We start from the raw sequence: 72,089 nt of genomic DNA, 5'->3' as shown, positions 1-72,089 counted from the left end.
ACCATACTATTTTAGCTAAAAAATAATCTCATTCCTGAATCAATGCCGCCATCTAGTGGAGCAGATAAATATAGCAGCTGTTCCCATGATAACACTCCCACAGTCTTAACAGATAGATGCTGCTGCCACCTATTGGGACCATCATTCACTAATATAATATTCTAGCACACAAATTATCTCATTTATGAGACAATACTGCCATCTAGTAAAAACATAATATTCTAACTCTCAAATAATCTTCTTAATGAGACAATACTGCCATGTAGTGAAAACATAACATTCTAACTCCCAAATAATCTTAATAATGAGACAATGCTGCCATCTAGTGGAACAACTATATCCTAGTACGCAAATAATCTTATTAATGAGATCAATGATCTCATCAATCATACAATGCTGCCATCTATTGGAACCATAATATTCTAGCATGCAAAAAATGTCATAAATGAGACAATGCTGCCATCTAGTGGAAAAATCATTCACTGATTTAATATTCTACCTCCCAAATAATCTCAGTAATGAGACAATGCTGTAATCTAGTGGAACCATAAAATTCTAGCACGCAAACATTCTTATTAATGAGACAATGCTGCCATCTATTGGAACCATAATATTCTAGAACACAAATAATCTTTTTAATAAGGCAATGCTGCCATCTAGTGAAACCATACTATTTTAGCTCCCAAATAATCTCATTCATGAATCAATGCTTCCATCTAGTGGAAGTCCAAATAACGGAGATATAGGTGCCGTTACACCATAGTAGCGTAAGGTCCAGTGGTCAAGAGAAACTAGAGTAATCACCGGCGTATAGGGACCACTTAGGACTGACTAATACTTAACTTTTAATAATTCATTAAAAATATATACAACAAGAAAGTCCACACAGACAACCAAAAAACATCCACTAATGTGCTCTATATACAGTGAAGTAACCTGAAGGACCAATATGCACATCGGGGAGATAATCCCGCGTCCCCAAAGGGGATACTAATAAATAGGGACTACAGGCCAGGCACCAAAAAAGCAAAAGATGCAGCCTAGGAGTAAAGAAAAGAAAAGAGAGGAGAGTGATGGTGTACCCTGCTCTCTGCCCTAATCACCTCTTGCCCTGCCTTTTGGGGAACCCACCTCCTTAATAGGGTGGCCCCAACCACGATGACAGTCCCTTCCTTATTGCACGTGCCCAGGAGGAAACAAGGAACACAGAAGACAGAAAAGAGTGAAACAAAACAGTGTAAAAGTGTAAACTCAAAACCACCTTAAAAAACAAACAGCAAGAGATATTATTATATATATAAACACAGCGCCTATTTCATAAGCTGTGCTCGTTCCTACACAGCGCCTATTTTATATTAGAAGCTGTGCTCGTTCCGACGCGTTTCAGCCATCCCAGTTATGGACGGATTCATCAGGGAACATATATAGCACTCCAGAGGAGGTGCTTAAACCAATTCCTGCTGTGAGGGATGTCCTCTCATCACAAAAAAAATACTTATGGACCTCTTAGGAATGGTAAGACATAATGTAGTAATGAATCACTAGTACTCGATATGGTGACATAAATGGCAAGGAAATAACCCCATGTAAACAGAAAAATGAGTAAAGCAAAATGGTTGTACTTAGCTATACAGATGGAATGAAGCAATGCTGCCTAGAAGTATCCATGTTCACCCCACGATGAGAGAGTGACACTGAATCAAAAGCAGGCCAGGCTTTTATACCGGCTATAGTAATCTTACTTCCGGGTCAAGGTTGGTATGTTAGTGCGGTCACGTGACTTAGATGCGGTCACGTGACTTAGATGCGGTCACGTGACTTAGATGCGGTCACGTGACTCCGCTACAACCCTAACTAGATACTTATTGGGTAGTCTCTGCATAAACAAGGCGCGCATAGGCACCACCTACCAAACTGCAGGAGATAACAAGGACGCCGAGGATGCCAGAGATGTCGGTAGTAGTCCTTATGGTTATATCCTGCGGCCACTTCCGGTTACTGGAACGCAAATGCGTTCCAAATAGCGGAAGTGCGTCATATACCAATTACAAGGAAGCGGAGTGGAGCGCAAAATGCGCTCCACCCGCAACTTTATTGATAGGGACGCCGCGATGACATCCAGAGCGACACAGCCCATAGTAGGTAAACACTTAGATCACATCAAACATAAACCAAGAATAACCCATGTAAATAAGCACCTAATAGTGTATATGGGAGCAGAACAACATGATACAAGTCCTTAATAACCTATAGCTCGTAAAGAAAGATAATCATAAACCGATATATTATAACTGAGGTATAAATAATAATTCATAGAGAATAAATAAGAAACAATCATAACCCAACTTGAGCTACCCACACAAGAACAAGATAGTGTGATGGGCAGCGAGATCACTAGATATGGTTACAGTTGTAAGAGGTTACATTCCCGGGCTAATGAAGCCTCTAAATATCCCCAATCTGACATAATTGCCCAGACAACAGTCACCAAGAGCAAATAATAAGGGCATTATTAACCAATAAATGATGAAAACACAAGTGCTTCATTGAGGCCCCTTGGACTCACAGAACCAAGTCTGTAGATCCACTGGGCCTCTTTTTGGAGAAGGCGTTTATCCAGATCACCCCCCCTAGGCGAGGGTCGTAGCACCTCAAGCACCTGAAATTTAATCGTCCATGGATTATCCTGATGGACCAATCGCATGTGTTTGGCGAGAGGTTTATCTCGACTGTGTGAAATATCTCCCACATGCTCTAATATACGTCTGCGTAATTCCCGCTTCGTTTTGCCGACATACTGAAGGGGGCAAGGGCAGCTTGCTAAATATATGACCCCTGAGGTCTTGCAGTTAGCAAACTCCCGATTAGTGTAATGCTTGTCATCTGCCCCACGAAAAGAACGTACTGGTAGTATATACTTACAGGCCTTGCAAGCCCCACACTTATACGTGCCCCCCATTCGAGCCTGTCTGAGCCACATGTGCGTAGATGGAGGGGAGTAGTGACTGTGCACCAGGCGGTCGCCCAAATTTCTGCCCCGTCTATAGGTAACAGCCGGTCTGTCATCCACTAGTTGGGAAACCACAGGGTCAGATTTAAGAATCGGCCAAAAGCGATTAAGTATATCCCTGATCTGGGTCGCCGATGAGTCATAGGTCCCTATGATTCTCGTCTTGGACAGTCCATCTATTGGTGTATCCCTAGGTACAAGTAAAGTCCGTCTGTCTCGTTGCTTAGCTTCCTTATAAGCGGTTTTGAGTACATGGTCGGGGTATCCTCGGTCGCGGAATCGCTTATACAGCGTTTCCGCTTCTTGTTTAAACGCATTCGGGGAGGAGCAATTACGCCGGGCCCTGAGGTATTGCCCCTTCGGGATGCCTCGGCGGAGTGGTTGTGGGTGATAGCTATCCCACCGTAGCAAACAATTACCGGCCGTGGGTTTTCGATAAATAGCCGTATTTAACCTACCATCAGCCCCTTTCTTAAGGGTAACATCCAGGAAACACAATTCTTGTTCCTGGATTTCATAGGTGAACCTCATCCCAATATTGTTGGTGTTGAGGCACTGCATGAAATCCACGAACTCACTGCGCGTGCCCGACCAAATTACCGCCACATCGTCAATATACCTAGCCCATAATTGAATATGCTGCTGGTATTCCAATAGATGATCGCCAAAGACCATAGCTTCCTCCCACCAGCCCAGGAACAAATTTGCATAAGTGGGCGCCACAGGGGCGCCCATTGCAGTGCCCCTGAGCTGGTGGAAGATATGGGAAGCAAAGAGGAAATAGTTCTTGGTCAGAACAAATTCCAAAAGTTGTAGAATAAATACATTATGTGGTCTATCATGGGTACTCCTGCTACTTAGAAAATGACCCACCGCTTTGAGTCCTAGTTCATGATGGATGGAACTGTAAAGGGCCTCTACATCTATGGAGCAGAGCAGATGGTGTTGTTCTAAGATGACATCTTGAGTGCGCAGCAACAAGTCAGTGGTATCACGCAGGTAAGATGGCAAAGAGAGTACAAAAGGCCTAAGAATTTTGTCCAGGTATATCCCTACATTCTGGGTTAGATTGTCAACACCTGAGACGATGGGGCGGCACTTTAGAGGTGTCAATCCCTTATGGACTTTTGGAAGTCCATAAAAGGTTGCCACCTGTGGGGAGACTGGGTACATAAAATTAAACTCATTCTGATCGATGAGTTTATTGTTTTTAGCTTGGTCCAGGATATTTTTAAGCTCCTTTTGAAATAATGAGGTGGGGTCAGACCGTAACAATGTATAGTTGGACCTATCCTTGAGGACCTGTTGACACATCGTGACATAATCATTATGGTCCATGATCACCAAATTACCCCCTTTGTCCGAGGGTTTGATGACCAGGGACCTATCCCTTTCCAATGAAACCAGAGCTTTTCTCTCCTCAAAGGACAGATTGTGTCCGACATTAGGGGGGCTAGTATCCAGTTGTTCAATGGCCTGTATGACGACCTGTAGGAATGTGTCAATGACGTCATGGTCCCCCACTGGTGGCATTCTGGTGCTCTTGGGTCTAAGATCGGTGAAGGGACCCATCCCCGGAGCCCTATTTTGTTCATTAAGGAGAGAGGACAACGTATCAATATTAGCAAAATCCACCATGTCTAGTGTCGGATCCTGATGGATCCGTTGATTTCTCATCAGGAAGAACTTTTTCCACCTAAGTGACCTACTAAACAAATGAAGATCTTTTATCCAACCAAATGTATCCCTTCTGTTGGTAGGGATGAAGGACAGTCCCCTCAACAGAAGGGAGATATTTCACACAGTCGAGATAAACCTCTCGCCAAACACATGCGATTGGTCCATCAGGATAATCCATGGACGGTTAAATTTCAGGTGATTGAGGTGCTACGACCCTCGCCTAGGGGGGGTGATCTGGATAAACGCCTTCTCCAAAAAGAGGCCCAGTGGATCTACAGACTTGGTTCTGTGAGTCCAAGGGGCCTCAATGAAGCACTTGTGTTTTCATCATTTATTGGTTAATAATGCCCTTATTATTTGCTCTTGGTGACTGTTGTCTGGGCAATTATGTCAGATTGGGGATATTTAGAGGCTTCATTAGCCCGGGAATGTAACCTCTTACAACTGTAACCATATCTAGTGATCTCGCTGCCCATCACACTATCTTGTTCTTGTGTGGGTAGCTCAAGTTGGGTTATGATTGTTTTTTATTTATTCTCTATGAATTATTATTTATACCTCAGTTACAATATATCGGTTTATGATTATCTTTCTTTACGAGCTATAGGTTATTAAGGACTTGTATCATGTTGTTCTGCTCCCATATACACTATTAGGTGCTTATTTACATGGGTTATTCTTGGTTTATGTTTGATGTGATCTAAGTGTTTACCTACTATGGGCTGTGTCGCTCTGGATGTCATCGCGGCGTCCCTATCAATAAAGTTGCGGGTGGAGCGCATTTTGCGCTCCACTCCGCTTCCTTGTAATTGGTATATGACGCACTTCCGCTATTTGGAACGCATTTGCGTTACAGTAACCGGAAGTGGTCGCAGGATATAACCATAAGGACTACTACCGACATCTCTGGCATCCTCGGCGTCCTTGTTATCTCCTGCAGTTTGGTAGGTGGTGCCTATGCGCGCCTTGTTTATGCAGAGACTACCCGATAAGTATCTAGTTAGGGTTGTAGCGGAGTCACGTGACCGCATCTAAGTCACGTGACCGCATCTAAGTCACGTGACCGCATCTAAGTCACGTGACCGCACTAACATACCAACCTTGACCCGGAAGTAAGATTACTATAGCCGGTATAAAAGCCTGGCCTGCTTTTGATTCAGTGTCACTCTCTCATCGTGGGGTGAACATGGATACTTCTAGGCAGCATTGCTTCATTCCATCTGTATAGCTAAGTACAACCATTTTGCTTTACTCATTTTTCTGTTTACATGGGGTTATTTCCTTGCCATTTATGTCACCATATCGAGTACTAGTGATTCATTACTACATTATGTCTTACCATTCCTAAGAGGTCCATAAGTATTTTTTTTGTGATGAGAGGACATCCCTCACAGCAGGAATTGGTTTAAGCACCTCCTCTGGAGTGCTATTTATGTTCCCTGATGAATCCGTCCATAACTGGGATGGCTGAAACGCGTCGGAACGAGCACAGCTTCTAATATAAAATAGGCGCTGTGTAGGAACGAGCACAGCTTATGAAATAGGCGCTGTGTTTATATATATAATAATATCTCTTGCTGTTTGTTTTTTAAGGTGGTTTTGAGTTTACACTTTTACACTGTTTTGTTTCACTCTTTTCTGTCTTCTGTGTTCCTTGTTTCCTCCTGGGCACGTGCAATAAGGAAGGGACTGTCATCGTGGTTGGGGCCACCCTATTAAGGAGGTGGGTTCCCCAAAAGGCAGGGCAAGAGGTGATTAGGGCAGAGAGCAGGGTACACCATCACTCTCCTCTCTTTTCTTTTCTTTACTCCTAGGCTGCATCTTTTGCTTTTTTGGTGCCTGGCCTGTAGTCCCTATTTATTAGTATCCCCTTTGGGGACGCGGGATTATCTCCCCGATGTGCATATTGGTCCTTCAGGTTACTTCACTGTATATAGAGCACATTAGTGGATGTTTTTTGGTTGTCTGTGTGGACTTTCTTGTTGTATATATTTTTAATGAATTATTAAAAGTTAAGTATTAGTCAGTCCTAAGTGGTCCCTATACGCCGGTGATTATTCCATCTAGTGGAGCAGATAAATATAGCAGCTCTCTCCATGATAACAGTAATCATCCTACTTACAAACAGTCTCAACATTGAGACGCTGCTGCCATCTAGTGGAACCATCATTCACCAATATAATATTCTAGCATGGAAATAATCTCATTAATGAGACAATACTGCCATCTAGTGTAAACATAATATTCTAACTCTCAAATAATCTTATTAATATGACAATACTACCATCTAGTGCAAACATAAAATTCTAGCATGCATATAATCTCATTAATGATACAATGCTGCCATCTAGTGGAACCATAATATTCTAGCACAAAAAAAAATCTCATCAATGAGACAATGCTGCCATGTAGTGGAAAAATCATTTACTGATTTAATATTTTAGCTCCCAAATAATCTTGTTAATGAGACAATGCTGCCATCTAGTGGAATCATAAAATTCTAGTACGCAAATAATCTTAATAATGAGAAAATGCTGCCATCTAGTGGAACCATAATATTCTAGTACGCAAATAATCTCATTAATGAGACAATGCTGCCATCTAGTGGAACCATACTATTTCAGCTCGAAAATAATCTCATTCATGAATCAATGCCGCCATCTAGTGGAGCTGATAAATATAGCAGCTCTCCCCATGATAACAGTAATTATCCTACTCATACACACTCTCAATGGAGAGACGGTGCTTCCACGTTTTCGGACCATCATCCACCAATATAATATTCTAGCACGCAATTAATCTCATTACTGAGACAATACTGCCATCTAGTGAAAAAATATTTTTCTAACTGCCAAATAATCTTATTAATGAGACAATGCTGGCATCTAGTGGAACTACAATATTCTAGCACTCAAATAATTTTATTAATGAGACAAAGCTGCCATGTAGAAGAACCATAATATTCTAGCACCCCAAAAATATAATTAATGAGACAATGCTACCATCTAGTGGAAAAATCATTCACTGATTTAATATTCTAGCTCCCAAATAATCTCATTAATGGGACAATGCTGCCATCTAGTGGAACCATAATATTCTAGCACGAAAATAATCTCATTAATAGGACAATGCTGCCATCTAGTGAAACCATTATATTGTAGCACGAAAAAAATCTAATCAATGATACAATGCTGTCATCTAATGGAACCATAATATTCTAGCTCCCAAATATTCTCATTAATAGGACAATGCTGCCATCTAGGGAACCATAATATTCTAGCACGCAAATAATGTCATCAATGAGACAATGGTGCCATATAGTGGAAAAATCATTCACTGATTTATTATTCTAGCTCCCAAGTAATCTCATAAATGAGACAATGCTGCCATCTAGTGGAAAAATTATTCACTGATTTATTATTCTAGCTCTTAATCTCAATAGAAAGACAATGCCATCAACCCGAAACATAATATTCTAGCACGCAAATAATCTCATTAATAAGACAATGCTGCATTCTAGTGGAAACAAAATATTCCAACTCCCAAATAATCTTATTAACCCCTTAAGGACAGAGCCTGAAATGACCTTAAGGACAGAGACAAATTTTATGAATATGACCTGTGTCACTTTAGTCATTAATAACTTCGGGATGCTTTTACCTATCCGGCTGATTCTGAGATTGTTTGCTCGTGACAAATTGTACTTCACATTTCTGGTAAAATGGAGTCGATACTCATAACGAATCTTTATGAAAAACACCAAAATAACGTGAAAAATTGTGAAGAAATGCATTTTTCCAACTTTGAAACCTTCCTACTTATACAGAAAATGGTTATGCCACATAAATTATATATTAAATAGCATTAGCAACATGTCTACTTTATGGTGGCAGCATTTATTAAACTATATTTCATTTTTTTTTTTAGACAATAGAAAGCTTAAATCATTAGCAGCAATTTTCCAAATTTTCTGTAAAATTTCAAAATCAGATATTTTCAGGGACCTGTTCAGGTTGAAAGTGTATTTGAGGGGCCTGTATGTTAGAAAGCCCCACAAAGCACCCCATTTCAGAAACTGCACCCCCCAAACTCTGCAAAAGCACATCCAGAAAGTGTTTTAACCCTTTAGGGGAGTCACAGAAATAAAAGCCAAGTGTGTAAGAAATTTGAAAATTTTTATTTTCTGTGCAGAGATTTTATTGTAATCCAATATCTTTCATAATGATAAACCTATTACCAGAGAAATGCACCCCAATATTGATTGCCCCGTTTCTGCAGTTTATAGAAATACCCCATATGTGGCCGTATTGCGCTATTTGACGCAACCACAAGCCTCAGATATAAAGGAGCGCCCAGTGAATTTCAACGCCTCCGTTATATTTGGTTATTTTTTTACCGTACCACTTCAGGTTGGCAGAGGCTCTGGGGTGCCAGAACATTAAAAACACCCCTAAAGGGACACCATTTAGAAAACTACACCCCTCAAGGAATGTAACAAGGGGTGCGGTGAGCATTTGGACCCTAAAGGGGCTTCACAGATTTTCAGAACAATGTGGTGTAAAAAAGGAAAAATTCTATTTTTTACACTAAAATGTTGTTCTAGCCTTCATTTTTCATTTTTACAAGGGGATAAAAGAAAAAAAAACACCAAACGTGTAGCGCAGTTTCTCCCGAGTACAGAAATACCCCACATGTGGACATAAAGTGCCAAGCGGGCGCAGGACGAGCCTCCAAAGGGAAGGAGCGCCAATTGTCCTTTGCAAGCTGGATTTTACTGGAATGGATTTCAAGTATCATGTCGCATTTACAGACCCCTCGTGCTGCCAAGACACTGGAAACCCCCCACAAGTGACCCCATTTTGGAAACTACACCCCTCAAGGAATCTAACAAGGGGTGCAGTGAGCATATGGACCCCACTGGTGACGGGCACAAATGTGGAACAATGTGACGTGAAAGGGAAAATTTTCATTTTTTCACTTTCTCGGCACAAATGTGGCCGTCATCAAGGGGTCCATATCCTCACTGCACCCCTTCATAGATTGGCGAAGGATAACCCTTTGTGCATTCCGCAGCTGGCACCCGCCGGCGGACTGATGCAGGCGTGCGTCTCCGCTCGTGTCACACTCCATTCTATGCACGGGCGGATTCCGCCCTCTGTCCAAAGAATGAACGTGTTCATTCTTTGGACGGACAACGGAATCCGCCCGTGCATAGAATAGAGTCTATGACACGGGCGGAGACGCGCGCCTGCATCAGTCCGCCGGCGGGTGCCAGCTGCGGAATGCACAAAGGGTTATCCTTCGCCATTCCGCAGTGTGCACATACTCTAAATCTGTAAGTGTACCCTGAGGTACGCTCACAGATTTTGTAGAATTTCACACCATACCGTGATCTCTTATTGGGACGGTACTGGCGGAAAAGACGTGTCTGGGGGGCAGCGTACGCTACGCTACCCCCAGACACGTCACTTGATGATGATGATGATGATGAGGATGAATGGAGGAAAGAAGGATCCCCCCCATTCATTCTCACTGGCTGTTTCGGTGTTGGAGGCAATAATAGCATATGCGTCCGACGCCGAAAACACCCTGGGGGCCATCTTTATACGGGGACTAGTATATGGGGTATGTAAATGTTTATTGTAAAACTTTATTTCATGTAGTGTAGTGTAATTTAGTGTTTTTTAAGTTTTTTTGACAGTAAGAAAATAATATCCCTCCGCCAAGAAAGGAGCTGCTGATAAATGCCGCACTTACCCGGAAGCGACGCGAAGAAGACGCGAGGACGGCGCGGACCGCAGATCTTCGCTCTGGACGGCCAGATCAGGTGAGTATGGTACACCTGCACCACACACACCTGATCTGCACCTCTCAGCTACCTAGCTGAGGGGTGCAGAACTCGGCAACACTGTTTTTTACAGTATGATCGCCGTGATAGGCCGGCCGGTACTGGCCGGCCTATCACGGCGATCGTGGGGGTGGCATCGGCGCCATCTTTGGTGGGGACACTTATGGCGATTAGTGCTATCTCGTACAGCACCAATCGCCATTGCTTTCCGGGCCACCGGGTCACCGATGACCCGGAAAGCTGTTTTCAGCTGCTATATGCTGATCTGTATTGATCAGCATATAGCAGCGATCGTCGGCACGGGAGGGGTTAATCACCCCCCGTGCCGACGAGCAGAGATGGCCTGCTATACATTATAGCAGGCCATCTTCCCCGACCGCTGTGTGTGAACACACAGCGATCAGGGAAACATCGGGCGTACCTATACGCCCGTTTGCGTTAAAGCCCACCCTGCGGGGGCGTATAGGTACGCCCGATGTTGTTAAGGGGTTAATGCTGCCATCCAGTGGAACCACTATATTCTATCACGAAAAAAAAGTCTCATCAATGATACAATGCTGCCATCTAGTGCAACCATAATATTCTAGCACGCATAAAATCTCATCAATGAGACAATGCTGCCATCTAAAATTTGAATATGCAAAAAAGGGGTCCGTGGAGCCTCAGTTACGAGTCTCAAAACACGGGAATAGCCAGATATCCCTCTCTCCAGAGAAGGAAGCCCATTGCCAGGCTGGAGGAGGCTGAGAGCCTGGAGGCCAGTGACCTGGTCACACACTGCTCTCATCTATTCCTGCCTGCTCAGTAAGCACTTATCACTTGGAGTGCCGGATCCTTATCACTTCTAAAACTACCTATCTGCCGACGGACAGCCACCGCCAGGAACCGTGCACCCTCCTATATACGCTGGGGACCCCAACAGACACATGAGGAGGTGAGCTGATTTCCACCATTTACTTATGTCTACTTTATGTTGGCAGCATTTATTAAACTTTCTTTCATTTTTTTTTAGACAATAGAAAGATTAAAACATTAGCAGCAAATTTCCAAATTTTCAGTAAAATTTCAAAATCAGATATTTTTAAGGACCTGTTCAGGTTTATAAAAGTGTATTTGAGGGGACTGTATGTTATAAAGCCCCACAAAGCACCCCATTTCAGAAACTGCACCCCCCAAACTCTGCAAAAGCACACCCAGAAAGCTTTTTAACCCTTTAGGGGAGTCAAAGAAATAAAAGCTAAGTGTGTAAGAAATTTGAAAATTTAAATTTTCTGTGCAGAGATTTTCTTGTAATCCAATATTTTTCATAATTGTAAAGCTATTACCAGAGAAATGCACCCCAATATTGATTGCCCCGTTTCTGCAGTTTATAGAAATACCCCATATGTGGCCCTAATGCGCTATTTGACGCAACCAGAAGCCTCAGATATAAAGGAGCGCCTGGACTGATAATCTGGCAGACCAGTGTGCTGACCAGATTGCCAGTTCATAGGGGGCCTGCCTTAAAAAGTAACAGGCAGCGCAGGGGACAGTCCTTCCTTCCTTCCTGCCCAAGGCCCCCCTCCTTGTCCCCATGCTGCCTACACATACATACATTAGGGATGGTCCGAACCTGCCGAGGTTTGGGTTCGTACGAACCCGAACGCTTGGCATCAGATTCCCGCTGTCTGGCCGCTCTGTGGAGAGGGTGGATACAGCGGGAGGACCGCCTAGAAAACTGGGATACAGCCATAGCCATAGGCTGTATCCCAGTTTTCCAGGCGGTCCTCCCACTGTATCCACCCGCTGCATGGATCGGCCAGACAGCGGGAATCTGATGCCCAAAAAGCCAAGCATAGCACCCATGTATATGTGTATATGTGAGCAAGTGACCCAAAACAACAAAATTCACCGCAGTGCACCTTGCACCACCAATTTTATTATGTATGGGGTGGGGGGAATTATGATATTTTGTGGGGGCTGAAAGGAGGCTTTGTGTGCCAGGGCTGCTTTCTAGTCCCAGCCTGGTCCGGTCTCCCTCCCTGTTCAGTTGTATCAGCAATTGCTGATACAGCTAACTATACTGCTGGCAGAAGCCCTGGGCTTCCTCTCCTGCCTTTGGGATTTCTACTCAGTGTAATAAGGAGAAGAGTGATTAGGCCCACCCCTATACACAGGAGCCAGACCTGACCAGAGAAGGCCAGATCCCCAGAGAATAGCAGGAACCTGGACAGGTGAGATTATCCCTAGAACTACATCTCCCATCATGACCTGCTAACAGTTCGCGATGGGAGTTGTAGTTTTGCAGCCTGTGGCCCCCCAGGTTGCAGAACTACAACACCCATCTTGCCGGCTGTCAGCCCATGATGAGTGTTATAGTTTTGCAGTCTGTGTTTCTCCAGGTTATAGCACTACCGCCTCCATTATGTTCTGCTGTCAGTTGAAGTTTTTCAGCTGGCGAGTCAAAGATTGGCCTCTCACTGTGCCTGATCAGGTGGGATGGGGGGGGAGGGCCCAAGCAAAAATTTTGCACCAGGGCCCATCAGCCTTTAGCTACGCCCCTGGGGACACCATTTTGAAAACTACACCCCTCGAGGAATGTAACAAGGGGTGCAGTGAGCATTTGGACCCCACAGATGCTTCACAGATTTTGAGAATAATGTGGCGTGAAAAAATAAAAATTATTTTATTATACTGAAACCTTGTTCTAGCCTTCAATTTTTCATTTCCACAAAGCGATAAAAGGAAAAAAAACCCACAAAACATGTAGCGCAGCTTCTCCCGAATACGGAAATACCCCACATGTGGACATAAAGCGCCAAGCGGGCGCAGGATGAGCCTCCAAAGGGAAGGAGCGCCAATTGGCCTTTGGAAGCTGAATTTCACTGGAATGGATTTCAAGGGCCATGTCGCATTTACGGAGCCCTCGTGCTGCCAAAACACTGGAAACCCCCCACAAGTGACCCCATTCTGGAAACTACACCCCTCAAGGAATCTAATAAGGGGTGCAGTGAGCATATGGACCCCACTAGTGACGGGCACAAATGTGGAACAATGTGACGTGAAAGTGAAAAATTTCATTTTTTCACATTCAAGGCACAAATGTGGCCGTCATCAAGGGGTCCATATCCTCACTGCACCCCTTGTTAGATTCCTTGAGGGGTGTAGTTTCCAGAATGGGGTGACTTGTGGCGGGTTTCCAGTGTTTTGGCAGCACAAGGGCTCTGTAAATGCGACATGGCTTTCATCATCCATTCTGGCCAAATCCAGCCTCCAAAATCCAAATGGCGCTCCTTCCCTTTGGAGGCTTGCCCTGCGTCCACATGGCGCTTTATGTCCACATGTGGGGTATTTACGGACTCAGGGGAAGTTGCTCTACACATTTTGTGTGTTTTTTCTCTCTTTTAACCCCTTGTGAAAATGAAAAATTTAAGGCTAAACCAACATTATAGTGTAAAAAATGTAATATTTAATTTTCACGCCACATTGTTCCACATTTGTGCCCGTCACCAGTGGGGTCCATATGCTCACTACACCCCTTGTTTTTTGTTTTTTTTATATAAGCAATTTTTATTCTCATATATCATTACATACAATATCCTCACTGCACCCCTTATTAGATTCCTTGAGGGGTGTAGTTTCCAGAATGGGGTCACTTCTGGGGGTTTTTCAATGTCTTGGCAACACAGGGCCTTTGTAAATGCGACATGGCATTCACCATCCATTCTAGCCAAATGGCGCTCCTTCCCTTCGGAGGCTTACCCTGCACCCGCATGGCACTTTATGTACACATGTGGGGTATTTCCGTACTCAGGGGAAATTGTTCTACACATTTCGTGTTTTTTTTTATCTTTTAACCCCTTGTGAAAATGAAAAAATAAAGACTAGATCAATGATTTAGTGTAAAATTTACATTTTTTTTACACTAAATGTTGGTCTAGCCCTGATTTTTTTCATTTCCACAAGGGGTTAAAAGAGAAAATAAACACAAAACGTGTAGGGTAATTTCCCCTGAGTACGAAAATACCCCACATGTGGATATAATGTGCCATATGGGCACAGAACAAGCCACCAAAGGGACAGAGCGCCATTTAGAGGCTGGAATGGAGGACGAAAGCCATGTCGGATTTGCAGAGTGCCTGTGCTGCCAAAACATTGGAAACCCCCCACAAGTGACCCCATTCTGGAAACTACACCCCTCAAGGAATATAACAAGGGGTTCAGTGAGCATATGGACCCCACTGGTGACAGGCACAAATGTGGAACAATGTGCTGTGAAAATGAAAAATTAAATTTTTTACACTAAAACGTTGGTGTAACTTTGAATTTTTCATGTTCACAAGGGGTTAAAAGAAAAAATAAATGCCTAATCACGTAGCGCAATTTCCCCCGATTACAAGAGTACCCCACATGGGGACACAAAGTGCAAAGTCACTGCACGGAAAGCCTCCAAATGGAAAGAGCATAATTTGGATTTTGGAAGCTGGATTTGGCCAGAATGGAGGACGAAGGGCTCTCAGAGCCCCCGTGCTGCCAAAACAGAGGAAACTCCCCACAAGTGACCCCACCGAACTCAGGAATCTGTGGTTCGTATGGGGTGGGGTCACTTGAGGGGGCTTGTGGGGCTTCCTGGGGCCTAGTCCTGGGGCAGCGCCTTTGGGGCTTGTCATCACTAAATGGTGACGACGATGAGGAAGAAGAGGAAGGAAGAAGGAATGAGGGATCTTCTTCTTCTCCCTCACTGGTTGTCTCAGTATTGGAGGCAATCCAGGCGAATGCCTCTTCAGCTGAGAACAACCTATGGGCCATTTTTTTGTTATTTTTTCTTTAGGGTGCCTTCACACACACCAGATCCACACACTGAAGATCCAGCGTCAGTGCATCCCTATGATTGACATCCCGCTGCGTATATGTAAGTTAACGCCCGCTGACAGGAGCATACTACCTCCTCCCCGCTCCGGCTTGCTTCGGGGCTCCTGGTGTCTGCTCATACCGCGCAGCCAATCAGTGAGCTGCCCCGCCGCAGCTACTGATTGGCTGAGCAGGACGTCCTGCTGAAAACCCCGAAGCAAACCAGAGCGGGGAGGAGGTGATGTATGCTCCGGCCGGCAGGGGGTTAACTTACATACACGCAGTGGGATGTCATTCCTGCTGCGTGTATGTATTCTCATAGGGATGCACTGGCACTGGATCCGCAGCGGATTTTTCTGCGAATCTGCAGCGTGAAATCCCCTGCGGATCCGGTGTGTGTGAAGGCATCCTTAGAGGGTTGTGTAAGTGTTATGCTTTTACACGTGTAAGTGTTAGTGTTTTATGTACTGTTTTTACATTTTTTTCGTGTGTTTTTTAAGAAGGGAGGGTGGCAGGGGAGAGGGTAAGAGGAGAGGGTGGCAGGGGAGGGGAGAGGGGCGGCAGGACGGAGGGGAGAGCAGAGAGGGTAGGAGGAGAGGGTGGCAGGACAGAGGGAAAGAGGAGAGGGGCGGCAGGACAGAGGGGAGAGGGTGAGAGGAGAGGGGAGGCAGGACAGAGGGGAGAGGGTGAGAGGAGAGGGTGGCAGGACAGAGGGGAGAGGGTGATAGGAGAGGGGGCGGCAGGATAGAGGGGAGAGGGTAAGAGGAGAGGGTGGCAGGACAGAGGGGAGAGGGTGGCAGGACAGAGGGGAGAGGGTGAGAGGAGAGGGTGGCATGACAGAGGGTGGAAGGAAAGGGGAGAGGGTGGAAGGGGAGAGTGGCAGGAGAGGAGAGAGGGTAAGAGGAGAGGGGCGGAGGATGCAGGGGAGGGTGGCAGCAGGACGCAGGGGAGGGTGGCAGCAGGACGCAGGGGAGGGTGGCAGCAGGACGCAGGGAAGGGGGTGGCAGCAGGACGCAGGGAAGGGGTGGCAGCAGGACGCAGGGGAGGGTGGCAGCAGGATGCAGGGGAGGGTGGCGGCAGAATGCAGGGGAGGGTGGCGGCAGGACACGGGGGGGCTGGCAGGACACAGGGGAGGGCTGGCAGGACACGGGGGGAGCTGGCAGAACACGGGGGGGGGGAGCTGGCAGAACACGGGGGGGGGATGGCAGAACACGGGGGGGGGGGATGGCAGAACCTGGGAGGGTATGGCAGGACAGAGGACACAGGGGAGGGCTGGCAGGACACAGGGAGGCTGGCAGGACGGAGGGGTGGCTGCAGGACGGATGGGAGCCTGAAAAAATGGAAGGGCGGCTGTCAGCACGGGAGGGGGGGGCTTCAGGATGGAGGGGGGTTGTCAGCACGGAGGGGGGGGGCTGCAGGATGGAGGGGGGCTGTCAGCACAGAGGGGGGGGTTGCAGGATGGAGGGGGGCTGTCAGCACGGAGGGGGGGCTGCAGGATGGAGGGGGGGGCTGTCAGCACGGAGGGGGGGCTGCAGGATGGAGGGGGGCTGTCAGCACGGAGGGAGGGGGGGCTGCAGGATGGAGGGGGGCTGAAAAAATGGAAGGGGGCTGGCCGGACTGAGGGGCGGCTGGCCGGGCGCATGGTGGCGGTGGAAACATGGGGAGGAGGAAAGGAGGAGAAAACACCGGGGAAGAAGAGGAGGACGACGGAGGGGAAGGACGCAGGAGGAGGGAGGCGATGCAGCAGGGTGGCAAGCACAGGGAGATCAGCTGCTCTGATCTCCCTGTTACTGGGGGCGGCGGCAGCAGCTCGGGGGGAGGAGGCAACTGGCGCCCTCCAGGACCGCAGCGGGCGCAAGGTGTACGCTGCTCCCATCATCTCCTTTTCTGCTGCTGATTATCAGCAAGCAGAGAAGGGGATGATGGTGGTAGTAGTGTGGATCGCCCGTGATTGGCCGGCTGGTGGCAGCCGGCCAATCACGGGCGATCAGGGGGCTGGATCAACGGGCAGGTGATGTCCAGGCACTGATGTGATTGGTGCTGTGTCTGACAGCACCAATCACAGCTCTTTGCCGGGGTCCGGTCCCAGAAATCCAGCAAATTGCTGTGATTGCCCGATGCGAAGTCATCGGCCAATCACAACGATCGTCGTCACGGGGGCCGGGAAACTGCCCCCTACGTGACACATGAACATGGCTGCTGATAGAATCAGGGCTGGCGTACCGATACGTCATGGGTCCTTAAGAGGTTAAAGGGGTATTCCCCCCAAAATTATTTTTGCATTAATACGTTGCCCACCCATAGCTTTACATCTTTCCAATATCAATTAATTATGGATTCTGCAAAGTTTTGCTGTTATCTAGGTGCCCCCACCCCCACGGATTGCATAGAATCATCATATCTCAGTCCAATCCGACACGCTCCCTGCTCCTGGCCCCGACCCTCCGAGACAGCATCACGTATCCTCCTTCTCTTCAATGGGCCGGGTTAACCCAGCCCACTGAAGAGAAGGATGATTGCTACAGTCTCCCTCAGCTTCGCTGTGACATCTCCCCCCCACACATATCCAACCATGCGCTTGCCCCTGTGCTGTGACATCTCCCCCCCCCCATCCAATCATGCCCGCTCCTATGAAGCCCCGGCCCGCTCCGCCCTCCCACATCCAACCATGCCCGCTCCTGTGCTCCGCCGTGACGCTTCTCCCTCCACACACACAGCCGGTATGACTGCACAGGAACGGGCTGGGCGGCTGACAGGAGCGGGCAGTGTTGGCTGTGTGCAGGGATGTCACGGCAAAGGAGCGCTAACCCGCGGCACACACACCTGCCGGGTGCGCTCCTGTGATCGGTGCTGCGGTGCCCGCCCCTATCCCCCAACCCCTCGGGACTTGCTGGCGGTATCACCCCCGGTCACCCGTGGCAGCAAAACAACCCCCCCTTCTGGTCGGCAGCATCTCCCCTGCGCACCCCCCCCCCGCTACTCACCCGCGGCACCATCCCCCCGCTACTCACCCGCGGCACCATCCACCCGCGGCACCATCCCTCAGCCAACCCCTCCCCCGCTACTCACCCGTGGCGTTGTTGCCGTTCAACAATACCCCCCACCAACCACGACTCACCCGCGGCACCGCAACACCCCCCTGCTGGGGCACAACCACCTCTACAGCCCCCCCCCCCCCAAATCTCACAACTGACATAAATCTGCATTGCCGCACACTCAACTATGCATTGCTGCACACTCAACTCTGCATTGCCGCACACTCAACTCTGCTATGCCGCTCACTCAATTCTGCTATGCCGCACACTCAATTTTGCTTTATCTTGTGGATATCAGCTCTGCTACATCATTTACCAATTAAGCATAAGCATTGCATGATGGGAGATCGCCGTGTTGGATATAGATCGGCTTTTTTTAAAAAACTTGTAACTATGGAACGGAAGCAGCTAGAAAGACTGGAGATGGCTCAAAATTCTCAGGGGGACTTGGTGAGTAAGACCAGCTAGGTTTGGGAGCATTTTAATTGCTCTTGGGGGGAATACCCCTTTAATAAGACAATGCTCCCATCTAGTAGAACCACTATACTCTAGCTCCCAAATAATCTCGTTAATGAGATAATGCTGCCATCTAGTGGAATCATAGAATTCTAGCACGCAAATAATCCTAATGAGAAAAAGCTGCCATCTAGTGGAACCATAATATTCTAGCACGCAAATAATCTCATTAATGAGACAATGCTGCCATCTAGTGGAACCATACTATTTTAGCTTCAAAATAATCTCATTCATGAATCAATGCCGTCATCTAGATGAGCTGAAAAAATATAGCAGCTCTCCCCATGATAATAGTAAGTATCCTACTCCCACACAGTCTCAAAGGAGAGACGCTGCTGCCTCCAATTGGTACCATCATTCACTAATGTAATATTCTAGCACGCAAAGAATCTCATTAATGAGACAATACTGCCATCTAGTGGAACCATAATATTCTAACTCCCAAATAATCCTATTAATGAGACAAAGCTGCCATCTAGTGGAACCACTACATAATATTCCAGCACGCCAAAAATCTCATTAATGAGACAATGCTAGCATCTCGAGGAAAAATCATTCACTGATTTAATATTCTAGCTCCCAAATAATCTCAAAATAATCTCGTTAATGAGATAATGCTGCCATCTAGTGGAATCATAGAATTCTAGCACGCAAATAATCCTAATGAGAAAAAGCTGCCATCCAGTGGAACCATAAAATTCTAGCACGCAAATATTCTTATTAATGAGACAATGCTGCCATCTAGTGGAACCATTATATTCTAGAACGCAATAAATCTTTTTAATGAGACAATGCTGCCATACTATTTTAGCTCCCAAATAATCTCATTCATGAATCAATGCTTCCATCTAGTGGAGCAGATAAATATAGCAGCTTTCCCCATGATAACAGTAATAATTCTACTTACAAACAGTCTCAATGGTGAGACACTGCTGCCATCTCGTGGAACCATCATTCACCAATATAATATTCTAGCATGCAAACAATCTCATTAATGAGACAATACTGTCATCTAGTGGAAACATAAAATTCTAGCACACAAATAATCTCATTAATGATACAATGCTGCCATCTAATAGAACCAGAATCTTCTAGCACGAAAAAAATCTCATCAATGAGACAATGCTGCCATTTGGGAGTTAGAATATTATGGTTCCACTAGATGGCAGTATTGTCTCATTAATTACATTATTTGCATGCTAGAATATTATGTTGGTGAATGATAGTTCTACTAGATGGCAGCAGCGTCTCACCGTTGAGACTGTGTGTGAGTAGGATAATTACTGTTATCATGGGAAGGCTGCTATATATTTAGCAGATCCACTAGATGGAAGCATTGATTCATGGAGATTATTGTGAGTGAAAATAGTATGGTTCCACTAGATGTCAGCATTGTCTCATTAATGAGTTTATTTGCTTGCTAGAATATTATGATTCCACTAGATGGCAGCACTGTCTCATTAATAAGATTATTTGCATGCTAGAATTTTATGGTTATGGTTATTTTTTTTTGTGCTAGAATATTATAGTTCCACAAGATGGCAGCATTGTCTCATGAATGACATTATTTGGGTGTACGAATATCAAATCAGTAAATTATTTTTCCACTAGATGGCAGCATTGTCTCATTGATGAGATTTTTTGTGTGCTAAAATATTATGGTTCCACCAGATGGCAGCATTGTCTCATTAAAAAAATGATTTGCGTGCTAGAATATTAGAGTTACAATAGATGGCAGCATTGTCTCATTAATAAGATTATTTGGGAGTTAGAATATTATATTGATAAATGATGGTTCCACACGCTACACTAACATTCCCGCATACCTAAACATCCTAATAACAACAAACAATAAAGCAATACAGACAAGTGATGGGGTAAGGGAGTGGGAAAGAGAGGGGATAGGGAGGGGAAATCACAGGCCCAAAGCTTTATTGAAAGACAACACAACACAAGGGAAGAGGGGGAAGGAGAGGGGGTTTAGTCCTCTTCTTCCTGGTCCAATCCGTCCAAGATGGAATAGTCTCTGAGCAGGCTGTGGACCAGCCTGCGACAGTCCAGAAAGGACATCCTCTCCTTCTTCAAAATGAGGCGGTTGCTGGCAAGCAATATAGTGTCCTTAAATCAGTTCATAAGTCCCAGGTTGCCTCATCGCCAAAATCCCCAGGGAACAGGCCCTACAGCACTGCGCAGTGCGTTAGCCTGTTCCTGGGCACACTGTCACTGAGTTCAAGTTCCAGGGCGTCCAACAGGCCCTGGGAAAGCAGACACTGCCAAAAGAGGTGCAAAGATGAAAAGGGGCACCGGGGGCAGTACCGCGTGTTGCACAGCTTGCGGGCATGCATGAATGACCTCAAAGGCAGTCCCCTCCTGAATGGCCATCCATGACAAGTCTTTGTGCCTGTTGGTCAACTTCGCCGAAGCCACATTAGTCTAAATAGTCGGGCTTGAGTCCCTCCAGCTGGTGTTCCCTCACAAACCTGACGACATCTCCGTAGAACCAGGGAGTGTGCCAGTTGTAAGGGATGGACCTCTCCCACTTTTCCCAGCGCAGACCCCTTCAGAGGGGGAGGAGGAACAGGCGAGACATGGACCTGCCCGCAGAGCCTTTCTTCTGTTGCAGAGTCCTCCGCACACAGTCACATACAAAGGCTGCCCACAGCAAGGTAGGGACATCCGGAACACCTTTTCCGCCCTTGCGGGGTTCCTTGTACACAACGGAGCGCTTCACTCTGTCCATTTTGGAGCCCCAGATGAAACAAAACACGGTCCTGGTGATGGCCCTGCAGACGGTGGCAAGCGGGGGCCAGGCCTGCGCGGTGTATTGGAGCACAGGCAGAACTTCGTTCATTAGGACCAGTGTTTTACCCTCAATGGTGAGGTGCCTGAGGCTCCACAGTCCGATCTTGCTGTTGACCTTGGCCAATCACTCTACCCAGGACTTGAGGGCTGCACCTTCCTTTCTGAACCAGACTCCAAGGATCTTGATGAAGTCCGGTTTGATGGTAAACGGGAAGGGGGCGGAGAGAGCCAGGTGACACTTCCCGAAGAGCATAGCCTCTGACTTCCCGCAGTTATTCTGCCGGATAGCCTCCGCGAAGGATTCTATAACACAAACAAAGAGGAGAGGTGAAAGAGGGCAGCCTTGTCTGACCCCAGAGAGAACAGGAAAGGGCTCAGTCTTCCAGCTGCTCACCAGTACCCTGCTGAAAATATCAAAATACATAACATTAACAAAACGGCAAAACATTTCACAAATACCCAGCCTATGCAGTGCCCTGCCCATAAACTTATGAGAGACCCGGTCAAAAGCCTTCTCCTGATCAAGGCTGACCAGGACCGCGTGTGCACGGCGGCTTTGGATGTAATGGACCGTGTCCCTCACTAGGGCGCGGCTGTCTGCGATCCTGCGGCCGGGTCTGGTCTAGATGAATGACCTGTTTTCATCAAGTTGGCTGGTCCACGTTCAAGAGAGAGATGGCACTCCAATTTTTCAAGTCACATCTTTCCCCCTTCCGCTTATACAAGATCGTGATCATGCCCTCCCTCAACGACAGGGGCATTCTACCTTCCACCACCATCTCCTTATACAGCTCCAACAGGTCCGGGCAAATGAGATCCCCTAGCGCTACGTAGAGATCCGCTGGGAGACCATCACTGCCCGGGGTCCTGCCAGGCCTAGAGGACTTAGCGGCAGAGAGCAGCTCCCCCACCATGGCCAACGCACCTGGGGGATCAACAACGTAAGTAATACCTGACAGGAACTCGTCGACCGCTTCAGTCAGTGGTCTTCGGGGCGTAGAGGTTGCGATAGAAGTCGGTAACAACCCCTATCACGTCCTCTTTGCCCTTCCGCAAACTTCCGGTCTCGTCCCGCCGCTCAGTCAGGGGCGTGTGGCCAGCATGGAGTTTCCTGAAAAACCTTCTCCAGGTTCTCCACCTTGGAACGGAAGATGATTCGCTGGGATTCCTCCTCAAAGTGCCTTTGCAAGCTCTTTTTGGTCTCCTCCAGCTCCTCCTTCACGTCCCAGCCGCACCGGAGAAGGTCTTGCAGTGACCGCAGCTCGCGCTGGAGCCTCCTGAAGTCCCTCTTTCTTCCACACGCCTGTTGACGACTCTTGGCCTGAAAGAAACTGCGAAATTCAACCTTAACAAATTCCCACCAATCACTAACACGATCAAACATACATTTCTCGTTGTGCCATATGATGTAGGCCTCTCTAAGCTCCTCCAGAACATCCTCCTGAGCCAGCAGAGCACAATTCAGCTTCCAAGAGCCTGGGCCAGATGGGAAACCATGGCCCAGAACCCCTTGAAACAGAATGGCCCTGTGGTCAGAGAAGAAGCAGGGAACCATAGAGTGCCTAGTCTGCCTGACTGCTCGAGAGGCAAACACAAAGTCAATCCGAGAACGGAGTGAGCCATCGGGGCGGCTCCATGTATAATTAACAGAGCCGTTCCCGATGGACCCAACAACGTCCTGCAAGGATGCTTCGGTCACCATCTCGATAAGCAGTTTGGATGTGACATCCAACTTGGCAGATGTCCCAGAGCTGCGTCCGTCCACTTTTATGGGGCAGTTGAAGTCCCCGCCCAACACTACAGCCCTGGTGGTTGCGAGCTGGGCCCGCAGGGTCCGGAATAGTTCCAGACGCGCACCCTTCTCAGGAGAGGCATACACATTGATGAGCCTTACGGGAACCTCGGCAGCGGTTGGAAGGGTTAGTGCTGCCGGGTTAGGGGAGTGGGGCGGGAGGGTGGGGCAAGGGAAGGGGGAAAGGGGACCCACTGAGGCAATGGGATAGGAGGGGAGGGATTCCTCAGTGGGGGTGGGAGGGGGACCGGGGCGGGGCGGAAGGAGGGGAGGGGGAAGGGGGAGGGGCAGGGACCATCGTCCTCTGTTTCTCCTTCTCCTTGAGCTTCTATGCTGCTTGGGCTGCGGCTGGCTATTCGCTGGCCGGGGCTTCTGCTGGGACAGATGACCACGTTCGCTCTCTCTTCGGGCAGTCCTTGTAGCTGTGACCCACTAACCCACAGAGGATGCAGGTCTTTGCCTTCGGGCAGTCCTTTGTTCCGTGTCCTGTCACACGGCAGACCCTGAAGGCTTCGTTGCTCATTCATCGGCAGGCGGGATCAAAGTGGTTATCCGTTCAAACCGTCAGGCACAGGACAATTGAGCAGCAGGCCGAGAGGAGGGTTCACTCTCATTCCTGGGGAATAGCCCTACACCCAATATCTGCAGTGAGCTTAAGACGAATTTAATCGCCGATGCCCAAAGGCCAAGTGTAGGGGGTACCCCAGGACCCGAGCCGTCAAGTCAAGGCAGTTCAGTAAGAACAGATACTACCCTTGATCTTAGCCAAAAGGCAGAGAAGCAATGATGAGATTATTTGTGTGCCAGAATATTATGGTTCCACTAGATGGCAGCATTGTATCATTAATAAGATTTTTTGAGTGCTAGAATATTATGGTTCCACTAGATGGCAGCATTGGCTCATTAATGAGATTATTTACATGCTAGAATATTATGGTTCCACTAGATGGCAGCATTGTCTCATTAATGAGATTATTTGGGAATTGGAATATTATGTTTCCACTAGATAGCAGTATTGTCTCATTAATAGGATTATTTATGTGCTAGAATATTATATTGGTAAATGATGATTCCACTAGATGGCAGCAACGTCTCACCGTTGAGACTGTGTGGGAGTAGCATAATTACTGTTATCATGGGGAGAGCTGCTATATTTTTCAGCTCCACTAGATGGCAGCATTGATTTATGAATGAGATTATTTGGAAGCTAAAATAGTATGGTTCCACTAGATGGCAGCATTGTCTTATTAATAAGATTATTTGCGTGCTAGTATTTTATGGTTCCACTAGATGGCAGCATTGTCTCATTGATGAGATTTTTTTGCGTGCTAGAATATTATGGTTCCACTAGATGGCAGCATTGTTTCATGAATGAGATTATTTGGGAGCTAAAATACTATGGTTCCAATAGATGGCAGCATTGTCTCATTAATGAGTGTATTTATGTGCTAGAATATCATGGTTCCACTAGATGGCAGCATTGTCTCATTAATAAGATTATATGTGTGCTACAATATTATGGTTCCACTAGATGGCAGCATTGTCTCCTTAATGAGACTATTTGAGAGCTAGAATATTAAATCAGTGAATGATTTTTCCACTAGATGGCAGCATTGTCTCATTGATGAAATTTTTTGCGTGCTAGAATAATATGGTTCCACTAGATGGCAGCATTATATAATTGATAAGTTTTTTTTGTGCTATAATATTATGGTTCCACTAGATGGCAGCATTGTATCATTAATGAGAGTATTTGCGTGCTAGAATATAGTGGTTCCACTAGATGGCAGCATTGTCTCATTAATAAGATTATATAGGAATTTGAATATTATGTTTCCACTAGATAGCAGTATTGTCTCATTAATGAGATTATTTGCGTGCTACAATATTATATTAGTGAATGATGGTTCCACTAGATGGCAGCGGCATCTCACTGTTGAGACTGTGTGTGAGTAGGATAATTACTGTTATCATGGGGAGAGCTGCTATATTTTTCAGCTCCACTAGATTGCAGCATTGATTTATGAATGAGAATTTTTGGAAGCTAAAATAGTATGGTTCCACTACATGGCATTGTCTCATTAATAGGATTATTTGCGTGCTAGAACTTTATGGTTCCACTAGATGGCAGCATTGTATCATTAATGAGATTATATGGGAGCTAGAATATTAAATCCGTGAATGATTTTTCTACTAGATGGCTGTATTGTCACATTGATGAGATTTTTTGCATGCTAAAATATTATGGTTCCACTAGATGGCAGCATTTTATCATTGATGAGATTTTTTTTTTGTGCTAGAATATTATGGTTCCACTAGAAGGCAGCATTGTATCATTAATGAGATTATATGCGTGCTAGAATATTATAGTTCCACTAGATGGCAGCATTGTCTCATTAATAAGATTATTTGGGAGTTAGAATATTATGTTTCCACTAGATGGCAGTATTGTCTCATTAATGAGATTATTTGCATGCTAGAATATTATATTGGTGAATGATAGTTGTACTAGATGGCAGCAGCGTCCCACCGTTGAGACTGTGTGTGAGTAGGATAACTACTGTTATCATGGGAAGGCTGCTATATATTTATCAGCTCCACTAGAGGGCAGCAGTGATTCATAAGGGAGATTATTTGGGGGCTTAAATATGATGGTTCCATTAGATGGCATCATTGTCTCATTAATAAGATTATTTGCGTGCTAGAATATTATAGTTCCAGTAGATGGCAGCATTGTCTCCTTAATGAGATTATTTGGAAGCTAAAATAGTATGGTTCCACTAGATAGCAGTATTGTCTCATTAAAGAGGTTATATGCGTGCTAGAATAATATGGTTGAACTAGATGGCAGCATTGTCTTATTAATGAGATTATTTGCATGCTAGAATATTATGGTTCCACTAGATGGCAGCATTGTTTCATTAATGAGAGTCTATTTTGTGCTAGAATATAGTGGTTTTACTAGATGGCAGCATTGTCTCATTAATGAAATTATTTGCGTGCTAGAATATTATAGTTCCACTAGATGACAATGCTGTCTCATTAATAAGATTATTTGGGAGTTAGAATATTATGTTTCCACTAGATGGCAGTATTGTCTCATTAATGAGATTATTTGCATGCTAGAATATTATATTGGTGAATGATAGTTGTACTAGATGGCAGCAGCGTGTGGCCAGCATGGAGTTTCCTGAAAAACCTTCTCCAGGTGCTCCACCTTGGAACGGAAGATGATTCGCTGGGATTCCTCCTCAAAGTGCCTTTGCAAGCTCTTTTTGGTCTCCTCCAGCTCCTCCTTCACGTCCCAGCCGCACCGGAGAAGGTCTTGCATTGACCGCAGCTCGCGCTGGAGCCTCCTGAAGTCCCTCTTTCTTCCACACGCCTGTTGACGACTTTTGGCCTGAAAGAAACTGCGAAATTCAACCTTAACAAATTCCCACCAATCACTAACACGATCAAACATACATTTCTCGTTGTGCCATACGATGTAGGCCTCTCTAAGCTCCTCCAGAACCTCCTCCTGAGCCAGCAGAGCACAATTCAGCTTCCAAGAGCCTGGGCCAGATGGGAAACCATGGCCCAGAACCCCTTGAAACAGAATGGCCCTGTGGTCAGAGAAGAAGCAGGGAACCATAGAGTGCCTAGTCTGCCTGACTGCTCGAGAGGCAAACACAAAGTCAATCCGAGAACGGAGTGAGCCATCGGGGCGGCTCCATGTATAATTAACAGAGCCGTTCCCGATGGACCCAACAACGTCCTGCAAGGATGCTTCGGTCACCATCTCGATAAGCAGTTTGGATGTGACATCCAACTTGGCAGATGTCCCAGAGCTGCGTCCGTCCACTTTTATGGGGCAGTTGAAGTCCCCGCCCAACACTACAGCCCTGGTGGTTGCGAGCTGGGCCCGCAGGGTCCAGAATAGTTCCAGACGCGCACCCTTCTCAGGAGAGGCATACACATTGATGAGCCTTACGGGAACCTCGGCAGCGGGAGGAAGGGTTAGTGCTGCCGGGTTAGGGGAGTGGGGCGGCAAGGTGGAGCAAGGGAAGGGGGAAAGGGGACCCTCTGAGGCAATGGGATAGGAGGGGAGGGATTCCTCAGTGGGGGTGGGAGGGGGACCGGGGCAGGGCGGAAGGAGGGGAGGGGGAAGGGGCAGGGGGGGGCAGGGGGGACAGGAAGGGAGGGGGGGGAGGGGCAGGGACCATCGTCCTCTGTTTCTCCTTCTCCTTGGGCTTCTATTCTGCTTGGGCTGCGGCTGGCTGTTCGCTGGCCGGGGCTTCTGCTGGGACAGATGACCACGTTCGCTCTCTCTTCGGGCAGTCCTTGTAGCTGTGACCCACTAACCCACAGAGGATGCAGGTCTTTGCCTTCGGGCAGTCCTTTGTTCCGTGTCCTGTCACACGGCAGACCCTGAAGGCTTCGTTGCTCATTCATCGGCAGGCGGGATCAAAGTGGTTCTCCGGTCAAACCGTCAGGCACAGGACAATTGAGCAGCAGGCCGAGAGGAGGGTTCACTCTCATTCCTGGGGAATAGCCCTACACCCAATATCTGCAGTGAGCTTAAGACGAATTTAATCGCCGATGCCCAAAGGCCAAGTGTAGGGGGTACCCCAGGACCCGAGCCGTCAAGTCAAGGCAGTTCAGTAAGAACAGATACTACCCTTGATCTTAGCCAAAAGGCAGAGAAGCAATGATGAGATTATTTGTGTGCCAGAATATTATGGTTCCACTAGATGGCAGCATTGTATCATTAATAAGATTTTTTGAGTGCTAGAATATTATGGTTCCACTAGATGGCAGCATTGGCTCATTAATGAGATTATTTACATGCTAGAATATTATGGTTCCACTAGATGGCAGCATTTTCTCATTAATGAGATTATTTGGGAATTGGAATATTATGTTTCCACTAGATAGCAGTATTGTCTCATTAATAGGATTATTTATGTGCTAGAATATTATATTGGTAAATGATGATTCCACTAGATGGCAGCAACGTCTCACCGTTGAGACTGTGTGGGAGTAGCATAATTACTGTTATCATGGGGAGAGCTGCTATATTTTTCAGCTCCACTAGATGGCAGCATTGATTTATGAATGAGATTATTTGGAAGCTAAAATAGTATGGTTCCACTAGATGGCAGCATTGTCTCATTAATAAGATTATTTGCATGCTAGTATTTTATGGTTCCACTAGATGGCAGCATTGTCTCATTGATGAGATTTTTTTGTGTGCTAGAATATTATGGTTCCACTAGATGGCAGCATTGTTTCATGAATGAGATTATTTGGGAGCTAAAATACTATGGTTCCAATAGATGGCAGCATTGTCTCATTAATGAGTGTATTTATGTGCTAGAATATTATGGTTCCACTAGATGGCAGCATTGTCTCATTAATAAGATTATATGTGTGCTACAATATTATGGTTCCACTAGATGGCAGCATTGTCTCCTTAATGAGACTATTTGAGAGCTAGAATATTAAATCAGTGAATGATTTTTCCACTAGATGGCAGCATTGTCTCATTGATGAAATTTTTTGCGTGCTAGAATAATATGGTTCCACTAGATGGCAGCATTATATCATTGATAAGTTTTTTTTGTGCTATAATATTATGGTTCCACTAGATGGCAGCATTGTATCATTAATGAGAGTATTTGCGTGCTAGAATATAGTGGTTCCACTAGATGGCAGCATTGTCTCATTAATAAGATTATATAGGAATTTGAATATTATGTTTCCACTAGATAGCAGTATTGTCTCATTAATGAGATTATTTGCGTGCTACAATATTATATTAGTGAATGATGTTTCCACTAGATGGCAGCGGCATCTCACTGTTGAGACTGTGTGTGAGTAGGATAATTACTGTTATCATGGGGAGAGCTGCTATATTTTTCAGCTCCACTAGATTGCAGCATTGATTTATGAATGAGAATTTTTGGAAGCTAAAATAGTATGGTTCCACTACATGGCAGCATTGTCTCATTAATAGGATTATTTGCGTGCTAGAACTTTATGGTTCCACTAGATGGCAGCATTGTATCATTAATGAGATTATATGGGAGCTAGAATATTAAATCCGTGAATGATTTTTCTACTAGATGGCTGTATTGTCTCATTGATGAGATTTTTTGCATGCTAAAATATTATGGTTCCACTAGATGGCAGCATTTTATCATTGATGAGATTTTTTTTTTGTGCTAGAATATTATGGTTCCACTAGAAGGCAGCATTGTATAATTAATGAGATTATATGCGTGCTAGAATATTATAGTTCCACTAGATGGCAGCATTGTCTCATTAATAAGATTATTTGGGAGTTAGAATATTATGTTTCCACTAGACGGCAGTATTGTCTCATTAATGAGATTATTTGCATGCTAGAAGATTATATTGGTGAATGATAGTTGTACTAGATGGCAGCAGCGTCCCACCGTTGAGACTGTGTGTGAGTAGGATAACTACTGTTATCATGGGAAGGCTGCTATATATTTATCAGCTCCACTAGAGGGCAGCAGTGATTCATAAGGGAGATTATTTGGGGGCTTAAATATTATAGTTCCAGTAGATGGCAGCATTCTCTCCTTAATGAGATTATTTGGAAGCTAAAATAGTATGGTTCCACTAGATAGCAGTATTGTCTCATTAAAGAGGTTATATGCGTGCCAGAATAATATGGTTGAACTAGATGGCAGCATTGTCTTATTAATGAGATTATTTGCATGCTAAAATATTATGGTTCCACTAGATGGCAGCATTGTTTCATTAATGAGAGTCTATTTTGTGCTAGAATATAGTGGTTTTACTAGATGGCAGCATTGTCTTATTAATGAAATTTTTTGCGTGCTAGAATATTATAGTTCCACTAGATGGCAGCATTGTCTCATTAATAAGATTATTTGGGAATTAAGAATATTATGTTTCCACTAGATAGCAGTATTGTCTCATTAATGAGATTATTTGTGTGCTAGAATATTATATTAGTGAAAGATGGTTCCACTAGATGGCAGCATTGTATCATTAATGAAATTTTTTGCGTGCTAGAATATTATGGTTCCACTAGATGGCAGCATTGTATCATTAATGAAATTTTTTGCGTGCTAGAATAATATGGTTCCACTAGATGGCAGCATTATATCATTGATGAGTTTTTTTGTGCTATAATATTATGGTTCCACTAGATGGCAGCATTGTATCATTAATGAGAGTATTTGCGTGCTAGAATATAGTGGTTCCACTAGATGGCAGCATTGTCTCATTAATAAGATTATATTGGAATTTGAATATTATGTTTCCACTAGATAGCAGTATTGTCTCATTAATGAGATTATTTGCGTGCTACAATATTACATTAGTGAATGATGGTTCCACTAGATGGCAGCAGCATCTCACTGTTGAGACTGTGTGTGAGTAGGATAATTACTGTTATCATGGGGAGAGCTGCTATATTTTTCAGCTCCACTAGATGGCAGCATTGATTTATGAATGAGAATTTTTGGAAGCTAAAATAGTATGGTTCCACTACATGGCAGCATTGTCTCATTAATAGGATTATTTGCGTGCTAGAACTTTATGGTTCCACTAGATGGCAGCATTGTATCATTAATGAGATTATATGGGAGCTAGAATATTAAATCTGTGAATGATTTTTCTACTAGATGGCTGTATTGTCTCATTGATGAGATTTTTTGCATGCTAAAATATTATGGTTCCACTAGATGGCAGCATTTTATCATTGATGAGATTTTTTTTTGTGCTATAATATTATGGTTCCACTAGATGGCAGCATTGTCTCATTAATAAGATTATTTGGGAGTTAGAATATTATGTTTCCACTAGATGGCAGTATTGTCTCATTAATGAGATTATTTGCATGCTAGAATATTATATTGGTGAATGATAGTTGTACTAGATGGCAGCAGCGTGTGGCCAGCATGGAGTTTCCTAAAAAACCTTCTCCAGGTTCTCCACCTTGGAACGGAAGATGATTCGCTGGGATTCCTCCTCAAAGTGCCTTTGCAAGCTCTTTTTGGTCTCCTCCAGCTCCTCCTTCACGTCCCAGTTGCACCGGAGAAGGTCTTGCATTGACCGCAGCTCGCGCTGGAGCCTCCTGAAGTCCCTCTTTCTTCCACACGCCTGTTGACGACTTTTGGCCTGAAAGAAACTGCGAAATTCAACCTTAACAAATTCCCACCAATCACTAACACGATCAAACATACATTTCTCGTTGTGCCATATGATGTAGGCCTCTCTAAGCTCCTCCAGAACATCCTCCTGAGCCAGCAGAGCACAATTCAGCTTCCAAGAGCCTGGGCCAGATGGGAAACCATGGCCCAGAACCCCTTGAAACAGAATGGCCCTGTGGTCAGAGAAGAAGCAGAGAACCATAGAGTGCCCAGTCTGCCTGACTGCTCGAGAGGCAAACACAAAGTCAATCCGAGAACGGAGCGAGCCATCGGGGCGGCTCCATGTATAATTAACAGAGCCGTTCCCGATGGACCCAACAACGTCCTGCAAGGATGCTTCGGTCACCATCTCGATAAGCAGTTTGGATGTGACATCCAACTTGGCAGATGTCCCAGAGCTGCGTCCGTCCACTTTTATGGGGCAGTTGAAGTCCCCGCCCAACACTACAGCCCTGGTGGTTGCGAGCTGGGCCCGCAGGGTCCAGAATAGTTCCAGACGCGCACCCTTCTCAGGAGAGGCATACACATTGATGAGCCTTACGGGAACCTCGGCAGCGGGAGGAAGGGTTAGTGCTGCCGGGTTAGGGGAGTGGGGCGGCAAGGTGGAGCAAGGGAAGGGGGAAAGGGGACCCACTGAGGCAATGGGATAGGAGGGGAGGGATTCCTCAGTGGGGGTGGGAGGGGGACCGGGGCAGGGCGGAAGGAGGGGAGGGGGAAGGGGCAGGGGGGGCAGGGGGGACAGGAAGGGAGGGGGGGAGGGGCAGGGACCATCGTCCTCTGTTTCTCCTTCTCCTTGGGCTTCTATTCTGCTTGGGCTGCGGCTGGCTGTTCGCTGGCCGGGGCTTCTGCTGGGACAGATGACCACGTTCGCTCTCTCTTCGGGCAGTCCTTGTAGCTGTGACCCACTAACCCACAGAGGATGCATTCATCGGCAGGCGGGATCAAAGTGGTTCTCCGGTCAAACCGTCAGGCACAGGACAATTGAGCAGCAGGCCGAGAGGAGGGTTCACTCTCATTCCTGGGGAATAGCCCTACACCCAATATCTGCAGTGAGCTTAAGACGAATTTAATCGCCGATGCCCAAAGGCCAAGTGTAGGGGGTACCCCAGGACCCGAGCCGTCAAGTCAAGGCAGTTCAGTAAGAACAGATACTACCCTTGATCTTAGCCAAAAGGCAGAGAAGCAATGATGAGATTATTTGTGTGCCAGAATATTATGGTTCCACTAGATGGCAGCATTGTATCATTAATAAGATTTTTTGAGTGCTAGAATATTATGGTTCCACTAGATGGCAGCATTGGCTCATTAATGAGATTATTTACATGCTAGAATATTATGGTTCCACTAGATGGCAGCATTTTCTCATTAATGAGATTATTTGGGAATTGGAATATTATGTTTCCACTAGATAGCAGTATTGTCTCATTAATAGGATTATTTATGTGCTAGAATATTATATTGGTAAATGATGATTCCACTAGATGGCAGCAACGTCTCACCGTTGAGACTGTGTGGGAGTAGCATAATTACTGTTATCATGGGGAGAGCTGCTATATTTTCAGCTCCACTAGATGGCAGCATTGATTTATGAATGAGATTATTTGGAAGCTAAAATAGTATGGTTCCACTAGATGGCAGCATTGTCTCATTAATAAGATTATTTGCATGCTAGTATTTTATGGTTCCACTAGATGGCAGCATTGTCTCATTGATGAGATTTTTTTGTGTGCTAGAATATTATGGTTCCACTAGATGGCAGCATTGTTTCATGAATGAGATTATTTGGGAGCTAAAATACTATGGTTCCAATAGATGGCAGCATTGTCTCATTAATGAGTGTATTTATGTGCTAGAATATTATGGTTCCACTAGATGGCAGCATTGTCTCATTAATAAGATTATATGTGTGCTACAATATTATGGTTCCACTAGATGGCAGCATTGTCTCCTTAATGAGACTATTTGAGAGCTAGAATATTAAATCAGTGAATGATTTTTCCACTAGATGGCAGCATTGTCTCATTGATGAAATTTTTTGCGTGCTAGAATAATATGGTTCCACTAGATGGCAGCATTATATCATTGATAAGTTTTTTTTGTGCTATAATATTATGGTTCCACTAGATGGCAGCATTGTATCATTAATGAGAGTATTTGCGTGCTAGAATATAGTGGTTCCACTAGATGGCAGCATTGTCTCATTAATAAGATTATATAGGAATTTGAATATTATGTTTCCACTAGATAGCAGTATTGTCTCATTAATGAGATTATTTGCGTGCTACAATATTATATTAGTGAATGATGTTTCCACTAGATGGCAGCGGCATCTCACTGTTGAGACTGTGTGTGAGTAGGATAATTACTGTTATCATGGGGAGAGCTGCTATATTTTTCAGCTCCACTAGATTGCAGCATTGATTTATGAATGAGAATTTTTGGAAGCTAAAATAGTATGGTTCCACTACATGGCAGCATTGTCTCATTAATAGGATTATTTGCGTGCTAGAACTTTATGGTTCCACTAGATGGCAGCATTGTATCATTAATGAGATTATATGGGAGCTAGAATATTAAATCCGTGAATGATTTTTCTACTAGATGGCTGTATTGTCTCATTGATGAGATTTTTTGCATGCTAAAATATTATGGTTCCACTAGATGGCAGCATTTTATCATTGATGAGATTTTTTTTTGTGCTAGAATATTATGGTTCCACTAGAAGGCAGCATTGTATAATTAATGAGATTATATGCGTGCTAGAATATTATAGTTCCACTAGATGGCAGCATTGTCTCATTAATAAGATTATTTGGGAGTTAGAATATTATGTTTCCACTAGATGGCAGTATTGTCTCATTAATGAGATTATTTGCATGCTAGAAGATTATATTGGTGAATGATAGTTGTACTAGATGGCAGCAGCGTCCCACCGTTGAGACTGTGTGTGAGTAGGATAACTACTGTTATCATGGGAAGGCTGCTATATATTTATCAGCTCCACTAGAGGGCAGCAGTGATTCATAAGGGAGATTATTTGGGGGCTTAAATATTATAGTTCCAGTAGATGGCAGCATTCTCTCCTTAATGAGATTATTTGGAAGCTAAAATAGTATGGTTCCACTAGATAGCAGTATTGTCTCATTAAAGAGGTTATATGCGTGCCAGAATAATATGGTTGAACTAGATGGCAGCATTGTCTTATTAATGAGATTATTTGCATGCTAAAATATTATGGTTCCACTAGATGGCAGCATTGTTTCATTAATGAGAGTCTATTTTGTGCTAGAATATAGTGGTTTTACTAGATGGCAGCATTGTCTTATTAATGAAATTATTTGCGTGCTAGAATATTATAGTTCCACTAGATGGCAGCATTGTCTCATTAATAAGATTATTTGGGAATTAAGAATATTATGTTTCCACTAGATAGCAGTATTGTCTCATTAATGAGATTATTTGTGTGCTAGAATATTATATTAGTGAAAGATGGTTCCACTAGATGGCAGCATTGTATCATTAATGAAATTTTTTGCGTGCTAGAATATTATGGTTCCACTAGATGGCAGCATTGTATCATTAATGAAATTTTTTGCGTGCTAGAATAATATGGTTCCACTAGATGGCAGCATTATATCATTGATGAGTTTTTTTTGTGCTATAATATTATGGTTCCACTAGATGGCAGCATTGTATCATTAATGAGAGTATTTGCGTGCTAGAATATAGTGGTTCCACTAGATGGCAGCATTGTCTCATTAATAAGATTATATTGGAATTTGAATATTATGTTTCCACTAGATAGCAGTATTGTCTCATTAATGAGATTATTTGCGTGCTACAATATTACATTAGTGAATGATGGTTCCACTAGATGGCAGCAGCATCTCACTGTTGAGACTGTGTGTGAGTAGGATAATTACTGTTATCATGGGGAGAGCTGCTATATTTTTCAGCTCCACTAGATGGCAGCATTGATTTATGAATGAGAATTTTTGGAAGCTAAAATAGTATGGTTCCACTACATGGCAGCATTGTCTCATTAATAGGATTATTTGCGTGCTAGAACTTTATGGTTCCACTAGATGGCAGCATTGTATCATTAATGAGATTATATGGGAGCTAGAATATTAAATCTGTGAATGATTTTTCTACTAGATGGCTGTATTGTCTCATTGATGAGATTTTTTGCATGCTAAAATATTATGGTTCCACTAGATGGCAGCATTTTATCATTGATGAGATTTTTTTTTGTGCTATAATATTATGGTTCCACTAGATGGCAGCATTGTCTCATTAATAAGATTATTTGGGAGTTAGAATATTATGTTTCCACTAGATGGCAGTATTGTCTCATTAATGAGATTATTTGCATGCTAGAATATTATATTGGTGAATGATAGTTGTACTAGATGGCAGCAGCGTGTGGCCAGCATGGAGTTTCCTAAAAAACCTTCTCCAGGTTCTCCACCTTGGAACGGAAGATGATTCCTCCTCAAAGTGCCTTTGCAAGCTCTTTTTGGTCTCCTCCAGCTCCTCCTTCACGTCCCAGTTGCACCGGAGAAGGTCTTGCATTGACCGCAGCTCGCGCTGGAGCCTCCTGAAGTCCCTCTTTCTTCCACACGCCTGTTGACGACTTTTGGCCTGAAAGAAACTGCGAAATTCAACCTTAACAAATTCCCACCAATCACTAACACGATCAAACATACATTTCTCGTTGTGCCATATGATGTAGGCCTCTCTAAGCTCCTCCAGAACATCCTCCTGAGCCAGCAGAGCACAATTCAGCTTCCAAGAGCCTGGGCCAGATGGAAACCATGGCCCAGAACCCCTTGAAACAGAATGGCCCTGTGGTCAGAGAAGAAGCAGAGAACCATAGAGTGCCTAGTCTGCCTGACTGCTCGAGAGGCAAACACAAAGTCAATCCGAGAACGGAGCGAGCCATCGGGGCGGCTCCATGTATAATTAACAGAGCCGTTCCCGATGGACCCAACAACGTCCTGCAAGGATGCTTCGGTCACCATCTCGATAAGCAGTTTGGATGTGACATCCAACTTGGCAGATGTCCCAGAGCTGCGTCCGTCCACTTTTATGGGGCAGTTGAAGTCCCCGCCCAACACTACAGCCCTGTGGTTGCGAGCTGGGCCCGCAGGGTCCGGAATAGTTCCAGACGCGCACCCTTCTCAGGAGAGGCATACACATTGATGAGCCTTACGGGAACCTCGGCAGCGGGAGGAAGGGTTAGTGCTGCCGGGTTAGGGGAGTGGGGCGGGAGGGTGGGGCAAGGGAAGGGGGAAAGGGGACCCACTGAGGCAATGGGATAGGAGGGGAGGGATTCCTCAGTGGGGGTGGGAGGGGGACCAGGGCGGGGCGGAAGGAGGGGAGGGGGAAGGGGCAGGGGGGACAGGAAGGGAGGGGGGGAGGGGCAGGGACCATCGTCCTCTGTTTCTCCTTCTCCTTGGGCTTCTATGCTGCTTGGGCTGCGGCTGGCTGTTCGCTGGCCGGGGCTTCTGCTGGGACAGATGACCACGTTCGCTCTCTCTTCGGGCAGTCCTTGTAGCTGTGCCCCTCTAACCCACAGAGGATGCAGGTCTTTGCCTTCGGGCAGTCCTTTGTTCCGTGTCCTGTCACACGGCAGACCCTGAAGGCTTCGTTGCTCATTCATCGGCAGGCGGGATCAAAGTGGTTCTCCGGTCAAACCGTCAGGCACAGGACAATTGAGCAGCAGGCCGAGAGGAGGGTTCACTCTCATTCCTGGGGAATAGCCCTACACCCAATATCTGCAGTGAGCTTAAGACGAATTTAATCGCCGATGCCCAAAGGCCAAGTGTAGGGGGTACCCCAGGACCCGAGCCATCAAGTCAAGGCAGTTCAGTAAGAACAGATACTACCCTTGATCTTAGCCAAAAGGCAGAGAAGCAATGATGAGATTATTTGTGTGCCAGAATATTATGGTTCCACTAGATGGCAGCATTGTATCATTAATAAGATTTTTTGAGTGGTAGAATATTATGGTTCCACTAGATGGCAGCATTGGCTCATTAATGAGATTATTTACATGCTAGAATATTATGGTTCCACTAGATGGCAGCATTGTCTCATTAATGAGATTATTTGGGAATTGGAATATTATGTTTCCACTAGATAGCAGTATTGTCTCATTAATAGGATTATTTATGTGCTAGAATATTATATTGGTAAATGATTATTCCACTAGATGGCAGCAACGTCTCACCGTTGAGACTGTGTGGGAGTAGCATAATTACTGTTATCATGGGGAGAGCTGCTATATTTTTCAGCTCCACTAGATGGCAGCATTGATTTATGAATGAGATTATTTGGAAGCTAAAATAGTATGGTTCCACTAGATGGCAGCATTGTCTCATTAATAAGATTATTTGAGTGGTAGAATATTATGGTTCCACTAGATGGCAGCATTGTCTCATTGATGAGATTTTTTTTGCGTGCTAGAATATTATGGTTCCAATAGATGGCAGCATTGTCTCATTAATGAGTGTATTTATGTGCTAGAATATTATGGTTCCACTAGATGGCAGCATTGTCTCATTAATAAGATTATATGTGTGCTACAATATTATGGTTCCACTAGATGGCAGCATTGTCTCCTTAATGAGACTATTTGAGAGCTAGAATATTAAATCAGTGAATGATTTTTCCACTAGATGGCAGCATTGTCTCATTGATGAAATTTTTTGCGTGCTAGAATAATATGGTTCCACTAGATGGCAGCATTATATCATTGATAAGTTTTTTTTGTGCTATAATATTATGGTTCCACTAGATGGCAGCATTGTATCATTAATGAGAGTATTTGCGTGCTAGAATATAGTGGTTCCACTAGATGGCAGCATTGTCTCATTAATAAGATTATATAGGAATTTGAATATTATGTTTCCACTAGATAGCAGTATTGTCTCATTAATGAGATTATTTGCGTGCTACAATATTATATTAGTGAATGATGTTTCCACTAGATGGCAGCAGCATCTCACTGTTGAGACTGTGTGTGAGTAGGATAATTACTGTTATCATGGGGAGAGCTGCTATATTTTTCAGCTCCACTAGATTGCAGCATTGATTTATGAATGAGAATTTTTGGAAGCTAAAATAGTATGGTTCCACTACATGGCAGCATTGTCTCATTAATAGGATTATTTGCGTGCTAGAACTTTATGGTTCCACTAGATGGCAGCATTGTATCATTAATGAGATTATATGGGAGCTAGAATATTAAATCCGTGAATGATTTTTCTACTAGATGGCTGTATTGTCTCATTGATGAGATTTTTTGCATGCTAAAATATTATGGTTCCACTAGATGGCAGCATTTTATCATTGATGAGATTTTTTTTTGTGCTAGAATATTATGGTTCCACTAGAAGGCAGCATTGTATAATTAATGAGATTATATGCGTGCTAGAATATTATAGTTCCACTAGATGGCAGCATTGTCTCATTAATAAGATTATTTGGGAGTTAGAATATTATGTTTCCACTAGATGGCAGTATTGTCTCATTAATGAGATTATTTGCATGCTAGAAGATTATATTGGTGAATGATAGTTGTACTAGATGGCAGCAGCGTCCCACCGTTGAGACTGTGTGTGAGTAGGATAACTACTGTTATCATGGGAAGGCTGCTATATATTTATCAGCTCCACTAGAGGGCAGCAGTGATTCATAAGGGAGATTATTTGGGGGCTTAAATATTATAGTTCCAGTAGATGGCAGCATTCTCTCCTTAATGAGATTATTTGGAAGCTAAAATAGTATGGTTCCACTAGATAGCAGTATTGTCTCATTAAAGAGGTTATATGCGTGCCAGAATAATATGGTTGAACTAGATGGCAGCATTGTCTTATTAATGAGATTATTTGCATGCTAAAATATTATGGTTCCACTAGATGGCAGCATTGTTTCATTAATGAGAGTCTATTTTGTGCTAGAATATAGTGGTTTTACTAGATGGCAGCATTGTCTTATTAATGAAATTATTTGCGTGCTAGAATATTATAGTTCCACTAGATGGCAGCATTGTCTCATTAATAAGATTATTTGGGAATTAAGAATATTATGTTTCCACTAGATAGCAGTATTGTCTCATTAATGAGATTATTTGTGTGCTAGAATATTATATTAGTGAAAGATGGTTCCACTAGATGGCAGCATTGTATCATTAATGAAATTTTTTGCGTGCTAGAATATTATGGTTCCACTAGATGGCAGCATTGTATCATTAATGAAATTTTTTGCGTGCTAGAATAATATGGTTCCACTAGATGGCAGCATTATATCATTGATGAGTTTTTTTTGTGCTATAATATTATGGTTCCACTAGATGGCAGCATTGTATCATTAATGAGAGTATTTGCGTGCTAGAATATAGTGGTTCCACTAGATGGCAGCATTGTCTCATTAATAAGATTATATTGGAATTTGAATATTATGTTTCCACTAGATAGCAGTATTGTCTCATTAATGAGATTATTTGCGTGCTACAATATTATATTAGTGAATGATGGTTCCACTAGATGGCAGCAGCATCTCACTGTTGAGACTGTGTGTGAGTAGGATAATTACTGTTATCATGGGGAGAGCTGCTATATTTTTCAGCTCCACTAGATGGCAGCATTGATTTATGAATGAGAATTTTTGGAAGCTAAAATAGTATGGTTCCACTACATGGCAGCATTGTCTCATTAATAGGATTATTTGCGTGCTAGAACTTTATGGTTCCACTAGATGGCAGCATTGTATCATTAATGAGATTATATGGGAGCTAGAATATTAAATCTGTGAATGATTTTTCTACTAGATGGCTGTATTGTCTCATTGATGAGATTTTTTGCATGCTAAAATATTATGGTTCCACTAGATGGCAGCATTTTATCATTGATGAGATTTTTTTTTGTGCTATAATATTATGGTTCCACTAGATGGCAGCATTGTCTCATTAATAAGATTATTTGGGAGTTAGAATATTATGTTTCCACTAGATGGCAGTATTGTCTCATTAATGAGATTATTTGCATGCTAGAATATTATATTGGTGAATGATAGTTGTACTAGATGGCAGCAGCGTGTGGCCAGCATGGAGTTTCCTAAAAACCTTCTCCAGGTTCTCCACCTTGGAACGGAAGATGATTCGCTGGGATTCCTCCTCAAAGTGCCTTTGCAAGCTCTTTTTGGTCTCCTCCAGCTCCTCCTTCACGTCCCAGTTGCACCGGAGAAGGTCTTGCATTGACCGCAGCTCGCGCTGGAGCCTCCTGAAGTCCCTCTTTCTTCCACACGCCTGTTGACGACTTTTGGCCTGAAAGAAACTGCGAAATTCAACCTTAACAAATTCCCACCAATCACTAACACGATCAAACATACATTTCTCGTTGTGCCATATGATGTAGGCCTCTCTAAGCTCCTCCAGAACATCCTCCTGAGCCAGCAGAGCACAATTCAGCTTCCAAGAGCCTGGGCCAGATGGGAAACCATGGCCCAGAACCCCTTGAAACAGAATGGCCCTGTGGTCAGAGAAGAAGCAGAGAACCATAGAGTGCCTAGTCTGCCTGACTGCTCGAGAGGCAAACACAAAGTCAATCCGAGAACGGAGCGAGCCATCGGGGCGGCTCCATGTATAATTAACAGAGCCGTTCCCGATGGACCCAACAACGTCCTGCAAGGATGCTTCGGTCACCATCTCGATAAGCAGTTTGGATGTGACATCCAACTTGGCAGATGTCCCAGAGCTGCGTCCGTCCACTTTTATGGGGCAGTTGAAGTCCCCGCCCAACACTACAGCCCTGGTGGTTGCGAGCTGGGCCCGCAGGGTCCGGAATAGTTCCAGACGCGCACCCTTCTCAGGAGAGGCATACACATTGATGAGCCTTACGGGAACCTCGGCAGCGGGAGGAAGGGTTAGTGCTGCCGGGTTAGGGGAGTGGGGCGGGAGGGTGGGGCAAGGGAAGGGGGAAAGGGGACCCACTGAGGCAATGGGATAGGAGGGGAGGGATCCTCAGTGGGGGTCGGAGGGGGACCAGGGCGGGGCGGAAGGAGGGGAGGGGGAAGGGGCAGGGGGGACAGGAAGGGAGGGGGGGAGGGGCAGGGACCATCGTCCTCTGTTTCTCCTTCTCCTTGGGCTTCTATGCTGCTTGGGCTGCGGCTGGCTGTTCGCTGGCCGGGGCTTCTGCTGGGACAGATGACCACGTTCGCTCTCTCTTCGGGCAGTCCTTGTAGCTGTGCCCCTCTAACCCACAGAGGATGCAGGTCTTTGCCTTCGGGCAGTCCTTTGTTCCGTGTCCTGTCACACGGCAGACCCTGAAGGCTTCGTTGCTCATTCATCGGCAGGCGGGATCAAAGTGGTTCTCCGGTCAAACCGTCAGGCACAGGACAATTGAGCAGCAGGCCGAGAGGAGGGTTCACTCTCATTCCTGGGGAATAGCCCTACACCCAATATCTGCAGTGAGCTTAAGACGAATTTAATCGCCGATGCCCAAAGGCCAAGTGTAGGGGGTACCCCAGGACCCGAGCCATCAAGTCAAGGCAGTTCAGTAAGAACAGATACTACCCTTGATCTTAGCCAAAAGGCAGAGAAGCAATGATGAGATTATTTGTGTGCCAGAATATTATGGTTCCACTAGATGGCAGCATTGTATCATTAATAAGATTTTTTGAGTGGTAGAATATTATGGTTCCACTAGATGGCAGCATTGGCTCATTAATGAGATTATTTACATGCTAGAATATTATGGTTCCACTAGATGGCAGCATTGTCTCATTAATGAGATTATTTGGGAATTGGAATATTATGTTTCCACTAGATAGCAGTATTGTCTCATTAATAGGATTATTTATGTGCTAGAATATTATATTGGTAAATGATTATTCCACTAGATGGCAGCAACGTCTCACCGTTGAGACTGTGTGGGAGTAGCATAATTACTGTTATCATGGGGAGAGCTGCTATATTTTTCAGCTCCACTAGATGGCAGCATTGATTTATGAATGAGATTATTTGGAAGCTAAAATAGTATGGTTCCACTAGATGGCAGCATTGTCTCATTAATAAGATTATTTGCGTGCTAGTATTTTATGGTTCCACTAGATGGCAGCATTGTCTCATTGATGAGATTTTTTTGCGTGCTAGAATATTATGGTTCCAATAGATGGCAGCATTGTCTCATTAATGAGTGTATTTATGTGCTAGAATATTATGGTTCCACTAGATGGCAGCATTGTCTCATTAATAAGATTATATGTGTGCTACAATATTATGGTTCCACTAGATGGCAGCATTGTCTCCTTAATGAGACTATTTGAGAGCTAGAATATTAAATCAGTGAATGATTTTTCCACTAGATGGCAGCATTGTCTCATTGATGAAATTTTTGCGTGCTAGAATAATATGGTTCCACTAGATGGCAGCATTATATCATTGATAAGTTTTTTTTGTGCTATAATATTATGGTTCCACTAGATGGCAGCATTGTATCATTAATGAGAGTATTTGCGTGCTAGAATATAGTGGTTCCACTAGATGGCAGCATTGTCTCATTAATAAGATTATATAGGAATTTGAATATTATGTTTCCACTAGATAGCAGTATTGTCTCATTAATGAGATTATTTGCGTGCTACAATATTATATTAGTGAATGATGTTTCCACTAGATGGCAGCAGCATCTCACTGTTGAGACTGTGTGTGAGTAGGATAATTACTGTTATCATGGGGAGAGCTGCTATATTTTTCAGCTCCACTAGATTGCAGCATTGATTTATGAATGAGAATTTTTGGAAGCTAAAATAGTATGGTTCCACTACATGGCAGCATTGTCTCATTAATAGGATTATTTGCGTGCTAGAACTTTATGGTTCCACTAGATGGCAGCATTGTATCATTAATGAGATTATATGGGAGCTAGAATATTAAATCCGTGAATGATTTTTCTACTAGATGGCTGTATTGTCTCATTGATGAGATTTTTTGCATGCTAAAATATTATGGTTCCACTAGATGGCAGCATTTTATCATTGATGAGATTTTTTTTTGTGCTAGAATATTATGGTTCCACTAGAAGGCAGCATTGTATAATTAATGAGATTATATGCGTGCTAGAATATTATAGTTCCACTAGATGGCAGCATTGTCTCATTAATAAGATTATTTGGGAGTTAGAATATTATGTTTCCACTAGATGGCAGTATTGTCTCATTAATGAGATTATTTGCATGCTAGAAGATTATATTGGTGAATGATAGTTGTACTAGATGGCAGCAGCGTCCCACCGTTGAGACTGTGTGTGAGTAGGATAACTACTGTTATCATGGGAAGGCTGCTATATATTTATCAGCTCCACTAGAGGGCAGCAGTGATTCATAAGGGAGATTATTTGGGGGCTTAAATATTATAGTTCCAGTAGATGGCAGCATTCTCTCCTTAATGAGATTATTTGGAAGCTAAAATAGTATGGTTCCACTAGATAGCAGTATTGTCTCATTAAAGAGGTTATATGCGTGCCAGAATAATATGGGTTGAACTAGATGGCAGCATTGTCTTATTAATGAGATTATTTGCATGCTAAAATATTATGGTTCCACTAGATGGCAGCATTGTTTCATTAATGAGAGTCTATTTTGTGCTAGAATATAGTGGTTTTACTAGATGGCAGCATTGTCTTATTAATGAAATTATTTGCGTGCTAGAATATTATAGTTCCACTAGATGGCAGCATTGTCTCATTAATAAGATTATTTGGGAATTAAGAATATTATGTTTCCACTAGATAGCAGTATTGTCTCATTAATGAGATTATTTGTGTGCTAGAATATTATATTAGTGAAAGATGGTTCCACTAGATGGCAGCATTGTATCATTAATGAAATTTTTTGCGTGCTAGAATATTATGGTTCCACTAGATGGCAGCATTGTATCATTAATGAAATTTTTTGCGTGCTAGAATAATATGGTTCCACTAGATGGCAGCATTATATCATTGATGAGTTTTTTTTGTGCTATAATATTATGGTTCCACTAGATGGCAGCATTGTATCATTAATGAGAGTATTTGCGTGCTAGAATATAGTGGTTCCACTAGATGGCAGCATTGTCTCATTAATAAGATTATATTGGAATTTGAATATTATGTTTCCACTAGATAGCAGTATTGTCTCATTAATGAGATTATTTGCGTGCTACAATATTATATTAGTGAATGATGGTTCCACTAGATGGCAGCAGCATCTCACTGTTGAGACTGTGTGTGAGTAGGATAATTACTGTTATCATGGGGAGAGCTGCTATATTTTTCAGCTCCACTAGATGGCAGCATTGATTTATGAATGAGAATTTTTGGAAGCTAAAATAGTATGGTTCCACTACATGGCAGCATTGTCTCATTAATAGGATTATTTGCGTGCTAGAACTTTATGGTTCCACTAGATGGCAGCATTGTATCATTAATGAGATTATATGGGAGCTAGAATATTAAATCCGTGAATGATTTTTCTACTAGATGGCTGTATTGTCTCATTGATGAGATTTTTTGCATGCTAAAATATTATGGTTAGACTAGATGGCAGCATTTTATCATTGATGAGATTTTTTTTTGTGCTAGAATATTATGGTTCCACTAGAAGGCAGCATTGTATCATTAATGAGATTATATGCGTGCTAGAATATTATAGTTCCACTAGATGGCAGCATTGTCTCATTAATAAGATTATTTGGGAGTTAGAATATTATGTTTCCACTAGATGGCAGTATTGTCTCATTAATGAGATTATTTGCATGCTAGAATATTATATTGGTGAATGATAGTTGTACTAGATGGCAGCAGCGTCTCACCGTTGAGACTGTGTGTGAGTAGGATAACTACTGTTATCATGGGAAGGCTGCTATATATTTATCAGCTCCACTAGAGGGCAGCAGTGATTCATGAAGGAGATTATTTGGGGGCTTAAATATGATGGTTCCATTAGATGGCAGCATTGTCTCATTAATAAGATTATTTGCGTGCTAGAATATTATAGTTCCAGTAGATGGCAGCATTGTCTCCTTAATGAGATTATTTGGAAGCTAAAATAGTATGGTTCCACTAGATAGCAGTATTGTCTCATTAAGGAGGTTATATGCGTGCTAGAATAATATGGTTCAACTAGATGGCAGCATTGTCTTATAAATGAGATTATTTGCATGCTAGAATATTATGGTTCCACTAGATGGCAGCATTGTTTCATTAATGAGAGTCTATTTTGTGCTAGAATATAGTGGTTTTACTAGATGGCAGCATTGTCTCATTAATGAAATTATTTGCGTGCTAGAATATTATAGTTCCACTAGATGGCAGCATTGTCTCATTAATAGGATTATTTGGGAATTAAGAATATTATGTTTCCACTAGATAGCAGTATTGTCTCATTAATGAGATTATTTGTGTGCTAGAATATTATATTAGTGAAAGATGGTTCCACTAGATGGCAGCATTGTATCATTAATGAAATTTTTTGCGTGCTAGAATATTATGGTTCCACTAGATGGCAGCATTGTATCATTAATAAAATTATTTGCATGCTAGAATATTATGGTTCCATTAGATGGCAGAATTGTCTCATTAATGAGATTATTTGCATGCTAGAATATTATAGTTCCACTAGTTCCTCGAGATGCCAGCATTGTCTCATTAATGATATTTTTGGCGTGCTGGAATATTATGTAGTGGTTCCACTAGATGGCAGCATTGTCTCATTAATAAGGGAATTAGAATATTATGTTTCCACTAGATAGCAGTATTGTCTCATTAATAAGATTATTTGTGTGCTAGAATATTATATTGGTGAAAGATGGTTCCACTAGATGGCAGCAGTGTCACACCGTGTGTGGGAGTAGCATAATTACTGTTATCATGGGGAAAGCTGTTATATTTTTCAGCTCCACTCGATGGCAGCATTGATTTATGAATGAGATTATTTAAAAGCTAAAATAGTATTGTTCCACTAGATGGCAGCATTGTCTCAAAAATGAGATTATTTGGGAGCTAGAATATTAAATCAGTGAATGATTTTTCTACTAGATGGCAGCATTGTCTCATTAATAAGATTATTTTCGTACTAGAATATTATGGTTCTACTAGATGATAGTATTGTCTCCTTAACTCCTTAAGGACAGAGCCAATTTCGATTTTTGCGTTTTTTTCCTCCTTGTGCTTAAAAGGCCATAGCACTTACATTTTTCCACCTAGAGACTTACATGATCCCTTATTTTTTGCGCCACTAATTGTACTTTGCAATGACAAGCTGAATTTTTTCATAAAGTACACTGCAAAACCAGGAAAAAAAATAAATGTGTGGTGAAATTGAAAAAAAAAAACCGCATATTGTTTATTTGGGAGGTATTTATTTTTACACCATTCGCCCCGGGGTAAAATTGACTTATTATATATGTTCTTCAAGTCGTTACGAATACCATGATATGTAACATGTATAACTTTTCTTTTATCTGATGGCCTGTAAAAAATTCAAACCATTGTTAACAAATATATGTTCCTTAAAATCGCTCTATTCCCAGGCTTATAGCTCTTTTATCCTTTGGTCTATGGGGCTGTGTCAGGTGTCATTTTTTGCGCCATGATGTGTTCTTTCTATCGGTACCTTGATTGCGCATATGCGACTTTTTGATCTTTTTATTTAAATTTTTCTGGATTTAATGCGACCAAAAATGCACAATTTCGCACTTTGGGATTTTTTGCGCTGACGCTGTTTACCGTGCGAGATCAGGAATGTGATTAATTAATAGTTCGGGCGATTACGCATGCGGCGATAGCAAACATGTTTATTTATTTATTTTTATTTATAACCTGGGAAAAGGGGGGTGATTCAGACTTTTATTAGGGGGGGGGGGCTTTTTATTGACAAAACATTTTATTTTTTTTACACATATACTAGAAGTCCCCTGGGGGACTTCTAGTATATAGTTACATAGTTACATAGTTAATACGGTTGAAAAAAGACACATGTCCATCAAGTTCAACCAAGAAGGGGATGGATACAGGGAAGGGGGAGGGGTGATAGGTTCTATACATATCCATTTATATTATTTTGGTCTAAGAACTTGTCTAGGCCGGTTTTGAAGCCCTCTAATGTTTTTGCTGTGACCAGATCCTGTGGTAGACTGTTCTACAGATTCACAGTTCTCATGGTAAAGAAGGCTTGTTGCCTTCGGAGATTGAACTTTTTTTTTCTCCAGGCGGAGGCAGTGCCCTCTTGTCCTTTGAGGGGGTTTTACCTGGAACATCTTTTCCCCATATTTCTTGTAGGGGCCATTTATATATTTAAATAAGTTAATCATATCTCCCCTTAAACGTCTCTTCTCCAGACTAAACAAATGTAACTCCCCTAATCTCTCCTCATAACTAAGATGTTCCATTCCCCTTATTAGTTTAGTTGCCCGTCTTTGTACCCTCTCCAGCTCTAGAACATCCTTTTTATGAATCGGGTTCCAAAACTGCACAGCATACTCCAGATGAGGCCGCACCAAAGCTTTATAAAGCGGTAATATTATATCCCTGTCCCGTGAGTCCATGCCTGTTTTAATGCATGACAATATCCTGCTGGCCTTAGAAGCAGCTGACTGACATTGTGTGCTGTTCTGTAGTCTATTATCTACAAGTACACCCAGATCCTTCTCCATCAGCGACTCTCCCAGTGTAACTCCCCCCAGGACATATGATGCATGCGGGTTATTAGTACCCAGGTGCATAACTTTACATTTATCCACATTGAACCTCATTTGCCAAGTGGACGCCCAAACACTCAGTGTGTCTAAGTCATCCTGTAACATCTGCACATCCTCCATAGACTGTACTGTACTACAAAGCTTGGTGTCATCTGCAAAGATAGAAACATTGCTGTTAATTCCATTCTCAATATCTTTAATAAACAAGTTAAACAGAAGAGGGCCCAGTACTGACCCTTGGGGTACACCACTTATTACCGGGGACCATTCGGAGAAGAATCATTGACCACCACTCTCTGGGTACGATTATTAAGCCAGTTTTCAATCCAGTTACACATTAAATTTTCCAAACCGATAGACTTTAACTTACCCATCAGACGTCCATGAGGAACTGTGTCAAACGCTTTTGCAAATCCAGGTACACGATATCCACAGCCGCGCCGCCATCCAGGCTTCTACTTACCTCTTCATAGAAACATATTAGGTTGGTTTGACAGCTTCTGTCCTTAGTAAAACCATGCTGGTTATCACTTATAATACTATTAGCCACTACATATTCCTGGATGTAGTCCCTTATAAGCCCTTCAAATAGTTTCCCCACAATGGACGTTAAGCTTACGGGTCTATAGTTACCTGGGGAAGTTCGAGAGCCCTTTTTGAAGATCGGCATTACATTTGCCTTACGCCAGTCCCTCGGCACAATACCAGTAAGCAAAGAATCACTGAATATTTCATACAAGGGTAGAGAAATTACAGAACTGAGTTCCCTAAGAACTCTGGGGTGCAATCCATCAGGCCCTGGAGCTTTGGTTACATTGAGTTTGTTTAATTTATCTTGGACCATATCTATAGTAAACCAGTTCAGTACATTACATGTGTTAGCAGCACTGGCCCCACCCACCTCAGTACTGGCCCCACCCACCACAGCTCCATCCTCTTTTGTATATACAGAACTGAAGAACCCATTAAGTAACTCAGCTTTCTCCTGATCCCCAGTTATTAATTCCCCGTCACCATTATTTAGGGGTCCTACATGCTCTGACCTTGGTTTTTTTGCATTAATATATTTGAAGAATTTTTTGGGGTTTCTTTTGCTTTCTATAGCTACCTGCCTTTCATTGTGAATTTTTGCTGCTTTTATTACATTTTTACAGGTTTTGTTGACTTCTTTGTAATGTTTAAATGCTACAGCTGACCCCTCAGATTTATATTTTTTGAATGCCCCTTTTTTCTCATTTATAGCCCTTCTAACCTCGATTGTAAGCCATGTGGGATTGGATTTTAACCGTTTATATTTGTTACCCATAGGAATATATTTGGCAGTACAGTTATTTAATGTGGATTTGAAGATTTCCCATTTATTAGCTGTATCCGTATGTGACAGCAGCCGCTCCCAGTCTATGCCCTGAAGTTCTGCCCTTAACCCAGGAAAATTGGCCCTTTTAAAATTAAGAGTTTTTGCCCTCCCAACATGTTTTTCTTTTCTACACTTTAAGCTAAAAGTCACTATATTGTGGTCACTATTCCCCAGGTGTTCATGGACAGTGACATCCCCAACCAGCTCAGCGTTGTTAGAAATAACCAGATCCAACAAGGAATCACTTCTAGTTGGCTCCTCCACAAACTGGCCCAGAAAATTATCCTGCAGGAGGTTAAGAAATTCCACATTGAGATATTTGGTGTTTACTTATACAGCAAAGATCAATGTGATCGGCACTCGTTTGCTTTCGGCTGCTGCAGCCGAAAACAAACGAGTGCCGAGCCAGGGTCAGCGCAATCTTGAAGCGGACCCCAGTAGGTAATAGATACGGAGATCGCTCCTCCGGGACAACGTCCCGGGGGAGTGATCTCCGCCACTAGACACCAGGGAAGCACTGGATCCGGTAATCAGATGCAGCTGTCAACTTTGACAGCTGCATCTGATTACCTTATTAGCGACACGGCAATCGGACCGTGCCCGCTAATAGCTGTGGTCCCGGGCTACACGCTGCACCCGGGACCGCAGCGGTTCAGAGCGGGGTCGCCGCGGCCCCGTTCTGTTGCCCCTTACCGACAATAGGGCGTAAATATACGCCCTTTGTCGTTAAGTGGTTAATGAGATTATTTGGAAGCTAAAATAGTATGGTAAACTAGATGGCAGCATTGTCTCATTAATAACATTATTTGCGAGTTAGAAAATTATATTGGTGAATGATGGTTCCATTAGATGGCAGCAGCGTCTCAACGTTGAGAGCTGCTATATTTTTCAGCTCCACTCGATGGCAGCATTGATTCATTAATGAGATTATTTGGGAGCTAAAATATTATGGGTCCACTAGATGGCAGCATTGTCTCATTAAAGGGGTAGTGCGGCAGTAAAGAATTATTCACAGCATAACACACATTACAAAGTTATACAACTTTGTGATGTATGTTATGTCTGTGAATGGCCCCCCTTCCCCGTGTCCCACCACCCCCACCCGTGTACCCGGAAGTGTGGTGCGCTATACATACCTGTCACGTGCTGACTCGTCTCCGATCTTCAGTCAGCGATGCCGTCTTCTGACGGTCGGGCCGAATCCCTCCGACCGTCCTGAGTGCCAGCCGCCCTCTTCAGCGTCATCAGATGCTCAGCCGCGATTGGCTGAGCACAGTTTGGCTCAGCCAATCACAGCTGAGCAGCTGATGATGCGGCCGGGAAGGGGGCCATTCACAGACATAACATACATTACAAAGTTGTATAACTTTGTAATGTGTGTTATTCTGTGAATAATTCTTTACCGCCGCACTACCCCTTTAACCCTTTGAGGACCAGGCCCAAAATGACCCAGTGGACCGCGCAAATTTTGATCTTAGTGCTTTCGTTTTTCCCTCCTCCCCTTCTACGAGCTCTAGCACTCTCAGTTTTCTATCTACAAGCCATGTAAGTGCTTGTTTTTTTACAGGAATAGTTGTACTGTGTAATGGCGTCATTCATTTTATCATAACATGTATGATGGAATTCCAAATATATTATTTATGAAGATATAAATAGGTGAAATCGTAAGAAAGAATGCAATATGGTAACGTTTGGGGGTTCCTGTGTCTACGTAATGCACTATATGGTAAAAGCGACATGATACAATTATTCTATAGGTCAGCCCGAACACAACCACATGCAGGTTACACAGATTCTCTAATGTTATATATATTTTTTTTTATGAAATCCTTTTTTTTGGCAATTAAATATTAATAAAATGGGCCTATTGTGATGCTTATAACGGTTTTATTTTTCACCTACGGGGCTGTATGGGGTGTCATTTTTTCCGCCATGATCTCTAGTTTTATTAATACCATATTTGTGAAGATCGGACGTTTTGATCACTTTTGATTGATTTTTTTTAATATATAATGTAACATAAAATCGGTAATCTGCGCACTTTTCCCCTCTTTTCGTGTACGCCGTTTACCGGTCGCAATGACGCTTGTTATATTTTAATAGATCTGACAATTACGCACGCTACGGTATATTATATGTTTATCTATTTATTCATTTTTATATGTTTTATTTATATAATGGGAAAGGGGGGTGATTTAGACTTTTATTGGGGGAGGGGCTTTGGGGTAGTGTGTTAGTGTTTTGAACTTTTTTTTTTTTACACTTTTGAAGTCCCTTTGGGGGACTTGTACATAGATTAGTCTGATTTATACACTGATGAATGCTATGCCATAGGCATAGCATTGATCAGTGTTATCGGCGATCTGCTCATTGAGCCTGCCTGTGCAGGCTCAGTGTAGCAGATCGCCGATCGGACCGCACGGAGGCAGGTGAGAGACCTCCTGCAGTCCGTTTTACCGATCGGGACCCCGCAGTCACACTGCGGGGGTCCCGATCGGTAAGTGACAGGGGACTCCCCCTTTCACTTACACTTAAACGCCGCGGGTCGCGCCGCGATCGCGGCGTTTAAGGGGTTAATGACACGCGGCAGCGCGATCGCTGCAGCGTGTCATTGCCGGTGAGGTCCCGGCTGCTCACTGCAGCCGGCCCCCACCTCCTAGGAAGCGCGCTCCGCTCCGGAGCGCGCTTCATAGCGGGAATAACACCCGTGACGTAAGGTTACGTCATGGGTCGTCTGGGGACAGACTTCCATGACGTAACCCTACGTCCAGGGTCGTCTAGGGGTTAATGAGACTATTTGCATGCTAGAATATTATGGCTTCACTAGATGGCAGAATTGTCTCATTAATGAGATTATTTGCATGCTAGAATAGTATTATTCCACTAGATGGCAGCATTGTCTCATTAATGAGATTATTTGCATGCTTGTATATTATGATTCCACTAGATGGCAGCATTGTCTCATTAATGAGATTATTTGCATGCTAGAATATTATTATTCCACTAGATGGCAGCATTGTCTCATTAATGAGATTATTTGCATGCTAGAATATTACGGTTCCACTAGATGGCAGCATTGTCTCATTAATAAGATTATATAGGAATTAGAATTTTATGATTCCACTAGATGGCAGCATTATCTCATTAATGAGATTATTTGCATGCTAGAATATTATGGTTCCACTAGGTGGCAGCATTGTCTCATTAATGAGATTATTTGGGAGTTAGAATATTAAATCAGTGAATGATTTTTCCACTAGATGGCAGCATTGTCTCAGTGATGAGATTTTTTTTTTTGCTAGAAAAGGGGTGTCAAACTCAAATACATTGTTGGCCGACTTTGATAATTATTGAAGCGCGAATGCAGTGGTCCTGGCATTGTCAGAGTAGCGTGCGGTGTTCCTGGCACTGTCAGTGGTCTCCCAGCACTATTTACTATGATAAATGACATGATAAATTGCTATGATATGATTAAACCCCAACCCATGTAATAGCCAATTCCCCCAATATTGCCCCATGTTGTAGCCATCCCAACCAAAACTGCCCCACATAGTAGCCATCCCTCCCCAATAGTATCATATAGTAGCCAGTCCTTCCCATATTCTCTTATGTAGTAGCCAGCCCAGGGCCGTCTTACCCATTGGGCATGGTAGGCGGCTGCCCGGGGGCCCTTGCGTCCTAGGGGGCCCCTGCCCGCTGTCACAGCGGGCAGGGGCGCCCTAGGACGCAAGGGTCCCGGGCAGCCGCCTGCCATGCCCAATGGGTAAGACGGCCCTGCGGCGCCCCCCTTCTCTCTCTCTTGCGACCGCAAGCATTTTCTTGTTTGCGGTCGCAAGAGGAAATCCGGTCCACAGCTGATGCGTCGCTCCCTGGGGGATTCTCAGGGAGCGCACGCATCAGGAACCCTCAGTGCACGTCGCTGGGACTTCCTGTACCAGCGGGTCCCGGCCCGGGCGCTCACTGAGCTTCCGGATGTGTGCGCTCCCTGAGAATACCCCAGGGAGCGACGCATCAGCCGGGGGCAGAAGAGGAGAATAAGCAGCGACAAGGGAACGCTTGTTAGGTGAGTTGTGCGTTTGTTTTTATCTGCTGTGCAGGGGGGAGTGATCTATAAGGGGGGGGGGATACAGGGGGGAGCCATCTATAAGGGGGGAATACGGGGGAGCCATCTATACGAGGGGAGGGATACAGGGGGAAGCCATCTTTAAGGGGGGAATACGGGGGAGCTATCTATAGGGGGGATACAGGGGGGAGCCATTTATAAGGGGGGAATACGGGGGAGCCATCTATACGGGGGGGGGGGATACAGGGGGAGCCATCTATAAGGGTGGAATACAGGGGGAGCCATCTATAGGGGGAGGGGATACAGGGGGGAACCATCTATAAGGGGGGAATACGGGGGAGCCATCTATGGGGGGGTACAGGGGGGAGCCATCTATAAGGGGGGAATACGGGGAGCCATCTATAGGGGGTGGGGATACAGGGGGGAGCCATCTATAAGGGGGGAATACGGGGGAGCCAGGGCCGGCCTTAGGGTACATGGCGCCCTGTGCAAAACTTTTCGGCGCCCCCCCCCCCCCCCTGCTGGGGGTTGTGGTCCTGTAATATTTCTGCTATCAGGGTATGCTGGGGGTTATAGTCCACTGGCAGCCACAGGTTGGCAACGCTATGAGATACAATAAAATCTACTGTAACAGTCTGTACTGTTAGCCATCTATAAGAGGGTAATACAGGGGGAGCCATCTATACGGAGGGATACAGGGGGAGCCATCTATACGGGGGATACAGGGGGAGCCATCTATAAGGGGGTAATACAGGGGGAGCCATCTATAAGGGAGTAATACAGGGGGAGCTATCTATAAGGGGCAAATACAGATGTGCAGCTTGTAGAGAAATGAGGATGGTGTCGGTGTGAGGAGCCTAATATGTCTGTCTGGCAGATTCTGTGGATTCGTGGCTTGGAGAAGTTCTCATAACAGCCCAGGGCAATTAGAGAAGAAGATGAAAAGGAAAGAACTCCGATCAGAGAAGACGTCCCCTGTGAGTCACTTGATGTATCTGCACTGTAATGTATATAGTGTACAGAACCTGTGTAGAGCTGGGTACCTCTATATGACTGGATGAGGTGATAGTGATTTGTGTACAGTGGATTAGTCAGTAGCGGCTGTGGTGTTAGTCAGTATGCGGTGGTAATATTTGTTGCTTGTTATCTGGCATATATATATATAGAGAAGGGCAAAACAACATGTCTCATATAGACAGAGGGGCAACAACATGACTATTATATTATATATGAACCATGTTGTTTCCCTGTATACTGTATACAGGGAAACAACATGGTTCTCATATATAATAGTAATGTTGTTGCCCCTCTGTATATATGAGACATGTTGCACTGGTGTGACAATAAACCCTGAAGATTGCTGTTGGAAGTGCTGTGCTGTGAAGTGCCAACCTGTTCTGGTTTGGTGAGGCATGCACGCACAGTTATTTTTTGTTTTTGTGCTGCTGTGTTGTGATTTAAAGTTTTTGTTAACAATAATTTGTATTTTTTATTGTAAGTAATTGTACTGGCTAGGGGCGGGGTTGCAAAGATGGGGGGGGGTTTGATGGCGGCGGCCGCTGGGGGGGGGGGGCCAATTCGCACCTCTGCCCAGGGGCCCATAATGCTGTTAAGACGGCCCTGAGCCAGCCCTCCCCAATAGTCTCTTAAATAGTAGCCAGCCCTCCCCAATAGTCTCTTTTATAGTAGCCAGACCAACCTGTAGTCTCATATAGTAGTCAGCCTTCCCAATAGTGCCGAAATAGTAGCCAGCCCTCCCCTGCAGTCTCACATATTAGCCAGCCCTCCCAGTTGTGCCCAAATAATAGCCATCCCTCCCCCAATAGTCTATTTTATATTAGCCAGCCCTCCCCTGTAGTCTTATAAAGTAGCCATCCCTCTCCCCATAGTCTGTTATATACACTACCGTTCAAAAGTTTGGGGTTACCCAAACAATTTTGTGTTTTCCATGAAAAGTCACACTTCTTCACCACCATACGTTGTGAAATGAATAGAAAATAGAGTCAAGATATTGACAAGGTTAGAAATAATGATTTGTGTTTGAAATAACATCGTTTTTACATCACACTTTGCTTTCGTCAAAGAATCCTCCTTTTGCAGCAATTACAGCTTTGCACACCTTTGGCATTCTAGCTGTTAATCTGTTGAGGTAAGCTGGAGAAATTGCACCCCACGATTCTAGAAGCAGCTCCCACAAGTTGGATTGGTTGGATGGGCACTTCTGGCGTACCATACGGTCAAGCTGCTCCCACAACAGCTCAATGGGGTTCAGATCTGGTGACTGCGCTGGCCATTTCGATAGAATACCAGCTGCCTGGCATGCACCCGGCTGCTTATGGAGGGTGCTCACGGACTGTCTGTGGCATCCTCCATAAGATTTGTGCCTCCATCCTTCCCCCCCCCCCCTTGTCATCCCGCCAGGAAAGGGTTAAAGAGTGTAGTTTCCTCCTTCCCCCTCCCCTTCCTATGCCAAGCAGTTCAGGGGACCAATAGTTATCGCTCGCGGGCTTTAGAGCCTATCAGGAGAGTTGGGGTATGTGGCTAGAGCATACCTTATATATACGGGTCAGCAGCTCCCCCCCTCCTCAGTAACTGTCTCAGAGGAGCGGTTTTCCATGGCGTCGGCCGCTGAGCAATTGATGGCAGCGCTTCAGGCGCGGGCCGCCTCGGAGGGTGAGGGCTGGCTCAGCAGATTCCTTGCTGGGATCAGCCCCCCTCCGGTTAGCAGCCAGTTGCAGAGTGGAGTGGAGCGGCGGTCCGCACGGCGTTCCCATGCTCCCTCGCGGCTAAGCCCCAGCACGCTACTTCCGGTTTCCGGCGGCGCGCGCGGTAAGTCCCGCAAGGCTCCTCAGGCGGCGCGTGTCCCTCTCACCCGTCCAGCTCCGTTGCCGGCCACTGCTCCCTCTCCTCCTCCACCTGCTGCGTGCTCCTCAGCGTATCCCGGAGCACAGGTCTATCCTCCTCCCCTGCCCGTTTTGCCTGCTCTGCCTGCGCCACCGCCTGCGGTGTCAGAGGCGGCATTAGTTCAGTCAGCCTCTTCCCCATTACTGTTTTCACAGCTCCCTCCTGTGGCTAACCCGCCTCATAGCATTTCCCTCCCCCCCAGCGCCTCTTCTTCCCTGGCTATCATATTCCCCTGGGCCAGAATGGGCAGCAATGCCAGCATTTCATCAGAGGATGCCCCCCTCCCATCTGAGCAGCCTGTCACATCTGAGCCCCCAAGTATGTCGGCTGCGCAGGTGCAGGCTCCTGCTCAGCTCAGTACAACTGCCGCTGAGGTGCCACCCCCCCCCGGTCGGTGGCACCTTTCTGCCTACCGTTGTTCCGCCAGTCATTCCCTCTGCTAGCGGTCAGGAGCATACGGCCATCAGGCATGTCAGCCGACCCGCTTCTGCTAGTCATCGCTCCCGTTCCCATCGCTCCAGGCGTTCCCGCACAAGTTCCCGTTCCTCATCTCGTTCCCGGGACTCCCGTCGCCATAGGCGCCGTAGGTCGCCTGGTCGCCATCACGTCCAGACGTCAATCCAGAGACTCCGGCAGCTCCAGGCGTTCCAGAGCTTCTAGATGGCGCTCCCCGTCTTCTTCTGGTGGGTCCAGTGCCTTCGAAGTTTCTGGCCGGAGTCCTAGGGGTCACCGTGGACGCAGGGCTCTTTCCACCTCCTCTAGGCTGTCCGTCTTGCCGGCTGCTGCTCCTGCTACGGTCACAGCTTCGGTGGTGTTGCCGAGCCAATCGAATGCTCATCAGTCGGTTTCAGCTGCATCCGGAACGGGTGAGTTTACTTTTACGGGTGCATGGGGCGGGGGTGGGAACAAGGAGACCGATGTCATCGTAGCCTTGCAGTCTATTTTAGAAAAATTGTCTAGTCCGGCTTCTCCGGCCTTGCCTGCCCCTGCAACCCCCGGGGCTAAACCTCCCCCGCCCTTGGTGGGTTTGCACAAAGACTCATTCTTCTGCGGTATCAGCCCGTTAGGCACTCATTTGGACTCTGATATCAAGGAGAAGATTTGGTCTAATCAGTATATAGATATATGGTCGCTGGTTTCTGTTGACCAACATACTGTAGATAAGGAAAGGTGTCCCTTTGTTGAGAATGCTAGAGCAATTGATAGGAGACCCCGTGTTGTGAAAACCATGAACAACTGGACGCAGGCTTTTTCGGTTTTGGGTTATGTGATGGGTCAAAAGCATCCTGAACGCTGTTTCGGAACTGTTTGTGTATTTCGACAGTATATATAGTGCTTACAAGTCTCATGGGGGGTCCGCCTGGTGGCGGTATGACGAGGACTTCCGGAGACGCCTGGCTCTCCAGCCGGAGTTAGGCTGGGGTGTCAGGGCCACGGATGTTTGGCTTCGTTTGATGCTTACACCTAGGCCGACCCCCTTTCAAGGGGCGGCCGCTGCCCCTGGAGCGCCTTCAGCGACAGGGACAGTGGCCGTGCGACGACCAGGAGCGTGCTGGCTCTTCAATGAAGGCCATTGTAGGTTTGCCGGTTTATGCAAATACAAGCATGAATGCAGGGCCGGCCTTAGGGTAGATGGCGCCCTGTGCGAAACCGTCTTCTGGCGCCCCCCCCCCCCCCCAGGACACCATAATAAAAATATATATATATATATATATATATATATATATATACACACACACACACACACACACACACAGGGACGGAGCTGCTGCTGTCCCTGTGGCTGTGCTGTTTCTGCAACAAAGTAGCTGTCCTTTCCAATTTTAGACAACCCTATTAAAGGAGTTATCCAGGATTAAAAAAAACATGGCTACTATCTTTCATAAACTGCTCCTTCCCAGTCCTCAGGTTGTGTGTGGTATTACAACCCAGTTTCATTGGTGTGAATAGAGACAAACTGTAATACCACATACAACTAAAAAATAATAATACATTAACATACGACAATACTCAATACTAGACTCACAGGGGGCGTTTTCTCTGTATGAATGGCAGGTGATGTTTTTGCAGGCCCTTTTTCTTTTCTTCTTGTTTAGACCATCATGGAGACTTTTCCTGGTGACACCTCGACTCCGCAGAATCTGCCAGAGAAACATATTAGGCTCCTCTCTAATGCAGCACCATCCTCATCGCCATACAAATCCTCATCTGTATCACTTCACACAGTAACAGAGACCACTCTGTGCCCCCATATAAGCAGTGTGTCCAATACATGCCCCCAAATAGTAGTCGGCCCCCTCTGTGCCTCCATATAAGCAGTATGCCCAATACATGCCCCCAAATAGTAGTCTGCCCCCTCTGTGCCTCCATATAAGCAGTATGCCCAATACATGCCCCCAAATAGTAGTCAGGCTGAGCTGTGCCCCCATATAAGCAGTATGCCCAATACATGCCTCCAAATAGTAGTCAGGCCCCCTCTGTGCCCCCATATAAGCAGTGTGTCCAATACATGCCTCCAAATAGTAGTCAGGCAGCCCTGTGCCCCCATATAAGCAGTATGCCCAATACATGCCTCCAAATAGTAGTCAGGCTGCACTGTGCCCCCATATAAGCAGTATGCCCAATACATGCCTCCAAATACTAGTCAGGCTGCTCTGTGCCCCCATATAAGCAGTATGCCCAATACATGCCCCCAAATAGTAGTCAGGCTGCTCTGTGCCCCCATATAAGCAGTATGCCCAATACATGCCACCAAACAGTAGTCAGGCCCCCTCTGTGCCCCCATATAATGCACAAGCGCACTTATTTGTCACTTGAGCACCAGAATGTCAGAGAAAGAGCGATCTCCTGAGATAGATCATAGAGAGAGGGAATTAGCAGTATCGGAGAAGGAAAGAAGGAAAGGGAAAAGATGAAAATAAGAGGAAATTTGGGGAAAGATGTAAAATGGCTGTTAGCCATTACAAACAATAGGAGAGAGATGAGAGGAGGGGGATGAGGAGGGTGGGCAGGGAGCTGTACAGAGAGGAGATGGGGGTAGCTGTAGATAGGTAGGTGTAAGTAGATAGTTATAGGTAGGTAGCTGTAGGTAGTTGTAGGTAGCTGTAGGTAGTTAAAGGTAGCTGTAAGAAGATAGCTGTAGGTAGCTGTAGGAAGGTAGTTATAGGTAGCTGTAGGTAGGTAGTTATCGGTAGCTGTAGGTAGATAGTTATAGATAGGTAGCTGTAGGTAGTTGTGGGTATCTGCAGGTAGGTAGTTATCTGTAGCTGTAGGTACATAGTTATAGATAGTGAGCTGTAGGTAGTTGTGGGTATCTGCAGGTAGGTAGTTATAAGTAGCTGTAGGTAGTTGTGGGTAGCTGCAGGTAGGTAGTTATAGGTAGCTGTAGGTAGATAGTTATAGGTAGGTAGTTGTAGGTAGTTAGTTATAGGTAGTTGTTGGTAGGTAGTTGTAGGTAGTTAGTTATAGGTAGTTGTAGGTAGGTAGTTATAGGTAGTTGTGGGTAGCTGTAGTTAGTTATAGGTAACTGTAGGTAGGTACTTGTGGGTAGCTGTAGGTAGGTAGTTGCCACCCCATCCCCTCTCCATGTAGGCACTAACAAACACACATACAAAAAAAAATAGACACTTTAACCCCTTAAGGACCGGGCCTGAAATGGCCTTAAGGACCGGAGTAAATTTTATGAATATGACCAGTGTCACTTTATTCATTAATAACTTCGGGATGCTTTTACCTATCCGGCTGATTCTGAGATTGTTTTCTCGTGACATATTGTACTTCACATTTCTAGTAAATTGGAGTCGATACTTATAACGAATCTTTATGAAAAAAAAACAAAATAACGTGAAAAATTGTGAAAAAATGCATTTTTCCAACTTTAAAACTTTTCTGCTTATACAGAAAATGGTTATATCACATAAATTATATATTAAATAGCATTAGCAACATGTCTACTTTATGTTGGCGGCATTTATTAAACTATCTTTCATTTTTTTTAAACAATAGAAAGCGTAAAACATTAGCAGCAAATTTCCAAATTTTCGGTAAAATTTCAAAATCAGATATTTTTAGGGACCTGTTAAGGTTTAAAGTGTATTTGAGGGGACTGTGTGTTAGAAAGCCCCACGAAGCACCCCATTTCAGAAACTGCACCCCCCAAACTCTGCAAAAGCACATCCAGAAAGTTTTTTAACCCTTTAGGGGAGTCACAGAAATAAAAGCTAAGTGTGTAAGAAATTTGAAAATTTTTATTTTCTGTGCAGAGATTTTATTGTAATCCAATATTTTTCATATTTCTGACCCTATTACCAGAGAAATGCACCCCAATAATTATTGCCCCGTTTCTGCAGTTTATAGAAATACCCCATATGTGGCCCTATTGCGCTATTTGATGCAACCACAAGCCTCAGATACAAAGGAGCGCCTAGTGAATTTCAATGGCTCCTTTATATTTTGTCATTTCTGACTGTACCACTTCAGGTTGGCAGAGGCTCTGGGGTGCCAATACCCAAAAAACACCCCTAAAGGGACACCATTTAGAAAACTAAACCCCTCAAGGAATGTAACAAGGGGTGCGGTAAGCATTTGGACCCCACAGGTGCTTCACAGATTTTCCGAACAATGTGGCGTGAAAAAAGACAAAAGTATTTTTTACACTAAAACGTTGTTCTAGCCTTCAATTTTTCATTTTCACAAAGGGATAAAAGGAAAAAAAAGACACAAAAAGTGTAGCGCAGTTTCTCCCGAGTACAGAAATACCCCACATGTGGACATAAAGTGCCAAGCAGGCGCAGGACGAGCCTCCAAAGGGAAGGAGCGTTTGGAAGCTGGATTTCACTGGAATGGATTTCAAGGGCCACATCGCATTTACAGAGCCCTCGTGCTGCCAAAACACTGGAAACCCCCCACAAGTGACCCCATTCTGGAAACTACACCCCTCAAGGAATCTAACAAGGGGGGCAGTGAGCATATGGACCCCACTGGTGACGGGCACAAATGTGGAACAATGTGACGTGAAAGTGAAAAATTTAATTTTTTCACTTTCACGGCACAAATGTGCCCGTCATCAAGGGGTCCATTTGCTCACTACACCCCTTGTTAGATTCCTTGAGGGGTGTAATTTCCAGAATGGGGTCACTTGTGGGGGATTTTTCACTGTCTTGGCAGCACAAGGGCTCTGTAAATGCGACATGGCGTTCATAATCCATTCTAGCCAAATCCAACCTCCAAAATCCAAATGGCGCTCCTTCCCTTCGGAGGCTTGCCCTGCACCCACATGGCGCTTTATGTCCACATGTGGGGTATTTACAGACTCGGGGGAAATTGCTCTACACATTTTGTGTTTTTTTTTCTCTTTTAACCCATTGTGAAAATGATAAATTCAAGGCTAGACCAACATTATAGAGTAAAAAATGTAATATTTCATTTTCACTGAAAAACAACAAAGAAAGAGGGAGCTCCACCAAATGGGGGTGCAGCTTGGTGTCCAAATATAACAGACCACAAAAAGAAGAAAAAAGCTGAACACCACAACAGCGCACACCTCAAAAATAGAATATATAATCAAATTTTATTGATACATGATTTCAAAAAACACCAAAAACAAAAAAGAAACACCATGGCAGACATAATTAAAAACAATTAAAAAACCATATAGGTATGTAAACAATCCAAGGAGTGAGAGGATATGATAGCCCTCTCACTAACTCAGGAAAACACTGGAACAAACTATCTCATCTCATGGTCAAACCAACATGTATGGAAAATTTAACTTATTGTGCAATATAACCTAGCGTCACATAATTCATATAATATTGACAAACGTGTAACAACAGAACCCAAATATCACAAGTGATTAAATGAAACCCTCAATTGGTGTAACAAATCTGTCACAAAAATATAAAGTGCTATCCTATAAAGTGCTTAAGTGCCAAAAAATCTAGAAAAAATTATAATTATCATAATACGCCAGATAAATACACAGATCACAAAAACAATTTTAGTCTGATCACCCTATGACCATGAGAACCAGTGTCCTGACTGAGACACGTGAAAATTTTAAAAAAATTACACTAAATGTTGGTCTAGCCTTGATTTTTTTCCATTTCCACAAGGGGTTAAAAAAGAAAATGAACACAAAACGTGTAGGGTAATTTCCCCTGAGTACGAAAATACCCCACATGTGGGCATAATGTGCCATATGGGCACAGGGCAAGCCACCAAAGGGACAGAGCGCCATTTAGAGGCTTGAATGGAGGATGGAGGCCACGTCGCAATTTCAAAGCTCCTGTGCTGCCAGGACAGTAGAAACCCCCGACAAGTGACCCCATTCTGGAAATTACACCCCATAAGGAATCTAACGAGGGGTGCAGTGAGCATATGGACCCCACTGGTGACGGGCACATGTGTAGAACATGTGCCGTGAAAATAAAAAATACAATTTTTTTCATTTTCACGTCCCAAATGTGGCCGTCACCAGGGGGCGATATACCCGCTGCCCCCCTTGTTAGATTCCTTATGGGGTGTAGTTTCCAGAATGGGGTCACTTGTGGGGGGTTTCTACTGTCCTGGCCACACAGAGGCTTTGTAATTGCATCATGGCATCCTCTAATGGGAATGGCGGCCATACCTATTTAGCTGGGGAAAAGGGACCATTCTAATTTATTTGGGGGTATTAGGCCAATTATTAGTTTATAAGGTTGGAAATGACAGGTGTCCATCAAACTCAACCTGTGTTGATCCAGAGGAAGGCAAAAACCCCTCGTGAGGCAGACGACAGTAGCCTCATCACTGGGAAAAAATTCCTTCCTGACTCCATAATGGCGATCAGAATAATCCCTGGATCAACGTGACCCCTGAAATAGGAATAAGGGACAGAATTTAGATAATGTAGAACCCAAATGACGTGTGGTGCGCCTTGAAGCGATCCAGTATGTAGAGGCCGGGGTGATCAGGACAGGTGTCACACTGGAAAATGGTGTCCTTCCTGATCCCCCTGTTACGCCACACTCTGCACTTCTTCTGGGGTCTCCTGTTCTCCAGTGTGGGGGACGTCACCTGGAAAATGTTGTCCTGGTGCGATACGGGGTCCCTCATATCCAGAAGCGCTGGGTCCGCTCCATGGCTGCTAAATATTAGGGCCCTATTACTACTTCTGATATGTTTGGATCGTGCCGCAAGCTACAGTAGCTCGGGCAGCGAGGGACCGGAAGAGGGGGGTGCTGGTATAAAAGTTATCCCCGTACAGGTAGTGACCTTTATCCAGCAGTGGGAAGATCAGTTCCCGGACGATCTTCCCACTTGTTCCGAGGATGGGGGGGGGAGGGGGCATCTGGGGGCTGCATTCGGGTGTCCCTTCCTTCATACACTCTAAGGGTACGTGCACACTGCGGAATGGCGAAGGATAACCCTTCGTGCATTCCGCAGTTGGCACCCGCCGGCGGACTGATGCGGGTGCGCGTCTCCATCCGTGTCATAGACTCCATTCTATGCACGGGCGGATTCCGCTCTCTGTCCAACGTGTTCATTCTTTGGACGGACGATGGAATCCGCCTGTGCATAACATGGAGTCTATGACACGGGTAGAGACATGCGCCTGCATCAGTCCGCCGGTGGGTGCCAGCTGCGGAATGCACAAAGGTTTATCTTCGCCATTCCGCAGTGTGCACGTACTCTAGCTAATCTGTAAGTGCACCCTGAGGTACGCTCACAGAGTTTGTAGAATTTCACGCCATACCGTGATCTCTTATTGGGATGGTACTGGCGGAAAAGACGTGTCTGGGAGGCAGCATACACTACGATACCCCCAGATACGTCATTGGAGGATGAGGATGAATGGAGGAACGAAGGATCCCCCCATTTATCCTCACTGGCTGTTTCGGTGTTGGAGGCAATAATAACGTATCCCTCTGACGCCGAAAACACCCTGGGGGTCATCTTTATACGGGGACTAGTATATGGGGTATGTAGTGGTGTAGTGTCAAACTTTATTCAATGTAGTGTGGTGTAATGTAGTGTTTTTTACTTGTTTTTTTACAGTAAGTATAAAAAAAAAAAACGACGCCAAAAATGGTGTTGCTGATAAATGCCGCACTTATGTGCGCCACTTATCAGCAGACCGTGGCAGTAGGATAGAGAAAAAAAACACCCTACGCCAAAAAGGAGGAGTTGCTGATTAGCAGCGCACTTTCGTGCGATGCTGATCAACACTCAGCGGCGATAGGGTGCGGAAAATAGAAAAAAAAAAATAGGAAAAAAAAAAAAAAACTTTATTACATACTGAACATCCCTGTAGCTGCTGATAAGTGTATTACACATATCAGCCGCTAGAGGGCAGCAGAGCGGAAAATCCCGAAAACCCGACGCTGGAGCCGAAAATAGCCGAACGCGACGTCACGGAAGAAGCCGAAGACCCGAACGAGACCACGAGGACGCCGCGAACCCGGAAGACGCCGATCAGGACCCCGGGACAGGTGAGTAATGTACGAATACCTGCTCTGGACCCCTCAGCTACCTAGCTGAGGGGTCCGGAGCAGGTATTTATAACTTTTGGGGACTTTGATCGCCGTGAACGGCCGGCCGGTAGAGGCCGGCCGTTCACGGCGATCGGGCCGGTGGCACCTGGCCACCATTACTTTTTACAGTAATGGCGGTCGGTGCCGTCCTCGGACAGCACCGACCGCCATTTTTTCCGGGTCATCGGGTCACCGATGACCCGGAAAGGTTCCGATCGCCGCTATTGGCTGATCTGAACTGATAAGCCAATAGCGGCGATCGTCGGCATGGGGGGGGGTTAACAACCCCCCATGCCGACAGGGAGAGATGGCCTGCAGTGTATTTCTGCAGGCCATCTCTCCCGATCGCATGCGGCCGGTCCTCTTAAAGGACCCGCGTACCGGCCCTCTTAAAGGACCCGCGTACCGGTACGTCATGGGTCCTTAAGTGACAGTGATCCATGACGTGCCGGTACGTCATGGGTCCTTAACCCTTTAAGGACATGGCCTATTTTCGTTTTTACGTTTTCGGTTTTTCCTCCTTGTGTTTAAAAGGTCATAGCACTTGCATTTTTCCACCTAGAAACCCACATGACCCCTTATTTCTTGCGTCACTAATTGTACTTTGCAATTACAGGCTGAATTTTTGCATAAAGTACACTGCGAAACCAGAAAAAAATTCAAAGTGTGGTGAAATTGAAAAAAAAAACGCATTTCTTTTATTTGGGGGAAATGTGTTTTTACGCCATTCGCCCTGGGGTAAAACTGACTTGTTATGCATGTTCCTCAAGTCGTTACGATTAAAACGATATATAACATGTATAACTTATATTGTATCTGATGGCCTGTAAAAAATTCAAACCGTTGTTAACCAATATACATTCCTTAAAATCGCTCCATTCCCAGGCTTATAGCGCTTTTATCCTTTGGTCTATGGGGCTGAGCGAGGTGTCATTTTTTGCGCCATGATGTGATCTTTCTATCGGTACCTTGATTGCGCATATACGACTTTTTGATCGCTTTTTATTACATTTTTTCTGGATTTGATGCGACCAAAAATGCGCAATTTTGCACTTTGGGATTTTTTTTGCGCTGACGCCGTTTACCGTACGAGATCAGGAATGTGATTAATTAATAGTTCGGGCGATTACGCACGCGGCGATACCAAACATGTTTATTTATTTATTTATTTGTTTACTTTTATTTAAAACCTGGGAAAAGGGGGGTGATTCAGACTTTTATTAGGGGAGGGGGCTTTTTACTATTAACAACACGTTTTTGTTTTTTTTTTACACATATACTAGAAGCCCCCCTGGGGGACTTCTAGTATATACACTTTGATCTCTCATAGAGATCTCTGCAGCATAGATATGCTGCAGAGATCCATGAGATCGGCACTCGTTTGCTTTCGGCTGCTGCAGCCGGAAACAAACGAGTGCCGAGCCGAGGACGGCGCCATCTTGGACGCGTCCCCGGCCGGCATCAGTAACGGAGATCTGAGCGATCTCCCCCACTAGACACCAGGGAAACGTTGCCTCCGGTAATCGGAGGCAGCTGTCAACTTTGACAGCTGCCTCCGATTAGCTAATTAGCGGGCACGGCGATCGGACCGTGCCCGCTAATAGCGGCGGTCCCGGGCTACACGCGGCACCCGGGATCGCGGCACTTCAAAGCGGGGCCGCCGCGCGGCCCCGCTTTGAAGTGCTAATGAGGACATAGGACGTACCGGTACGTCCTATGTCCTTAAGAGGTTAAGAGGTTAAAGAGTCACTGTCGTATTTTTTTTTTTTTTTGCAGAAATCAATAGTCCAGGCGATTTTAAGAAACTTTGTAATTGGGTTTATTAGCCAAATCTGCCATTATCTGCATGTAAAAAGCCTTTTCCCAGGTCCCCCCCTCCTTCCTCTTTTTCATCCACTCCAAAAATCTGAAAATTGTGACTTGTTGCAGGAGTCATACCCTGTCTGCTCTAGGGAGAGGGGAGGGGGGAGGAGGAAGGAGGGAGTTAGCCGGCAGCAGAAAGCAGATAACAGAGGATTACAGGCACGGAGCTGGGTGACAGCTGTAATCTGAGCTCAGACAGGTCACTGGTGACTGTCACAGGAGATATCCCGTGAGGGATTTGTAGATTAACTCTTTGTTGTCCTGTTTTGGTCTTTTCTTTAGCTCTCTCCATAGGAGAACAATGAAGACAGGGGGGAGAGCTTCAAACTGCTTTTTCATGATAAAAATGCATTTTTCGGATAATAAACCCAATTACAAAGTTTCTTAAAATCGCCTGGACTATTGATTTCTGCAAAAAAAAATTTCACGACAGTGACACTTTAACTCACCTGGCTCCCCGCCGCGCGTCTCCTCTCCTCAGCTCGGCGGGCGTCGCTCCAGTGACGTCACTCATCCGTCGGGACGCACGAGACGTTGGCGATCAGCCATAGAGGCGCCCGGGCAGAGAGGCAGCTCTGTATACTTATCTTTGGTGTAGAAAGGAGCGGTACGCTGTATGTCTGCAGGAGCGCCGTTAGAAACCACTGTATGAGCAGGGTGCCGGGCGGCCAGCAGGGCGAGCGATCGGGGCCAACAGACATACACAACATGCATTATGTGACAGTGTCGTGCTGTGTATGTCTGTCCGCCCCGATCGCTCCCCCAGCTGGCCGCCCGGCACCCTGCTCCTACAGTGGTTTCTAACGGCGCTCCTGCAGACACACAGTGATCTTTTCTACACCAAAGATAGGTATGCAGAGCTGCCTTTCTGCCCGGGCGCCTCTATGGCTGATCGCCCTGCGCCTTCCTCCTCCTATAGTGTGCCTGCGCTCCTGCAGACAGAGACAGCACACATTTCTATAGCTAAATGTGCAGCTGTCACTGTCTGCCAGAGCGCCCCCCAGCTGGACGGGAGTGATGCGCCCTGTGCAACCGCACAGGTCGCACACCCCAAAGGCCGGCCCTGCATGAATGCTCCTCCTGCGGGGGTGCTCATGCGGCATCACGATGTCCTAGACCAGCGAACAAACAGCTCCATAAGCCCCCCACCCCTAATGAGGCCAAGGACGCCAGTGAGCGTACACGCGATGCGCCCTTGGCTAGACAGGTACCCCAATAGGGAGGATGCTAATCTGTTGGTAGATGGTTTTAATTAAGTTTTTTTCATCCCGTTCGTATATTCTAGTTCTCCCCAGTTTTCTGACAATCTCAAGTCCGTCCGGGACCACCCTCAGATTACGCGCGATAAGATTAATAAGGAGGTTGCTATGGGTCGCATGGCGGGTCTGTTTGAAATCCCTCCTTTTAGTAATCTGAGGGTGTCCCCCCTGGGAGTTGTTCAAAAAAAGAGGCAGGTAAGTTTAGACTGATCCATCACCTGTCACATCCGAAGGGTTCGTCTGTTTTCGTCTGTTCGTCAGTATTTTGGCAGATGATTCATCAGTCTCGTATGTGTCGTTTGACAAGGCTGTACTGTTGGTTCGTAGGGCGGGAAGGGGTTCGCTGTTAGCTAAATCTGATATAGAGTCCGCCTTCCGGCTGCTTCCAGTACATCCTGAGTGTCATCATTTGCTTGGTTGCCAGCTGGACGGCGGTTTCTATTACGATATGTGTTTGACTATGGGCTGTTCCATCTCGTGCCATTACTTTGAGGCTTTCAGCTCCTTCCTGGAGTGGGTGGTGCGGTTTGAGACTGGTTCAAATGCCGTGTTGCACTATTTGGATGATTTTCTCTTTGTTGGTTCCGGTTCTGATCAATCCTGTGCTTATTTGTTATCTACCTTTCAGTTCTTTATGCAGCGTTTTGGTGTTCCTTTGTCCGAGGATAAGACGGAGGGTCCTTCCACTTGCCTGACTTTTCTGGGCATTGAAATTGACACAGAGGAAATGGTTTTTCGCCTTCCCTCGGACAAATTGGATAAACTGTTGAATTTGATAGATGGTTTTCTTTCTGTGCATAAGGTTACCCTCCGGCAGTTACAGTCACTTTTAGGTCTCTTGGTGTTCGCATGCCGCGTTATGCCTATGGGACGTATATTTTCAAGGCGACTGTCCCTGGCGACGAAGGGGGCCAAGAGGCCCGGGCACAGGATACGCATTACGGGTGTTTTGAAAGCAGATTTGCGCATATGGAGGCAGTTTTTCGGTAACTACAACGGTCGTACTTGTTTGATGGGCACGAGGGTCACCAGCGAAGAGATTTCTTTGTTTACGGATGCGGCTGGATCTGTTGGTTTTGGGGCCATTCTGGACACGGAATGGTGTGCGGCAGCTTGGCCAGATGCCTGGCGCTCCTACGGCCTCTGCAGCAACCTCACTTTGCTGGAGCTATTCCCTATCATTGTTGCTGTCGAGATCTGGGGCCCGCAGCTTGCCAATCGCCACATATGTTTCTGGAGTGATAACATGAGCGTGGTATTGTGTATCAATAGTCTGTCCTCTGCTTCCCCTCCCGTAGTTAATTTGCTGAGGCATTTAGTTCTTCGCTGCCTTGACTTTAACATCTATTTCAGGTCCCGACACGTGCCTGGTGTTGATAATGCAATGGCTGATGCTTTGTCTCGATTCCTTTGGCAGGATTTTCTGAGGCTCTGCCCTGGGGCCAACGTCGTGGGCAGGGTTTGCCCGGAGTACCTTTGGAATCTGGTGGATCTCAACTGATGGCGCTGGTGTCCTCTTCCGTGACGCCGGTCACGTGGAGACAACATGGTAAGGCGTGGGGGGAGTGGTGTTTGCTGGTGGGAGATCGGGATGCGGCCAAGGACGTGAGTGTCCGGTTGGAAATCACTGTCGAATTCTTGCTGCAGTTGCGCGCGGCAGGCGTCTCGGGGTCAGTTGCGCAGCGTCGACTGTCCGGGGTGTCTTTCTATTTTCAGTTACTGGGCTGGGAGGACGTTACCAGGGCTTTTATAGTCAGACAGGCGCTCAAGGGCTGGAAGAAAGAGAGGCCTAGCCGCGATTCCCGCCGACCGGTTTCTTATCAGTTGCTGGTAAAGTTGGTGGATCATTGCCCCCTGGCATGTAGGTCCCCTTATGAAAGTTCTTTATTTGCGGCTGCTTTTGTTTTGGCTTTCTTTGGCGCTATGAGGATTGGGGAGCTTCTCCCTCCGTCAAAACACAGGCCGGGCGGGCTTCAGGTTTCAGACGTGGTTTTGGGGGATGGTGCCATTAGGGTCTGGATAAGGAAGTCAAAAACTGATCAGTCGGCTCGTGGCGCTTGGCTTCCTTTATGGGCTGTTGATGGCCCCGTGTGCCCGGTTAGACTGATTCACGATTATTTCAGGACACGGTTTGCTAGCGAGCAGTTCCTGGTACATGAGGACGGCTCCCCCCTTACGGCCTTTCAGTTTCAGTCGATGTTTCGTAGGTTGTTGCTGGCGGTGGGGTGTTCGCCGCGCGAATACGGCACGCATTCTTTTAGGATCGGGGCTGCTACTGAGGCGGCTAGAGCAGGTCTTTCCGAGGAGGTTAATAAAAGAATTGGTCGCTGGCGCTCTGATTGCTACGCGCGCTATGTGCGCCCGGAGTTGTTGATTTGATTGACTAGCAGTTCTTTCTTTTCAGAGATCGTTCCACCTTCGGTGTTCATTGTGGGGCATTCCTATATCTGCCGCGCTGCTCAACGTGCGGGAGTTCGTCCTGGTGGGAGGAGCCTCGGTTTCAGAAGCATGAAGGTCACATGGAGAGGCATAGGGGGGCTGAGGTGGCCCCAGGTTTTATCCGAAGTCATGTCCTTTGCTGCTTCTGTTTCAGGCCCAGTCAATTTAGTCATCCACGCGGGGGGCAATGACTTGTGTCACTGCAAGATCGGGGACCTCATGACGCTTATGCGTACTGATGTTGAGCGCTTCGGTCTGCTTTTTTCGGAACTTGTTTTGGTATGGTCCAAAATTGTCCCCCGCGTGGTATGGCAATATGCGAGAGATCCGGCAGCTATCGAACGTGCGAGACAGACATTGAATGCCCGTATGTCCCGCTTTGTCAGGTCCCGATCGGGCGTAGTCGTCCGTCACCGGCAGTTGGAGGGGGAGAATAGTGGTTTAATGCTTCGGGATGGTGTTCACTTGACGGATATAGGCACCGATATTTTCCTGTCCGGTCTCCAGGACGGTATTGAGCAAGCCCTGTTCTTGCTGGGTGGTGGTCGGAGCCCCGTTTAGGTATAAAGGGCCTCCTCCTTGGCTGAGAACACCTGCCTAGCAGGTAGGGATAGCGGACGTTCGTGTACGGCGGGAGTCCGCCGGTGGCACCCCGTGGCTACCCCTCGTTGAGTTGGCACATCGTGCCAGTTGGTTTTCAGAGTACGGTTAATAAAAGCTGTGGCCGGCCATCACCCAGCAAAGTAATCTGTTGTTTGTCTTTCTTCCTGGCGGCGTGGGGAGCTGGGTGTTCGGGGTGGGTGTATGGAGCTCTAGACAGTCTGGCATGCACCCGACTGCTTATGGAGGGTGCTCACGGACTGTCTGTGGCATCCTCCATAAGATTTGTGCCTCCATCCTTTCCCCCCCCTTGTCATCCCGCCAGGAAAGGGTTAAAGAGTGTAGTTTCCTCCTTCCCCCTCCCCTTCCTATGCCAAGCAGTTCAGGGGACCAATAGTTATCGCTCGCGGGCTTTAGAGCCTATCAGGAGAGTTGGGGTATGTGGCTAGAGCATACCTTATATATACGGGTCAGCAGCTCCCCCCCTCCTCAGTAACTGTCTCAGAGGAGCGGTTTTCCCTCCCTCCCTCCCTGTTATATAAGTGCAATTGGAATTTGGAAATGTTGGTCAGTGTTTATACATTTGTGTGCTTTACTTTAAAAAAAAAAAAAAAAAAAAAAAAAAAAAAAATTATTAACCCCTTA

The 72,089-nt window shown here is 45.2% G+C and overlaps 5 pseudogenes; all 5 read right to left on the bottom strand.

Moving 5' to 3' along the window:
• Positions 1 to 24,155: 24,155 nt before the first annotated feature.
• LOC138794315 (U2 spliceosomal RNA) lies at positions 24,156 to 24,298 on the bottom strand (annotated as a pseudogene).
• Positions 24,299 to 28,062: 3,764 nt separating this feature from the next.
• Positions 28,063 to 28,205, bottom strand: LOC138794314 (U2 spliceosomal RNA; annotated as a pseudogene).
• Positions 28,206 to 32,749: 4,544 nt separating this feature from the next.
• Positions 32,750 to 32,892, bottom strand: LOC138794313 (U2 spliceosomal RNA; annotated as a pseudogene).
• A 4,593-nt stretch (positions 32,893 to 37,485) lies between these two features.
• On the bottom strand, positions 37,486 to 37,628 carry LOC138794310 (U2 spliceosomal RNA; annotated as a pseudogene).
• Positions 37,629 to 42,173: 4,545 nt separating this feature from the next.
• On the bottom strand, positions 42,174 to 42,316 carry LOC138794309 (U2 spliceosomal RNA; annotated as a pseudogene).
• Positions 42,317 to 72,089: the final 29,773 nt, after the last annotated feature.

This window comes from Dendropsophus ebraccatus, chromosome 5 (assembly GCF_027789765.1).
Source record: "Dendropsophus ebraccatus isolate aDenEbr1 chromosome 5, aDenEbr1.pat, whole genome shotgun sequence".
Taxonomy (NCBI): domain Eukaryota; kingdom Metazoa; phylum Chordata; class Amphibia; order Anura; family Hylidae; genus Dendropsophus; species Dendropsophus ebraccatus.
Note: the sequence above shows the minus strand (reverse complement) of the source record. Positions and strands in the feature narration are given on the sequence as shown.